This window comes from Lycorma delicatula, chromosome 11, assembly GCF_047948215.1.
Source record: "Lycorma delicatula isolate Av1 chromosome 11, ASM4794821v1, whole genome shotgun sequence".
NCBI lineage: Eukaryota > Metazoa > Arthropoda > Insecta > Hemiptera > Fulgoridae > Lycorma > Lycorma delicatula.
Window position 1 is genome coordinate 76,070,972 of NC_134465.1, and position 65,847 is coordinate 76,136,818.

The window sequence follows — 65,847 nt, forward strand, 5'->3', positions numbered from 1 at the left end:
AATAATTAAAATAATGTATATATTATGTTTTAGAGTATAGTGAGTTTGTTTGAATTTTTAGAATCATAATTATTGTATTTTATGGAAAATGAATTACAAATTAAATATGCAAGGTATACTCATGTTTGTATATCTATAAAGTAACTAAATATTAGAAATATCGTTGTGGACAATATCTACTTGTAAATATATTAACATTTTTGTTTCTATGATTACAATGTTTGTCTTGTAGACATAGATCTATTTCACAATGCACATTAGGCTAGCCTTGTTGAAAATATCAGATTTCCAATCATCACTGAATATCATCTTTGTTTTAAATTTGTACTTGTAAACAAATACCATTAATTATGTTTTTACGTATTTACTACCTTTTGTCTTACAAACCTTTTTTTCTTTGTATTATTATAAGAAACACAATTGGCACCTGTATAAATTTTTTTTATTTTAATGTACATATATATAAAATTACAGTGTGAAATTTTGAAGAAACTGAAAATTAAATTCGCCTCTTCTTCGCATTTTTTTTTTTTAACTTTAAAAAATAACATTTCAAACTGCATATGTTATATATAAGTGTACGTTAAGAGAACACTAATTTCTTTTTAATTTTTAGAATTCACAATTGTGTATTATAAATCAAATGATTTATTTATTTTATTTGTACGTAATACTTATTTATGCCTATCTAGATCATAAGTATGAGAAATATGTTTGTTGACAATTTCTACTACTATAAATACTAAGAGTTATGTGATAATGTAACAGTATAAATTATTAATTTCTTCACATATGTTTCTGTTTTCCCATGGATTTATGTCTACCTCTTATGAGAATGTGTGCATTTCCATTAACAAGCCATAATGAAAATTTTTTTTGTACTAAAAATACTTTTGTATTTATATTCTGTGTATGTTATACACTTTATCTATTCCTAAGAATGTGAAAAATATCTTTGTTGCACATTTAACTTTGTAATAAAATACCAGACGTTTTCTGCCCGTTTACTGTCCGACATCCTTCTACACATATGCTTCATTTTTATCATGCATGTTTGATTAACTATATTGAAATATGGGCATTCCTATTTTAACAAACATATGTTAATATAATTTTTCTTTATCGCTTATATCCTGTATGTTATACAGTTTACCTTTTCCTAACGGTATGAAAATATCTGTTACAAATGAGTATGTTTAAAAGAATGCTTAAATGTTTCTTTCTATATACTTCCTGTTTTTCTGTTTTTACACACGATCGTTGTCTTATTTAACTAAATACAAAAGTTATCTGTAGAAAAAATGATTTGAAATTACTTTGTTAACTGTATCATTTTTTTAAATTTATTTACAATCCCTGTGAAATTGTTGAACATAATGTAACCAAAATTCCCACTTCATTTCTTTATATATATATTTTTAATGTATGTGTATAAAAATAATTAACTTAATATATATATATATATATATATTACTTTTGTATTTAGTTCCAGAGTAAAGTCAGCTTGTATATAAGAATAATAATTATTGTATTTGATAGTCAATGAATTACAAATTTTTTTATCTAAGTAATATTAATGTGCGGCTATTTATAAAGTAACTATTAGAAATATCGTTTTTGTAAATATTTAGTTGTAAAAATATTAACATTTTTGTTTCTATGTGTTTTTCTTGTTGATATATGATTCTTTTCTCAACGCACCTTTGAAAATGTGAGATTTCCAATCTTAACAATTATCCATCAACATCATATTTGTAAAACAAATGAATTTATTACCAATATTATGTATATGTTATACAGTTTGTATTATCCAAATATTAGATAACATATCTTACAAATTTGTACTTGTAAAGAAACATTATTACTTATGTTTATTTGTATTTACTACCTGTGTTTTTACACTCGATTTTCTTTGTATTAATTTAAGAAACACAACCGAGGCCTCTATAACATTTTATGAAATGTCTTCGTTATTTTTTTTATTGTAAATATTCAATCCTGTTAACATTTTCAAACAGGTATGTTTTCGGGACAACTTATATTGTTTTACTTTTCATATATTTTAATGGGTAATAGTAAAAATACATGAATACAATGTTAACAATTTTTGGATCTAATTTTATATTAGCAGAGGTTATTATAAAAAAATTTTAGATTAAGATACCGAGATTAAATTAGTTTTTAATAATAATAATGCAATTTGTTGAAAATTTATTTAATTTTGCCTCTTCATAACAGTCACCTAACGCGGATAAAAAGGATGATGTATGCTTAAACAGGATTCTAATCCTTCCAAAGGAAAGCAGATAAACGGTAAACCAATGACAATTCATATTCATCTTTTAACGGAATGGAACGCAAGGATGTCGGAGGGTGCAATACCCTCCTACTTTTTGATGTATATGGATTCGCATCATTTGCTGCTGGGTGATTCTAATGGACTGACAGTTATTAATAGTGGCTGACGTTTATTCGTTTTGTGAAGCTTGGATTGCGTTCCGATCCAATGGAGGGTTTGTCGGGAGGTGTTTGACGGAACGATGTGCTAATAAGCTTATCTTCCGTGACACGCTCAATTTCAGCCTAGAGGGGGCTGAAATCCTTCATTTAAGGGGGCATTCTCTCTTAAGGAAAAGACGTCGGAGGCGATTTTTGGGCCTACACTTTATCACTTAATTTAATTCAATTCAATTTAATTTGGTTTGAATTAAAGGAAAAGTGATTAGATGGATTGCTCTGAGATGTTGCGCCCCAGAGCAATCTCAGTCGGTAGAAGAATGGATTCGGGATGATTTGGATACTTGTTTTCATGTCTGCCTGTCTAGTCTTCTTCTTAACCTTGTTAGTATCCAGTATGTTCCAGAGGGAACTATACTGGCGAGAGACAGACCGTTGTCTTCTTTTCTTCTTTCTTCTGAGTCTTCTTTTCTTCTTAATTCGCTTCTTTCTTCAGAAGATGGGGGGGAAGCGAAAAGGGGATGTGGGATCGTGGTACCAGCGGTTTTGGCGCAGTTGTTAGTATCGTTAGGATTGACTAGAAGCGCGATATATTGTCTGCCCGCCTTAAGGGCAGGCAGGAGGGATATATATAACGCGGGTTGTTTTCGAGCGCCCGTGCTCCGGGATGGTGCCTAACTCTTCTCTTGAGCAAACTTTAAGTAACCACTTTGCTTGTAGTTCTAAGAAGAACTAAGCGGATGAGAAGGCAGGTTTCTTCTTTCAGCGGTAGTTCTTCCTTCATCTTTTTCTTCCTCTGCTGCCTCGTCGTCTCTTCTTTCTTCTGATGCGGAAGGTGTGAAGGAGGTTTGAGCACAGGGAATTGGGTGTAAGGAGTTTGCTTCTTGAAGTATACGCATACAACTTTATAAATATATGTGTGCGTGCATTTAGTGATTGGCATATTTGGATATTTTATGCATTTCTCCAGTTTATCAATCCCTACATAATGGGTCACATGGGTGAACCATGGTTAGAATATTTATATTAAGTTAATTTACTTATTTAATATTCCTATTTGTTTAAATTTAAATTTCTATCAATTATTAATTTTAATTTAAATTTACAGGGGATCATCTTTTAACATCACTGATTACACATTTAAATTTCAACGCCCTCTCAGATTACTTCAGCAACTTACCAATCAGATTTCAGTAATTTCCTTAGCAATCACAAGTACGAATACCAGTGACCAATAAGAAAGTCCTACTTCCCACCAATCAAAATTTTAAAAGGAATTAATGAATTATTAGGCAGTAAATTCCAACCAGTCATAACCCCTGTTTTTTTTAACCAATCATAAGGTGTGAATAAAATATACTAATTGGTATAAGGAAAATTTAAAATAATAAAAGATTTATTTTAAATATTAATTTCTGTGGTTATAGAATAATTAATATTCATATTTTCATTTGGAATTTCTCCGAGAATATCATAGTGTAATATAACATTCATTCTGTGTTTATGTTCTACTGCGTCATAAATAGAACCAGATATTTAAAAAAAGTTAATTAGAACCCTGTGTAACTGAGGTGGTCGCACACAATCGCGCGTATGAAGCAAGAACTTAAGCATTTCAGGCGACGAACTCCACGACTCGGAAAAAGGGGCGATGATTCCTATGATGCTGCGTTCGTGAGTAAGTTACAAACATAAGAACATTAAATTGCGAAATAAAATGAGATAAAGCAAATAAGTTGCGAGGTTTGTGTTTTGAGTTGGATGAGGACGCTTGGGGACGTGCCTATCAGATCGCCACAAAACGATTTGGAAGACGTTTACCCGCCCTCAAAAGTGACCAGGCGAGGGAGCAGATTGCCATGCTCTTCCCAAGAGAAGATGTGGGAGATGATTTAGTAGTTTAATGCGAGAGGAAACTAAATTTTCATCTCCTTTTACGTGTTTAATTGCTTCACTCAATCTCTTCGTATACACATTCTACCTCATCATCATCATGGGCGCTTGTAGGCATATAGACGTTAACAATTGTTGTCGGTTTAGGTTTTGATTTTATCCTTATTACAATGATTTTATCGCTATGTGTCTTGAAATACTCCACTCTCCTCCCTATCTTCTTGTTCATCACGAAACCTACTCCTGCCTGCCCATTATTTGACGCTGAGTTAATTACCACTCTATCACAGATAGAGATAAATCTTTGCTTTTTTTCCGCTATAAGTTTATAATGTGTATAAATTTTTATGTTTTTTTATTATTAATAAATTTTAAGGTTTTATCTTCAGCGCATAAATTGACTCAACTGAATCATCTTAGCCAAGTAAAACAGAAAAATAAATATTATTTTTATTCCTATTATTGTCAAACAGTTTTTATGCTAAATTAAATTAGTTTTTAAAAAATGTAATGGATATAATAGAATTTTTATACTTAAAGTTGCTTAAATTTTTCACAAATTAACAATGTTCAACACAAACATGGAGTTATCTTCAGACAAAAAAAGATGTGATTTAGTAAATGTAATTTCATCATCTATTAAAAACAAATATCAGATATTATAAAATAGGAAAAGGAAATCGGTTTTTGGAAAAATAAAGAAATTAATCTGAGAATTTATTTTACTTACTTATCAATATTATTATTATTTTTTAATTAATGTCAATACAAGCAATAAATTCAAAATATATTAATATCATTTTACACACAGTAATAAATATTTTTAGTCGATTTACAATATTTTTATAGTACGTACAACTATTTAAAAATGATATGAAAAAATTGGAGAAAGAAAAAAAAAGGTTGAAAGCTACAATATTGATAGAAGAAGAACAGATAGCCGCCAAAATTAAACTTTTAGAAAAGGTCAAACCATTAGAAACCATAGATATTGAAGAAAAGTTGCTCTGTTATATATGTACATAATAATCTGTATGTAATGAGATCTCACATTATTTTTTTTTTTTTGTATACATTAGAATAATAATGACAAAATACTTTTCAAGTGCAATATGACGACCGCACTTGAAAAATGCTTGTATAATATTATTATATAAACATTACATATAAATATCTATAGAATATAAAATAAAATAAAAATATAGAATTATAAACTATGTTTATTAATACTATGATATAAACAATATGTTATTGGATGAACTTATAATTGCAATATATTCTGTACATCACTTTATTTTATGATAAATAAGTTGATCAGCTTCTTATTAGTTTTAAAATCATGTACCTGATGATGGGCTGAGTCCGAAACCAGTTTTACAAAAGAATTATATACCTGCTAATGTAAGTAGTAATAAAATTTAATCATTAACAAAAAAAAAATACAGGAAACAATGGATTGTAATAACTTTCATGTATTATTAATATTATTCAGAGTAGCACATAGATAACTGATCACCTTTTTATCATAGATAAGTAACTATTTTGAAACGCATATAACCAGGTCATTGAATATAATCTCACCTATGACATAGTCACTAAGTTATAATTGTATGGTTCTATAAGATTTTAGAACTTGATTAAATAATTTAATTCAAAATCTGGCGAAAAAATACCTACAAGTTTGGTAATTAATTTTAACAAACGTAAAACCTAACCGTTTGTACTAAGAGGCTGCAGATTAGATTAGATTTTATGGCAAATAAGAGGTCTGAACTTTACCCAGACCCAAAAGAAGTGACTGGCTTGATGACTATAGAAAGCGTAACGCCAGACGTGGTATCAGGATGGTGACTGTCACAATCTTTATATCATTTATTCGAGGAAGAGAAAAATAAGGGCAAGAAAAGAGGAAAAAATGTTCATCCCACAGAGAGACTGCTTCTGATTTGTTTTGTTACGTTTTATTTTCATGTTTTTGTTTTAGTGTTTTTCCGTGTTTGTGTGACACTCTCCGTGCGTGTGAACTCTCACTTTACCTTTCAGATAGGTGGGTGATTCAGTTCCTTCGACGACTAAGGATGTTTTGTTATTTTAAGTAATCCTGATGGGAATGTCGCTTGTGGCATCCTGGGTCGAAGCAACAGAGATGTCATATGACAAGGTTTATAAGATGACCTCAGATAAAGCAAATCACGGCTAGGTAAATTGGGGGTGGTTACAGGATGTCTTCCCCTACAGGATCAGGATGCTTCTGATCGGTTACTGTTCAGTAATGTATCCAATAAGTGAAATTGATATTTCATTTTAAATTGCAATGTCACTGTACATTGACATGGTCAGATGGAAAGCAATTGAATATTTCCTAAAGTTACAGTACATGTATCATGTATTAAACACACATTTAAGAAGACAACCTGTGATCCCATTTTCCAGATCTATCCTCTTTTGATTTTTATTGGTCCTTTACGCAGAATGAATAGTTAAGGAAAAAATACCCCAGAAGGTTAACTACATAAAATTTATAGCATTTTATTCAGTGAACTATGGTATCCTTCTCAAAATGCTACAACCACAAAATTTTGCATTAGGGCCAACAAAGGTCGACTGACTACGCTACTGAATTTAATGGAAATAAAAAATTTATTTATAATAATTTTATAAAATTCCATAAAATTATCAAAAATTTATTGATATAAAACAATTATTGATTTTTACAATTTTGGAAAGTTAAAACTTCAATAATTCCATAAAATGGCAGGCATGACATCATTACACCACTCTGTATTGTAGTTACTTCTTAATGGTTTTCAGAATTAACTTTCATCGGAGCTCAGCTTTTTTATAATTAAAAAAAAATCATTATTTAAAACTTGATCTTCAATCATTTACACTAAAGAATTATAATATACTTATAAAATGTTTTTAATATCGTTAATTTGTTGATAATTATTTTATCCTTATATTGCACTAAAGAAGAAAAACTTATAAAAATGTTAAACAGTAATCTATAAAAATAAGTTTTGGCGAATAAAAATAAGTTTTGGCGAATAAAAAATGTTTACAGTGTAATATAAATATGAATATGAAATTTTCCTGCTCTCACATATAAAACATTAATATTATTGAGGGATGTTCATAAAGTATGTAAGCATAAAGTTTTGACCTCAATTCCAATATATATTATTGTTTAATTTTAAAATAATATATTTTTTATAAAATTGACTATAAATTGTTTTATTTTTAATAAATTTGTGTGTAAAAAATAAAATAAACTTAAAAAGTTTAGACATCTAATAATATTTTAGCTCCCTCTTTCTTGAACATGAACCGAAAGGTTTTATTTCCTTTATGCTTATGTAATTAACAGGTGGTCTGAAATTTAACATGAATTTTTATTACTCATTTATTAACAAAACAATATAAGAAATAAGTGCATATATATATATATATATATATATATATATATATGCACACTCACACTTACACATACTTACTTACATAGAAAAAACAACAACAAAATTTGTACTAAAAATTAAATTTATTAAAAAATTCGAGTCAAGTCTTTTTCTAAACATAATTAAGCTAACTATTAAGTTAGCTTAATTATGTTTAGTTAATAATAATAAAAGACTCAATTTTATTATTATTATTATTTACAAAACATTAATGTTATTATTTACAATATCCATCGGCAAGTTAGTTTGTGCATAGTACTTTCACAATAAAATAACTATTCTAGATGTGTCTTCAATCATGTCCTTTACTTCTATGATTTTTTCTTACTGTGGAACTGATAATTTATTTATTAATATACCATATTTACTCAATATGATGTGCACCTGAAAAGTAACAGTATAGTTTTTCGGAAACACATTAACATACAAAAATTTTCAATTGATTTCTAAAAAATTAAACACTAAATATGTACTTCAAATTAAATTGTTATTAAATACTATATTATATACTTTGATAGTTCATACCTATTCACAAAATGATTTAACAATCCTCGATTTGTTTTAAAATTCAGCATTTGAAGTGTTTCTTGTGATTTGTGTGGTCAATGTTTTGAATGTAATAAAACAAACTTCTCTTTTAGTTGCGGAAACTTTTCAATTCTACCGTGAAATTCTCTTCTACTTTTATGACTATCAGTAAGCTTCTCTGTTTTCTTTCTCCAATCTCTTATATACAATTTTGGAACATCATATTAACAACCTGCTGCACGATTACAGATTTCCTCAGCTACGCAAATAATTTTTAATCTTTTGCAAATTGTAAATGAGTGTAAATGTTTTAAAGAACTCACTTTTTACTGTCTCGCTTAGTTTTTCCAGAACAAACTAGAAAAACTAGTACACATATAAACAGAACACACAATCTGTGTTCACTTGACTAAAACAAAATGAATACTGCTAAACGTTTAGCCGAGAGGTTTTGTTTACTACACAAAAAAACAGGATAATGAATAATAATAACTCATGTTATAATAACCAGAAATGTGGAGGTAAACAAAAGTGCTTATGACAAAAGTTTAGTTATAAACAGGGATTTTAAATCAAAAGTAATTAGAATACATGCTACGATTTGTTTACGTTATTACTGCATATTGGTATACTATACCACAATATGTAGTAAAATTGTAGAGATTTGGATACTCATTTAGAAATACCTACATACCACACACACACCCACAAATTTTGTTGATTTTTAAGAAAAAAAAAAGGTGCACATCATAAGTGAGTAAATACAGTAATGTACCTCATATAGTTTTGGATAAAACCATAATTTTTTAGCTCTACGATTTGTACCTGTACATTCAACCTAAAAAGTCCAGATAATAATTAAATTTAACAACTTTACATAATATATAATGCACATCAGATGCTTTTATGTATTATAACAATTGTTGCTACACAATTCTAAATGCTGTTGGTATTTATAATAATGCGATACACATATATTTTTAGCTACCTTTTAAGAGGACATTCAAGTCAATCTGGGCTTTGCATAAAAAACAAATTTTAAGTTGTGGAATCTGCATTTTCCACATAATCCCCTGTTACAGTCATATATATTTTTCCAAGCATTTAACTAATGCCTGACAGGCTTCAGCATAGAAACATCTGTCAATACAACTGAACCATTCTAGGGCAGCTCCTGTGTCACTTCATCACTGGGGAAATGTTCACCTCGAAGGAATTCTTTTAGGGATCCAAATAGGTGGAAATCATTTGGTGCTAAATCCGAACTATAAGGGGATGTGGTAATAATTACCAGCTAATTTTCATGAAATGTTTACACTTTGAGATGGCGATATGAGGTCTTGTATTGTCCTGCAGAAACAGAACCTCCTTTGTAATCAAACCAGGCCATTTCTTCCATAGATTCTTATTTGGATCATACAAAACACGACAGTAATATTCAATGTTGATAGTGATACCACGGGGTAAAAAATCCACATGGATAATCAATCCCATGTTGTTCAAGAAGACACTTTACTTTCCACCTCCTTACTTGCTCACGCAATTGTTAAAAATTTCTTTGTGGTGGATCTGCACTCTTCTGTGATGGTCAAAAGTAGAAAGGTGTTTTGGAACCTAGCGTGCACTCACTTTTTAGAATAACAAGTGGTCATGAATTATTGTAGTCACTGTTCCTAATGAAAATGTTTACACCTTTACAATTTCATGACAGAATATGCAAAGAATGTCAATAAGAAGCTGTTCAATGCTCTAAATGTTCCCAGGCATTCCTTGGAATGCCAGAGCAGTCATTACTACAGTGGGCTGGGATCCACCACAACCGGGAACATCAGCAACAGGTGTATGGCTATCTTTGAAGTACTTCCACCATTCAAATATCTCACTGCAGCTGAGTGTTCGCTTCATACTTTATATATTAACATTATTATGTAATTATTTGCCATTATTATGTAAATTTACAGAAGACATAAATCTTCAGTATATTTCATATGATCTTATGCCCTCCTTAACTAAAAACTTTATTACCACATGTTATTCAGTGTACATATTCACACTGTTGTCCGCCATATTGAGTAACGGTCTTTGGACTGGTGCGCAAAATAAGTGCCGCCTACCAATAAAAGGACACAGTTGCCAGTTCTTACTACATATTCTACCTCCACCCCAGGACTAGATTTTAAACCTGTAAAAAAAATGTCCTGGATTGACTTGAACACTCCTCATAGAATTTAATCTATACCACTGTTACTGTTTTACTGTAACAACAGTCTTTGTTTACTAAAGAATTAAAAAGGTCAATTGGGTAAGGTAGTAAACTGCATAACTGTACAATCAAATGGTTCCAGAACACCTGGAACATCTCACTGAACATCATGAAAGGTAAAGGAATATAAAATAAAAATAGCAAGCTGATCTTTTAAATGTTTTCATATAACAAAAAATTAAATAATGTTATGAATATTTAATCAGTATGCTGGATGCATTTCTTAGTCATTACCAATAACTACAACCATCAATTCCACTAAAAAAAAAAAATTAAGTAATTTTCTTCTTAATGTAAAACTTAACAACTTTTTTGCCAACATAAGTCGGCAAGAAAGTAATTTCGGTTTTCACAGAACTTTATATTTGTTTTGAAGTAATTCTATAAGTGTTATGATTTGTTCTTTTGGTATTTGATAGCTGTCACTTTTAGCATATTTTAGAAACAAATAGTGCATAATTTTGCTAGCATCTTAATAGTTTGTGGTCAATTTTAAAATGGAATGCAAAAACTAACATATTTGATATATTTTACTTTTTTATATCCATAAAGGGAAGAAAGCTGCTAAAGTCACAAAGAGACATGTGTAGTCTATGGTGATGATTAACTAACAGAACACATGTGTCAGAATTGGTTTAAAGAATTCTGTTCTGGAGATTTTCACTCAAATATGTTCGATGTTCTGGTCAACCTACTGAAATCAATGAAGACGAAATCAAAGCTCTAATTGAATAAAATCATCATATAATTGAGGAAGAGATTGCAGAGGGGTTAAAGTATTTGCTCACGATTGAAAATCACATCAAATGTCTTGAACTCATCAAGAAGCTCAATATTTGGTTTTTACAGAATTGAAAGAAATTCACTTAACACAACGAATCATTACTGATGAAGAAAAGTGATAAGAAAGATCAAAAACAATCATGATGAACCACAATGAAAAGCTGAACTGCATGAAAAAGGATCAAGCTGTCAATTCGAGGATTATTAAGCTGCTGTATATTTTGAGATTCTTCCAAGTAACCAAACAATCAATTCACATGTTTATTGTTAACAACTAATGAAACTGGAGGAAGCAATCAAAGAAAAACGACTAGAATTGGCATATTGCAAAGAATCATGAGCAACAAGGTCTCACAAAGTTTTGATAACTCTTGGACATATATTGGAGTTTGGTCAGGAAATGATTTTTTATCCTCCATATGGCCCAGATCTTGTACTATTGGATTACCATTTATTTACAAGTTTGGAAAACTCTTTGACTGTAAACTCTTTAAAAACTTTCACTAATGATGATGACCTGAAATCACACTAGGTCCAGTTTTTTGTGATAGCACCAAAAGTTCTATGGACGCAGGAATCACGATATTCGCCAGAAAGATGACAAATGGTTATTGGACAAAATAGAAAATAAATAAATGATTAAAATTCACTCTTTGAATAAAAATAACTGAGTTTTATTTCATACTACTAAACCGAAATTACTTTCTTGCCAACCCTATATATTTCAGGAAAGCAAAATGAAAGCTTTCAATTTTTCAGCTTTTTTTTAATTCAAATAAATAAAGTCTACTTTAGGATTTATACAGTTATTTATTATTTTGATTAATCTGTTATATCAGTTTAAAACTTCTATTTATTTTAAATTGACATGTCCATTGCTATGCTCAGATGATGTGGTTTCTAAACAATCTAGTATATATTTTGTTTGCATTAGCTTTATTAATAGCCAGCAAGTCTGAATACTTTATTGTTATAATATGGCACTCTGAATGACTTCTATTACATTATAGTGAAGTATTTTTCTAGTATATTTTGTACTTTTTTCTATGAGTTTTCAAATATTAACTATTTCTCAATCAGATGACTTCATTTTTCAATTAAATATTTTTAATTGTAAAAACATTAAATTGAACTATTTATAAATTTTTATGTTATAATAAATTATAACTGAAAACTTGGATGATAATGGTTCATTTACTTTTGTTGCATGCATTTTTCTCTCACAAATTTTTCACATTTCTGTAAATATTATGTATATATTATATAAATTTTTTATGTACATTTTATGTAATTCTTTTTTAACAAAAAAAGAAAGCTTGGTAATATTTGTTAATATATAAATATACATTTTTGTCTCAGTAAATTTTTAATAGTTTATATTGCATTTCAGAAAAAAAAAATTTTATCTGCTTTTAGAACATTGTGTAGATAACAATGTTTCGTAGTGTATATATATATATATATAATACGATTAGAAAAACAGAAAATTTTGTGTATGAACTCAAAAAATTAATACATAGTTATAAATTTAGTTATCAAGGTAACTTGAATTTTCTTTTGCACAAATTACAAATACTGTGTTTTTGTAACAGAAATTTGTGTTGATTAAATTATGGAAGTTTTTTATTAGGCTATTATATAATAAACTGTAAGTAAAAAAAAATTGAGACATATTTAACTTTTATTTATTTATTTTTAAAAAATTTTTTAAGTTGATGTAAAATGAACAAGATTTATTTTCATATGTCGTGATGACCTATCTTTATTTTTATAATTGCAACTTTAATTTTTTAAACACTTTTTAAATAATTTTGACTGAAAGAAAAATTTAACCCTATAGTTTTTAGTAATACATTACTATGTGCATTATAAAAAAAAAAAAAAATGAAGTTTTGCAAGAGAAAATGCATATGGCAAGTGTGGTTACACTTTCTGTAAGGTTATTTTCTTTTTCATACGAAATCATTTATTAATACAATTTATTTATTTTTACTTCCCCAGATGCAGTGATATATCCAGTAAAGTACACAAATCAGTAAAAAAATCTAAAAAATTGGTCTTATAAGATTTGTGCCTTAAGTAGATAAAAACAAAAATATAATTTTAATAAATTGTAAATAATCTGCAAAAAATGTTTTTATTCCGACGCTTCCAAGTCTAAAATTTTATTTTTGTCAAGACATTAGTGCATATGTATGTTGGCCCGTATGTGGTCTTATAACTCTGGACCCTGTTGACCAATTTTCTGATGTACACATCTGCCTAAGGCAAAATGTATGTGCCTGTACATGTCAGTAGACACATACAGGCATAAAATTACATATAAATTTACTCTGTAAAAATAACCAAATATACACAAACATACATGCACCCCTTACACGTACACATAATTTATTAAAAGATTATCTAGCCTAGAAAATATAAAGCATAGCAATGAACACATTAGGATTAGATGAATTTCTTATATTAAGGATATCTACACTACACAATTCTTCCCTAACTTAAATTATTCTTTGCTAACATCAAAATTCTTATAAAAGCATTCTATCATAATCTCTTACCACTGCAGACAATGCAAATAAACAAACAAGCCAAATGTACACACATTAATAAAAATATTGCATATAAGCCGACACTAATTATTATGTATTTTAGTTACATAGTTACATTTAATAAAAATGGCAGGACAGTACGGCACGAGGATGATTTGATTAGTAAATAGTAGTTTACCATCAAAAACAGAATGTTCTAATAAAAATAAAAAACTAATCTAATACAATTAATTGCATTTACAGTCTTAATACAATTTTGATTACTAAAAACATTATCTTATTTATTTATTATAATTATTTGTTAATAATCTCTATTAAAAATCATGCAAATAATTTATTTTTCTTTCTTAAATAAATTTAAAACATTTTTGTTTATCATGAGGTATTCGAGTTTTGAATAATATTGAATCAGCTCTGAACTGAGTATTAAGTAAAGGTGTGTATCCAAATACCTGAAAAAAAAGCTTAAATTAATAAATTAGTATACTGTATCGAAATTCTGGAAATCAAAATATAATAATATGTGGGACTGGAATATTGTAATAGACGAGGAAGATAGTCGAGTATTATGGGCTAGGTAAAAGAAATGAAGAGGAACTAGGCTTTCTGAATTTTGTATGTATCATAAACTAAAATTGATCAAGACACTACATAAAAATCTTTTAAGAGAATACATTTGGTTGAGACCAGGATATGTAGATAAGATACCAAACAAGTAATACAATGGTTAGGGAGAGATAATGAAAAATGGTCTGTGATAAGATGCCTACCAGCCAAAATTTATTCTGATTATTGTTGCGGTGATCAGATATTATTGAAATTAAGCGGTCTCAATTACAATTAAAAAATAATTGCAATACGGTTTAAAAAATTAATAAAAATCTAACTACAACAGAATGTATAAACAATGGTAGTACTTGCTTAGTTGTCAAACTTTGTTGTGAAACAACGGCTTAGTTATTTCAAACACGAATGATTAGATTATCTTAAATTCTAATATTGTAATTATCAAACTATTATGCAAATGTGATTTATTGGAACTGCTATTCACGACACTATCTAGACTCTTAACTATTACTTAATAATTACAAAGTGGTAGAAATCAAAGTAAACTTAAAAATATAAACTTCATTACTTTTACGTAAAAACTACATTTATTTACTACTTTTCTACACATAGCTGCCTTCAACATCAACAAATTTTTCTAAGCGTTTCACTAGCTTCTTCTCTCTTCCTTCAAAAAACTCTGCCACTAGTGACTTAACCACATAATAACACCGTTTTTCAATTTGTTATCGTTGTTAAGATGCAAGCCACTGTTTAAGATGAAAAAAAAACAATCACTAGGAGATAAATCAGGGCTATATGGTGGATGGTCAAAGATTTTTCAACAAAATTTTTCCAATCGCCTCACTGTCTGATTTGTTGTATGACCAGTCACTGTCGTGCAAACATAAATCATGCAGTATGCATGACATTGTTTGTTTTGTATAGTGTTTCTAAGATTTTTTAATTTTTTGCTATATATATCGAAATTCACAGTAGTTCTGCAATCGCTAAATTCGACCAGCAAGCCACACTTTTTGTGCTAAAAACAATAGTCATAAGCTACTTTTACCAAATGTTCTTTTTTGAACTTCTTTGATCTAAGAGATGATTACTGCCATCGCATTGACTGCTGCTTTTTTTGACATTTGAATAAGAAATCTCGATTTCATGTCCACTTTAACAATGCAATCAAACAGTTCATCACTTTCATTTTCATAACGTCACAAAAATTCATGTGTTGCAGAAAGATCGTTTTCCTTGTGTGTGTGTGTGTGCGCGCGCGCGCGCGTGTGCATCAGTTAACATTTTCAGCACAAAATTTCTTACAGTCCAATTTTACAGTCAAAAATTTGTAAATTACAGATCGTGGAAAATCAGATTATTGACACGGTGAAGGGCCAGTTTTCTTGAATTTTTTTTATCAAATCATTCATTATCACAAACAACTTATAAAAAAGCCAAGGATGACAGGTCATAAGCATTCAGATATGCTCATCAATATGATTATCCACATAAACTTATCAGTATGTTCAGCCAGGGTTAGTGAACTTGGTTCTGGAAGGAAAATTAGAGGATTAAAAATAGTAAACGAAGGCAAAAATTAGTTTATATGAAATGGATATTTGAGGAAGCAGGATGCAGAAGAAATGTTTAGCTGAAGGAGAAGCACAGAAGAAAAAGGAATGAAGAAACACATCAAACCAATAGAATGACTGATGACAAAAAAAAATTAAAATGATTTAAAATTAATAGTTTTTTTATAATCTTTGATACATACATTTTGAATATATATATATATATATATATATATATATATATATGTAATAGGTAGTTTAAAAAGTATTGAACATTTTGCACATGAGATAGGTTTAGTGTATTCTGGCAGAAGTCGAGGAAGACTGGCATGTAAGCAGTCAGGACATCGCCAATGACCTTAACATCCATCACCAAACAGTGTTGAATCATTTGTGTGAAGCTGGCTACAAAAAGATGGTCAACAATTGGGTACCAATGATCTGACTCAGAAAAACTTACTCGACTGAATTTCTACCTGTGAACCTATAGTGAAACATAATAAAATTGAGCAATTTCTGAAGCGATTGATCATGAGTGATGAAAAGTGGATAACCTACGACAACACTTTCAAAAAAGATCATGGTCAAAGCTAGAAGAAGCATCACAGTCTGTAACAAAGCCCACAGTGTTGCTCAGGAAGGTTATGATGTCCATTTTGTGGGATTGGAAGGTCATCGTGCATCATGAGCTGCTACCACTAGGCAGAACGATAGACTCAGACATGAACTGTCAACAATTGCACCTAGCAATTCAAAAGAAATGGCCTGAACTGGTCAATAGAAAGGGTGTAGTACACCATGCTGACCATACACCAGACCGCATACATCTTTAACAGGTTGTCAGAAATAGAGAGAAGTTTTAATGCATCCACCATATGGCCTGGAAATGGCACTGTCAAATTATCACTATTTTCGGTATCTGCAGAACTCCCCGAATGGTGTTAAGTTAACTTCAAAACAGGCCTGTAAAACCATAAGTCACAATTTTTTGAGCAGAAATCAATGAAGTTCTCTAACGACGGAATTACGGTGTTAAGGGAAAAATGGTAGAAAATTGCAGTCACCAAAAAAAAAAAAAAAATGGTCCATATGTGGTCTCATAATGTTATTTTCCAATAATAAATGTATTCTCAACTTTGGCCTTCAACGGCTCAATATGTTTTAGAAAACCTGATATACATATATACATAAATACACTGTTACAAGAGTTTTATATTTCCTTAAAAAGATACTTCCAAAAAAAAAAATACTGTTTAAATGTTACTTACATAAATAGTTGTGAGGGTGGGAACAACTGATTTCAAAAAATCTTATAAAACAAACAAGATGATGAATCAATCAACACCTTATATCTACAACCCTGCATGGGTTCAATAAGGGCAATGGGATTTGTTTAATTAAAAGTGTTATCAAAAAGAAACTAGGATGAGCTTTTCAAAATTTTACTGATAAACTAATTTATATCTGCATCCTTGATGCCAGATTTAAATGAAGTCATTTAAAAAATAGCCCCTGAAAAATCATTCAATAGAAAGTAAATTATCTATCAATTAATTTTCCTCACAGATCCACTTAAGAAGAAAAAGTAACTGTAAAATTTCAGACGGATAGAACAAATATATGCAATTTAGAAATGAATAAATTTAATACCTGAGTAAAAAAATTTATACATTTGTGCCTTTCCTGGAAATGAGTATCATCTTCAGACAATGATACAGGGCAACCAGGACAACGGAACGTCCACCTAGATGTAACCTACAAAAAAGTTAAAACATTATTTTACATAGTTTAATCTAGACTGAATTACAAATTAATTCAATCTACTGCAAAAGTTATTTAAAATATTTCTATAAAATCAAACTGACTTTACCAAGAATAAAACTAGAAACAAAGGGAAAATGTTTGCAGTTCCTGTTGTGGTATCGTGCATTTTTCTGTTAGTTATATCTAATTTTGTCCAGAATACATAAATTTTATTTTATAAATCTGTTAGTAACTTTTGCTTTATTTATTTAATAATATAAAAATATGGTGTTTATTTCTAAGCTATATTTATTTAAAATGACAATACTTTATAATTAAGTTTGATATTTAGCTATTTGAGATAAAAATTAATCTATAGCTCTTCGATGAAGGATTAATGAACAAACGTCAAATCAACAATGTGGATAGCCATTCGCAACCTGACCAACTGGGATTTTCATAAAAATTTTTTTTTAATGAGAAAATACCGAATGTCAAATCTAACAAAAACTGTATCATTTTTACAGCTCTTCAAATTTGATGGAAAATGGCGAATTTTAACTTGTGGTAGTAGTATTAGGTTGAGATAATCATGTTATTTATTAAGTTAGAATGATCAATTTGGACTTATTTAAAGCTTATCTGATGCTCTTTCATGTGATACACAATATGCCTATGTTTACATGAATCTTTATTTCAAGTCACCATCACCTTTAACTTTTGACCTTGAATTTCAGAAAAAACTGATCAATATTTTATGAAAAATATATTTTAATCATCATTATATTATAAAATAGCTGTGAAAATTTGAAACTGGGACTGCATTGAGATAAAAATAAAAAAATCATTTACCTTTTTTTTTTATAACCCATCATCTTGAAAACTCATAAAAATGGTTTCTCATTTGTAAGTTAATAAAGTAAAGGGTAGTAGAAATTTTTATTTTTCAGGGTAAATTGTGTTACCTATAACAATGGTAGGAAATTTTTCAACATTTATGTAAATTAAATATTAAGAACAGAGCGTTATTTCAAACATTTTTCAATGTTATTATTTTTAGATATAAAAAAAACAAATCATATAAAAATGTATCACCAACCCCAACAAACTATGCGAAATAAAATCTGCTTAATACCACTCCATGTTTTCACTCATTTTTAAAAAAATTAACAGAATTAATTCCTGTAACATACAAGCTATCAAACTAAAATTAATAATAAATAACGACACCCAACCATTCATAAATATGTACAAAATTTTGATGACATTTTTATGTTTTTGGAAGCAGTGACCACCAAATGGTAGTAATCTGGAGGATAATTTTTTGCAAAACAACAATAACTTTCCTCTGTTAGAGATTAAAAAAGTGTACGACAAGTAAGATTTTGGAAAATGTTTATGCCTGGATGACTACTATTATCCTTAGGGTAATCTACTGGAAGAAATATGGTATGGACAATTTTATTGTATGAAAAATGCCACAATTAATCTGAATTCTAACCCAGAACATTTAGATGAAACAAGACATTTCCACTGCATATCACAGAGGTTGGCAAGAGTGTACAACAAAGATCTAATTTGTAATAATTCAGTGTTATCTTCGTTTACATTAGAATCCAAAATTTTATATTATATGTAAATATTAAAAATTGAAACATACCTTAACAGGTGGCTTTCTAGTGATATGTGATACAAGAAAATTCATAGCAATATCTTCACAATTCATGTACTCGTCCACCTTATCACGTATTGCCTGAGGTAACCAATGTGTATACAAATAAGTATAATATTTATGTATAAAAGCTGCTCCTATAGTCAAAAATAAGAACAGAAACAAATTAGAAATATATATATATATTTAATGTATTTAATTTTATGTTATCTTTATTAATCTCTAATATTTCTAAATTTGTATTAATATCAGAAACATAATGTTTATTGTTTATTAAATGATCTGCCATATTAGATAAACCTAATTCATTATTTTTGTAATTTCTATAATGTTCAAGAAGTCTAGTATTAAAGAATCGTAAATCAGCTGATTTCAAAGTCAAGAGTTCTAAGGTTCAAATTCTAGTAAAGGCACTTTTATAGACTTGAATACCAGATCATGGATACTGGTGGTGTTCCTTAGTGGTTAGGTTTCAAATAATCACACATCTCCCAAATGGTTGACCTGAGACTGTACAAGACTACACTTCATTTAAATTCATACATATTATCCTCATTCATCCTCAGGATTAATACCTTAGGGCGATTCCTGAGATTCAACAGAAAAAGAGACTAAATTTTAAAGTATCTATTTGTTTTTACTACATAAATAGTACAACAATCATTACATTTAATTTTATCAATTCTGCACAGACTGTTTATTTTATTAATAAAGATGACATAAAATTAAATATATTGGGAATATATTACATATATAAATACAAACAAGAAAACAGTAATAATAAGATAACAGTAATAATACTGTAACAAATAATAGCACTCATGTAAATTAATACGCAATTATCATTATTTTTATTCTTAAATTTTTATTATGCAATAATGGAATTATTTCAATTATGCCTAAGGATCCTGAATCCTGCAGAAGTACATTCATGAAAAATTAAGGTAAGATACCGTTTAAATATAATTTAACAGTACAGAAGAATAATATGAATCATAAAAAGGTTAATTTCAGTAAAATAACATATATATATAAACTCACACACACACACACACACGTGCACACGGGCATGCATACATTTTGGAGGTCTGAGGTACTTAGTAATTTCTACTCCAATCTTATAAGTAATTAGCATAATTTAAATATAAACTTGGAGACAAAATTTTTACTTAATTATATTTATCTGACAATATTTTTAAATCTAATTTACAGAATTAATTTTGTAGATTTTATAAAAATAATCTTTCACACCCAAACAAAGACATTCAAAACTTAATTAAAAAATTATATACAGGTTTGAGGGAAAAGTTTCTTTGTATTTTAACACACAAGGATTTTTTATATTTCAAATGAAGTTTATTAAACCAAAATGTGCTGTTTTGATCGACCCCCTTTTGCCATTTAAGATGGAAAATCATAGTTCTGTTTCTGTAGAACTTCTGTATTTTCTGGACAAAAACTGTGATGTTATTTTTTAGATGCCTCTTTTGAAGAAAACTTTTTTCCATTAAGAGAGTATGTAGAGACTAGAACAAATACCAGACTGACTTTGATGGTACAGTGGATGGATGCATGAAAACGTCTTGGCCAAGCTGTCTCAATTTTCGATGGGTCACCAAAGATGTATGGGGTCTGGCATTGTGATGGAAATTCACTCCTTTCTTTTTGATAATTTCTGGTCACTTTAATAATGACGCACAGATGAAAATTCAATCAACTAAATTTTTATTGTTAAATCATGCAGGACCCAAATGTTTAGTTTTGTGTATTCAGCCTTCTTCATATGGTTTAAACATGTTTTAAGATCAAAATTTAGTTAGTTACTGTTATTATGGCTGCTAATGTGCTGGTCTTGTTCATTCTTTTCAATAATTTCATCGAATTTGTCAGTCATTGGCCCAGAGCGAGGTGCAACATTGATATAAAAATTTCCAGATTGAAAATGCAGCTTTATACCACATGTAGTTATACCGCATCATGTCCATAAACATCACAAATTTTTTAGCAGCCTGAGCGGCATTGTTCCCTTTTGTGTAATAAAATATCAAAGTGTATAGGATTTTTTCTTTATTTTCAAGATGTAATCAATTTTAAATAAAATAATACAACCAAAAACCTTCTAAAAATACTCAGTAATATTTCAGCTTTCAAAAATAAGCAAGTGTTGCAAAATTTGACTAATATTACCAGAGTTATGCATACCTAAACCAGGAAAATACAAAAAACCTTTTCCCCAACCCCATATATATATACTATCATTCTTCAACAATAATTAGCCTTTCCAATTAAGAAAGTTAATTAAAAATGGGATCAGAGGTTTTTTAACTCCTAATCAACATATTAACCTCTAATATAATAACAGATATACAAAAATTCTAAACGAAAAAATCAAACAAACTATTTTTTAAGGTAGTTTGCAAAGAAAAACTTTAAATTTAAAAGAAAGATTTAACATATAAACAATTTTAGTCTTATTATTATACAAAAGGGTAGAACATAACATTCATAAACTTATTAAAATCTTTCATACAATATTATCGAGGACAATTTGTCTACTTAAAACAAAAACTAAATAAAATTAACAGAAACAGTTACAAAAAAAAATAATTCTTGTGCAGTTCTGTGCAAAAAGAACAACTTTTTATTATTTTATTTTGTTTCCTTTTGAATAAGTATCAACTAATTCAAATCTAAAATTTTACTAAAAAAACCTCTGATCTACAAAAAATATTTACACATCCAAAAAACTAAAAATTTCAGCACTTAAAAGATATGTCATGATATGTCAACTCAAAAACAAATACTGCAGATAAAGGAAAGTCAACGTTTCTCCTTACAGTATCATAAAAAATCACATTTGAATTGAGCATAATTCAAGAATGACATCTTCAAAAAAGGTGGTAAAAAGTGTCTTACTGATTTTTTTTTTCATTAAAATGCTTCAATTAACATGTTAAAAAATCAAATAGTGTACGTGACATACAAGTAATAAAGCAAAAAATAAAAGCTGAATTCAAAAAAAACTTAGTGTTAAAATATAACTAGCATGGCTATTTACAAGGTAACTGAAGTTTCATCAACCATCTTCTCATGAAAAGAATATTTAATTACCACACAATCCTCAAATATTTTCTATACTAAGATTATAAAATGTGCCCAAACTTACTTTTTTAAATTATTAAATACATATTATACACTTTACCTGTAAGTACCATAGACAATTCACAAGAATAGTTAGAATTGTACAACCAACCACCATGATTCAAATCCAAAGCATGGAATCTGCCTGGAAATCCAACAACTCTATCTCTCTGTTCTCTCCATACGCTATTTAATCAAATAAAATCCGTAATTATTTAAAATCTATTAAAATACAATCCAATGTGATCCAAATCTCCCAAAACAATCTTTTACAACGAAAGAAAAATTACTGGGCCAAGTTTTTAATTTGAAGAAAAAATACTAATTATATTTAATTAATTATATTTTTATCGACAAATTATACTACATCTTTAACTTCTTAAATAAGTATATAAAATTGTTTTTCTTATTTTTGTTTCATTATGTTGTGTACTGTTTAAACAAACATTAGAATAAGAAAAAGTACCTCAATACAACAAAAAAGTTCATATATTTTATGGCACTAATAAAAGAGTTATTAAAAACTTCTCCCATGACCTGAATTAAACTACTGATTTTTCTTAATATTCTATAATGGCTTAATAAGATGATTTTTTGTATTTTTGTGAAAATTTTCTTGATGAAAAATTAAAGAGTATTAAAAAAAACTATTATTAACATTATGCCATTTTTTTGTTTTTTATTGGGGAAAAACTTTCTACATTAACTTTCAAAACTGTTACAAGGACATATGAACACAAATTTATTACCATCAAGGACAATGAATAAACTTGATGGCCATTAACATCAATTTATGATGATTGTAATAAAAAAGTAGTTGTAAAAAGTTTTAAATTGTGAAAAAAAGTGAATTTGTAAAAGAAAAAACAGAACATGCGTTGTGTTTTTATACAATTTAAACAATGATTGAAGTACAGAAAGAAAAACCCATCATTATCAGATAGGAGCTGTCATATAGGTCAAATGAGGGTAAAATCTTAAAAAACATAACAGGCGATGAAATGTGGATAAACAATTACAACATAGATGAAAATATAATTAACGCAGAAATTCTGCTTTGGTTTGAAATAAGTCTTAAAATCATCTTATTTTATCCTCCTTTCTTTGATATATTATTTATCTTCATTTTAATATTACTCATTATCTAATCAACCTCTCATTTAAAATGAACCAATATTATACATTACTCTAAATAACTTGTTTTTTAAAACAGCAAAGATCACTGTTCAAAAATTATCAGAGTAATTTAACTCATCAGAAAACAAACCAAATCTGAATCATAATTTTATTATACTCTTAAAATGTTGTTTAAAATCACATCAGTTCTTAAAAAAAAAAGAAAAAATAGCTTGTGGGTGAACTTAATTTTTTCTAAATAGGTAATACACCCATAAGAATTGTTTAAATTTGGAGATCTACACGGACCCCAAACCATTAAAAATAGTTTCAATTAACGGCTTTTAATTCTCACCATTATCCTATTATTTTCAAAGATTCTATTCCAGTTGTTGTGGAATAATTAAATTATAAATGAATACAGCTTCCTGCCTTGTGAAGGAATCAAGAATTGTATACCTTTTGGTAATACTTTATTTAACTTCTTTCTATTATTTATAAGTAATATATATATGTGAAAGCAAAAATTACCAACTTTTTGTTGAATAAAAACGATTATAATTTCATCATGGTTTTTATTTTCCTATGTAAACCACCACAACTAACTATAAACTGAAAGTAAATAAATTGATCCAAAATTTCAATCTTATGTTTTGTAAATGTCGATGTTTCATGACCACGAGTCAAAAAACAAAAAGTAAACCATAAAAAGTTCCAGATATGCATATACTTACATGTTGTTCTGTATTTTGATTAATATCTCTAGACTGACTCAATTCATTGAAAATGGCTTAAAAACAGCTATATATGAGGCATCCTACACTACGATGCCAAGACAGTAGGCCAACATACCTCTGGGCGCAGAAAAGAAATAGACTGACTACCTTCCATTTACGGTAGGTCATATGAACTAAATCGTGCGATGACAATTACAGGCATGGTATTTTTCCTGATGTGAGAAGTACATAGGTTGTTAGGTGGATTTCCCCCAATCAGCATATTACATAGTTTCTTTCTGTACATGGTGCTTTTTGAGACAGGTTGGCCAGATTTGGTTTGATTAATTCAGGTTTGTGGTCCAGAATGTAGGGCCACTGATGATGTGCATCATGTCTTATATGTTTACTCCAGGTATGAAGCTGAACGTAAGTAGTTAAAGAGCTTGCAAAGATCAATGTTGGTGTAAATCTGCATGTTATTTAGAAAACCAAAAGGGAATGGAACATAGTTACTGGCTCTTGAGATTCTAAGCCCTGCAGGGGATGGCTGAGGTCTGATGCTGTTATGAATGTATACATAGAATAGCAATACGGGTAGCTAACGGCTCACCTGGGTGCTTACTTCACCAAGTATCGAACCAAGTATTTATTTTATTATCGAACCACAGTTAGCCGAGATATTCGCTGTTACGATGAGAATGGATGCGTGGAGAACTTGGTGTTGGAGCTGTGTTGTAGGCATTGACTTTGCTCCTGAAAGTGAACCACAATAGAGAGAGATAGGGAATATTTTCATTAGAAGCATATTAAATTTGAGATTAGTTTCTTTTTTTTTTTTTGAGTAAATCAAGAGGACTTCGTAGTCAATTTACTTCGAGTAAATTGAATTGTAGGACAAAATTGTCGTTGTTGTCATCAACACTTATTTTGTTAGTATGAGAATAGTATTTTTAGTAAAAATTCAATCAAGTAATGATCTGCCAAACTGATGACTATGATGTGTTATCAGGTTTAGAGGGTCTAAAAGACGACCTCTGGTAAGGACTATCAGGGCTAGGAACGCAAGGGGTTGAGTGGTGACTGGGATTATCACAAGGCAGGTGTGTTTTCCTATGGAGGTCAGGATAATAATATACAATTTTGGATAAAATTAATAAAGCGAAGGGTTAATTTTTATAATTTTGAATTTTTTTACTTTTGTGTAGCGGTCATAAAAAATAAAGCTTTAGTATGATGAAAGTACTTATTATGTTAGTTAAAATTCCAAAATTTTTAGTCAACTGGATTTTAGGGTGGGGATACCCAACATTATTTCTAAAGAACCTCTATCCTATATCTTGAAAACCTGCTGATCAAAAAAGTTGAAATTTGGAAAAATTATTTGACTATATGTATTTCATCTCTGGTCTAATTTTCAACACAATTGGACAAGGGGTCATCATGGTAGCAATTTTTTTTTCCACCTCCAGTGATAGTTTTACAAAATATCTTGGTAGGTGTTGCCCAAACTAAAGACTGATTCAGAACATCAAAATGAATAAAAAAATTCACATGGACAAATGCCCTATCTTGTTTCATTTTTCTCTGTCCATCATTCTTGGTTTTTTCCAGTAAAAAATATGTACTTAATGAATGGATTGAGATATTTTAATGAAATTTGGTTGCATGTAGCCAACCAACAACTACAAAATAAATAAATCTGAGCATTTTACCTTTGAAAATTTCCATATGTTCCATTTACAATGTTCAATGACAATTCTGATGGCCATTAAATTTTTTCTAATCATTACACAATTCCATAAAAATTACTTTTTCAAATTACGTTTTATTAGATAAAATGTTAAGTCTTTTACTGTGAACAAAATGACACCTCATCTCTTCAAATCTTTTTATAACACTTGAGGTACGGATGAAATTGTTTAAGTGGATTGCAAAAATGATGCATGAAAACAGGCATAAACCTTTTTTGGGCTGCATAATTTTCTTTCAGCATTCCTATCAACAAGTGGGTTAGGTGGCACCCAATTTCACATTTTATTATTTTTCTTCAAATATCATTAAACAGGTTTTATATTATAGTGAAAATTTTTACTTAAAATGTTTCCTTATACTCAAATCATAAAACAGGTTATTCATTTTTTGGATTTTTTGTAATTCCTGATACTTCATTTATTTTTCAAGTTCAAGGTCATTTTCATTTGGTCATAGGTCAATTGGGACCCAAAATATCTTACTAAGAATTTTTATTTCTTTCTCAATTGAACTTAAATACTGCAAAATCAGTAAGGTATTTTGATCAAGGGGGTCAAATCAGAACAAGATTTTTTTATGAATATTTTTATCTTTTTTGCAATTGTACTCTAATTACTTAATTAAGTCATTAAAATTTAAAAAACAGATGGTGTATCTGAAATAAAAATCTATCAAGAGCAAAGCAAGGAAACCTATGCAGCTCTTTGTCAGCTTTTTATTTTTAAATATAAAGCAGGTTTACTTTTTAAACCTTTACTGTACATCAATTAGTAATTACTAGATAATCAGGGTTGTGTAACAAAATAACATAAATTACCGGAATCCATACATAATTTCATCATGTCTGAGATGTGCATCGTCATCCACAGACAAAACAGCTTCAGTTTCGATAGCGTCATATGGCACAAATCTATTATTCAAACTGTTAGTGGCTGCTTTAACTACCTGAAAAGTAAATCAAATTATTAAATCATAGCATTCATGAAATATTTGTACCAATAAAATAAATTGGTTAATAAACCAATTTTTACTCTAGACTTAACTTCTAATCAACTTTCAACAGAAAATTAAGATGCCTCTAAGTAAACAGTATTATTTGAACTCGGAAGCAAACAAAATCATTATTTAATCAAATCACATCAACAATTAAGAAATAAAAAAAGTTAACGACTTACTGAAATCATTTTCCATGTTTATTAAAAATTCATCCGATACTATTTTATTTATAATGCAAAACATAAAATTAAAATAAGAACATGCAGTTCACATTAAAAACTGCAATGAAGTTAAAATCAACAATTATTTTCAATTGTTTTTAAACATTTAAAAACAATCTTATCAACATAAATTAAATGTGATATGATGAGTCTGATTAAAATATATGATCACTTTCTTTTAACTTTCGTTAGTTTAATTTTGAGTACAAATACTGCCAATATTAATGAAAAATCTCATTTACAAGCAACAGCTGATTATCTTATGTTTCAAATAATGTTTGGTTACTTTTTTAATAGTTTTTATTTTACCTGGAACATTAATTTCCCTAATCCATGATGCCCACCAACAATATCATAGAAAGAAAACAGAAGGGCAGAAATTATAATTAATATAGATTATCCAGAAATTTAATTAGTGCAGAAGTCTGCACTAAGTGAGAGGCTGAGAAATTGCCTATTTATACTTTCATTAACTGTGAACAATAGAATTACTAAAACAATGCTGTGGTAAGTGGTCAAACCTCTTCTAGAATTAGCCTTTATGATTTAGCCTTTTCTTTTTATTCCACTTACAAGTTTAAATTACTTAAAAATACTCACTTAAAAAAAATAATAATAATAAACTCGTACAAAATATTTGTAAAAAATTAATTGTGGAGATATTAATCTAGAATGTATTAACATCAAAGGTAAGAGCAGAAAAACTTCCTACAAGAGAAGAAAGAAGTTAATAAGAGTATTGAAAGCATTATTCAGAGGAAAAAATTATCTGATGAAGTAGTAGAAAATGAGAAGGAAACTGATATTTTAGAGGAGACTGAACTGCGATGAAATCTAATGATGATAGATTTAGATAAAAAAAATAGGGGAAAATGTTGTTTTCAAAGAAAACAATGCTAAGTGGAAAAATTATGTTTTCAAAAAAACAAGATTTTTCCACATTTTTTTTTTATTTTTCAACATAGTCACCTTGCAATTCAATACATTTGGAGCAACAAGTACTTTATAACTGCTCAAATTTCAATTTTTCAAGAAATGTCAAAACTAATTTGGTTATATCAATTGCCACAAATAAGCAACTCAATGCACATGTTTGAAACTTTGCAGCAGACGATTTAAAGAATCATACTTGACAAATATCATAGCCACCTTTTTTAACTTCAACCATCTCTGTGTTAATCTGAGAATTTTCCAAACCAGATTAGTATAATACTCATCTTATAAGAATAGTATTTTTCTTTACATTGCTGCTGTGGTTGTATTTTAATAAAAGATTACAGGGAACAAGAATTATACAGAAATAAAATTTGAAAATTTTTAGATTTTTGATTGCAATAAATAAGATTACACTAATTAACAATGGATAAATTGGCCAGAATATTATGAAATCCGTACTATTTTTACCTAAATATGTTATATTTTGTTTTTTTAAATCGCTTTATAAAAGTCACAACCTGGTTTTTATTAATTGTGTAATAAAAATAATTAAAAATAACATAATTCAAATAATGTATCAAAATATTGTGCGTTTTCAATAGATCTTATTAACAAGAACAGATTACATGATTAATCAATATGATAATAATATGTTTACTAAACAATAAAAATTTTCAAAAGCTTTACTTATAAATATTGATAACTTACATGAACTGGAACCCCGATATCTGGCCAATGTAAATCAAGTAATAGCGGTCTAGGTGAATTCCAAACAACAACCACCTTATTTAAATATGGCAATCCTTGCAACCGTGTTAATGAATTTATTAATACCTATAACAAATAACTTCATTGTAGTCATAAAAAAAAAGTGTAACAGCAATAAAAACAGATGTAAGAAAAATATTTTTCAGTAACAAAAAATTATAAAAAAAGAATCTTCACTGTTGAATGAAAGTAGTGAGGTGAGGTAATGTTATAATGACAATGAGGTGAATCCAACTCACTAAAAAGGCTTTTAACATCAATTAATAAATCTGTATTACTTTTCTTGAAAATATAAACTGCTATCTGAATAAATAAGTAAATTTAATGTTTACCCAAGTTTGAGATTAAAATCTTGGTAATGGATAGTTAATATCCAAAAAACGCATGTTTAAAATTTTAGTAAGTTTTGTAACATTTTTTTTGTGTGTAAGAAAAAAGCTTGAAACCCTTAACTTTTGTACACTACAACTCATGAAAACTGTAACCGAATTGTTTAAAAATATGAAGCTTGCTTGATCACCTGATTAGATTTTTAATATTCCACTTTTATGAAGATATGCTAATTCCATAAATCCAGCTCACAGATTTCAGGCATGCTGTACTGGTTTCAATACAAACTTTTGTCATCTCGTTTTTATTATAATAATGACAGTTTGGAGAAAGATATTAAAATTGCAGGATTTTTTAGATATTAAAATGAGTACCTATCTTTATAATAAAAAAGGATGACTGCCTAAAAACAATATGGTAGTGTGTGTTGAGCTCTTCCCAATATATCTATCGCATAATAATAAATTTGTATAAACATAAAGAACAACAATAGTTGTAAGTAATCTTTTTTTTTCTTTTTTCCCCCTGCCTCCAGGAGCCGGATCTACAATTAAGCATAGCACAGCTCCAGAAGGTGCCTTTACCTCAAGTCATGGAAAAGGAGCAGTAACAAGCCCAGCTATGCCGTTACCAGCCGCTCCCTCCCACAACCGGGACTTGGTCTTATCGCCAGCCTCAAGCAAGGCAACCCCAAGGAGAAGCCTTGCCGGGATTCAGTCTTGCCAGCTCAGGGGAAGGTTATATGACATGAATCATAGTCACTCCTAAAAACCAACATTATACTAAAAAATCTGATGTGGATACATGACATCCTTGTATGCCTATTAAATTACATATACACATTTTTTGCTGCACTTCATTTAGACTTATTTCATTTGAAAGCAAGATACGATCCTCCAATTTTTTAATAAAAAAAACAACTATTATTAATTCAACAATCTTACATGAAATATCAGGATAGAGTAAAGTCCCTTTATTACTCGTATTACTAGAACAGTACTATTCGTATCTTTGTGAGTTGCTGATTAATAAAAGTTTCAGATTTCTGGTGTGTCATATAAATAAAAAACCAATTAAATGATATTTAAAGTGTAAAAATGTAACTGGGTCTGGCCGGGTCTCGAATTCAATCGCCAGGCTGATTGGTACTTTGTGAGTTAGGCCTCATGGCTACACCAGTCTGCCAACCATACAAATGAAATTTGCGCTACGTTAAGTTGTGAAATTGCATTAGCTTAGTTAATGCCGACTTTTGCTGCTGGTACCACCATACAGAAACAATCCACAGTTGTAGGACTTTCTTGTTCTACAACTGTGTTGTCATTCTTTTAATATTCAATTACTTTTAATGTGAAACATTAAATTCATAATAAAATCAATACACTGCATCCCAAACCTCCATGTTATAATCGTAAAAATATCATATCCTCATAAAAAGCATTAAAAAAATATAGAAAATTATTCAGTTACCAGTATAAGATTCAACAGATTAATTTACAACAAACAATATTAGAAATGTTGGAACATTTTTAATATTGTTTTCACTACAGTTTTCACCAAGTTATAATTCCCCAAAAGCCTTTGGAATCAAAGCTCAATATAGGCAAACTGTTTTATAATAAATTTATAATAATTTACAGTCACAAATATACCTTACAAATCTATATTTGTTGCATCATCTAAATGTTGCCACATTAAATAAATATATTTAAAACATTAAATTTCATATATAAAAAGAAATTATAGATTTAATTTGACACAATTCAAATGAAGTGTGCACATGATGTATGTAATCAGTGAGCTCTGTGAATTTTATTGAATGCAAGCATAATTATTTTTTTTAATAATAATGAGTACTTCCCAAGGAACATTTTACCACACAATCATTCAAAACCCTCCAAAATTCAAGTGATAATCAACACAGGTGATACTTTCACTCAATTCCTTATAGAAACCATTTGTAAAAATAATTTTAAGAAAAAACAACTTTGACCTGTAAGTATATAATATGTATTTAATAATTTAAAAAAGTAAGTTTGGGCACATTTTATAATCTTAGTATAGAAAATATTTGAGGAATAATTAAATGTTCTTTCCATGAGAAGATGATTGATAAAACTTCAGTTACCTTGTAAATAGCCATGCTAGTTATATTTTAACACTAAGTTTTTTTTTTAATTCAGCTTTTATTTTTTGCTTTATTACTTGTATGTCATGTACACTATATGATTTTTTAACATGTTAATTGAAGCATTTAAATGAAAAAAAAAAAATCAGTAAGACACTTTTTACCACCTTTTTTGAAGAAAAGTATGGTATTACTTTCAGGGGTGGGGTGAAAGAAAATTTTCTTTTTGTTTTGGGGTAGGAAGAGTACCAAAAATATTTACTTAAATTGTGGTTTCCTTACATATTTATTTATAAGCCTATGTATAAAATGTTGTGGCTTGAAAATCTCTGAAACTACTTCATGAATTTCATTGAAATTTATAAATGCTACAGTAGTTTAACTGAATTTGTGCTTGTGAAAATTTTATGAAGATTGGCTATGTCATTCTTGAATTATGCTCAATTCAAGTGTGATTTTTTATGATACTGCAAGGTGAAACGTTGACTTTCCTTTATCTGCAGTATTTGTTTTTGAGTTGACATATCATGACATATCTTTTAAGTGCTGAAATTTTTAGTTTTTTGGATGTGTAAATATTTTTTACACATGTAAAAAAATGTAGACAAATTTTTTTTTGTAAAATTTTAGATTTGAATTAGTTGATACTTATTCAAAAGGAAACAAAATAAAATAATAAAAAGTTGTTCTTTTTGCACAGAACTGCACAAGAATTTTTTTTTTGTAACTGTTTCTGTTAATTTTATTTTGTTTTTGTTTAAGTAGACAAATTGTCCTCGATAATATTGTATGAACAGATTTTAATAACTTTATGAATGTTATGTTCTACCCTTTTGTATAATAATAAGACTAAAATTGTTTATATGTTAAATTTTTCTTTTAAATTTAAAGGTTTTCTTTGCAAACTACCTTAAAAAATAGTTTGTTTGATTTTTTCGTTTAGAATTTTTGTGTATCTGTTATTATATTAGAGGTTAATATGTTGATTAGGAGTTAAAAAACCTCTGATCCCATTTTAATTAACTTTCTTAATTGGAAAGGCTAATTGTTGAAGAATGATAGTATATATATATATATATATATATATATATATATGGGGTTGGGGAAAAGGTTTTTTGTATTTTCCTGATTTTGGTATGCATAACTCTGGTAATATTAGTCAAATCTTGCAACACTTGCTTATTTTTGAAAGCTGAAATATTACTGAGTATTTTTAGAAGGTTTTTGGTTATATTATTTTATTTAAAATTGATTGCATCTTGAAAATAAAGAAAAAATTCTATACACTTTGATATTTTATTACACAAAAGGGAACAATGCGCCTCAGGCTGCTAAAAAATTTGTGATGTTTATGGACATGATGCGGTATAACTACGTGTGGAATAAAGCTGCAAATCTGGAAATTTTTATATCAATGTTGCACCTCGCTCTGGGCCAATGACTGGCAAATTCGATGAAATCATGGAAAAGAATGAACAAGACCAGCACATTAGCAGTCATGATAACACTAACTAACTAAATGTTGATCTTAAAACATGGTTAAACCATTTGAAGAAGGCTGAATACACAAACCTAAACATTTGGGTCCCGCATGATTTAACAATAAAAATTTAGTTGATTGAATTTTCATCTGTGCGTCATTGTTAAAGTGCCATGAAATTAAATCATTTTTGAAATGGCTCATTACAGGTGATGAAAACGCACATGGATCATGTACGACAGTAATATTCAGAAAAGATTATGGTTGAAGCAAGGTGAAGCTGCACAAATGGTAAAGCCAGGATTAACGCTAAAAAGGTGATACTGTGTGTGTATTGGGAATGGAAAGGAATTGTTCACTACGAGCTGCTGCCACCCAGTCAAATGATCGATTCTAAGCTCTACTTCAACAATTGATTACTTCAAGCAATAGTGATAAAGTGACCAGAAATGATCAAAAGGAAAGAAGTGAATTTCCATCACAATGCCAGACCCCATACATCTTCAGTGACCCATCGAAAATTGAGACAGCTTGGCCAAGAAGTTTTGATGCATCCATCCACTGTACCATCAAATTCAGTCTGGCATTTGTTTTAGTCTCTACATACTCTCTTAATGGTAAAAAGTTGTCTTCAAAAGAGGCATCTAAAAAATAACATCACAGTTTTTGTCCAGAAAATACAGAAGTTCTAAAGAAACAGAACTATTATTTTACATCTAAAATGGCAAAAGGGGGATCGATCAAAACAAAAATATAACAAAATATTTGGTTTAATAAACTTCATTTGAAATATAAAAAATCCTTGTGTTAAAATACAAAGAAACCTTTCCCCTAAATCTATATATAATTTTTTAATTAAGTTTTGAATGTCTTTTTTTTTGGATGTGAAAGATTTTTTTTTTTAAATCTACAAAATTAATTCTGTAAATTAGATTTAAAAATATTGTCAGATAAATATAATTAAGTAAAAATTTTGTCTCCAAATTTATATTTAAATTATGCTAATTACTTATAAGATTGGAGTAGAAATTTACTAAGTACCTCAGACCCCCAAAATGTATGCATGCGCGTGCATGTCTGTGTGTTTGTGTGAGTGTGTATATGTGTGTGAGTTTATGTATATGTTATTTTACTGAAATTAACCTTTTTATAATTCATATTTTTCTTCTGTACTGTTAAATTATATTTAAATGGTATTAAATAAACCACCTTGTACAGAATATTGAGATAAGACATATCTTACCTTAATTTTTCATGAAAGTACTTATGCAGGATCCAGGAACCTTAGGCATGATTGAAATAATTCCATTATTGCATAATAAAAATTTAAGAATAAAAATAATGATAATTGCATATTAATTTACATTAGTGCTGTTATTTGTTACAGTTTTTATAAGACCGTCCCTTCAAACACAGTCTGATGGGTCTTTTTTAAGCCTTTTTTTAAATGAAACACTTCATTTTCCACCTCAATTTAAATTTTGTTTCACTCAGAACAATAATAAATACAGTTTCTTACACCCAAGTTGCTTAAATATTGATAAATTTTCATGCCTGTAAAATATAAAGAAAAGTTAATTAGAATGACTGGACGTTAAAAATAAAATAATCTTAAATGCTAAATATATTTAACTATTTTAAGCAAGCAAATTAATCTGAACGCAGATTTTACTTATTAAAAAACTATGTTCATATAAAATCATATCTGTACATTTTGTGAATATCTAATAATATGTTTTTCTTTATTATTAATTACCTAGCATACCCAATTTAGCATCCATGCAATAAGTATACCAAACATATTTTGATTTCTTCATCATGAAACGAAGATGAAGTCGTATTTTTTCTATTGCCTAAATATTTTCATTTGGGTTGTGTGCGATTGCTTGGCCACAAGAGGGCCACTAGTTTCATTCTTCAAAAACATTGTCTACTTTATAAGCAGTATGGTATGGTATAAAATCTCATTGCAACAATGCGTTGCCTTGCAGGAATTGGTTTTGAAATTATGTCAACCCTTTCTCTCACAAATCTTGATAAATCTGTTCGATTATGTGTCTTATTGCACTTACTAGAATTCGAAGCATTTGCTGCTGATTGAATAATATTTTCAATAAACAACTCGTTACTGTAAGTAAACATATATTTTTTATGTATAATTAACAATAGATTTAGTAGCATTTAATTTGTTAAGATATTTGTAGTATTAGTAAACTTTCATATTGTTTAGGTTAATTATCCCAATGAACCTGGTGTCTTGGAGATCCAGTGTGGTCTCTATGGTCAGTGGAAATAGCAAAAATTGGCTGAGAATTAAGACAAACCTCAATTTGACAAATGGAACAACACTGAATAAAATTCCTCTATGTTGAGAATTGTTTTTCCTATTACACAACGTATAATATTTGACATTTGACTGCACTTTCCCATAAAAGGAAGAATAAATGACCCAACTAATTCCTTGTGATTTAGAAAAGGTTTGAATATTTGTTTTAAATTTGTCTGAACTTAAAAGTTATTCAAAATATTTCTAAGTTAGCAGAGTTATCAGAAAATATATTAAGCAGAGTTATCAGAAACTAAATGAATAGCCTTAGTGGCTGCTAAACATAAAAAGCGCTATGCAAGGCTTACTCAATGTTTTAGATCAATGCCTGACATGACAAATTATAATTGGGCCACTATAATCTACTGCACAAGAGAATGTTCAGGAAGGAATCACTGTACGAGGCGGTAATTGACAAAACTGTATGGATTGAGTTTTGCATCACATCTAAAGCAAATTAAACACATGAAAGATTGACGAAATGATTCCTTTTGCATTATTATCCAGTATCTCTGTCGCAGTGTAAGAGTCTTAAGTGTTCAGAGTTGACAATTAGATTAGATTAGACGCAAATCATCCAAGCATGGATCTAGTGAAATAAGGTTACTTTGTTTATCAATAACCTGATTCTTTATCTCATTGAATTACTACATAGATATTATATGGAATTGTATGGATGTGATTGACATGTAAAAAAGTACAGAGTATGATCTAACCCCTTAGTAGTAAAATGTACTAAAATTACATTCAGACTGTTTGGATTTCATATGGTGAATGAATCTGAAACAGAAACTAAATGTTTCTGTTTCAGAAGATTGTAGTAGCTAAGGAAGATCACGCCACCGTAGTGACATATCAAGTAACCTGCTTGGTGAAAAAGCTCTAGACAATATGTCTGCTGGATTATCAGAGAATTTGATGTAATACCAACTGGTAATTGAAGTGTTTCGTTGAATGTCAGAAACTTATTACCTATAAATACTTTCCAATTCGAAGAATGTCCTAGAATATAACAAAGTGCTATGATGGAATCAGAGTATAAATGTATCTCATCAAAGTGTATAATGCAGTTATACAACCTTCACAAATAAATGTGAAAATAGTAAACAACCACAGAGTTCAAGTCTGGGTAATATGATTTGTTACAAGGGGCTAATTTTGATTTAGAACAATAAATTAGTAATTACATGGTTGGAGTATAAGTGTGTGTAGTATATAAATATAACAACCATAGCCATTAATACAGGCATCAGAAAATCCATGTAATTTAATACGATGAATTTTTCTATTTTTATTAAACCTAATGGATCTACTTATCTTACATGAGTATTAGATGTAATTTATTACACAGTGAAAGCCACTGTATTAATGGTTTGGGTAATATTTTGTCCCAGTCAACTTTGAGTTGTCATAATGACTACATAAACTGTTTGTACGATTATAATAATAAGGTCAATGAGTCCTAGAGGATCACAGACACCTGCTGTGATGGAAAGAGTATTCCTTTTAGTATAAATTTTAAAATTGTTATTATGAGTGATTTGGAAATTTAGTGAATCTGACTTTTTGTTCCTTAGAACTCTTAATAGTACATATGTTGTCTTCTTGATTAGATAGTATGGATGAATTATGATAAGACAAAGAAAAACTGCAATTGTTAGAATACCACATGTGAAGTGAAAAACCATTCTGTTGTAATAATTTGGAGATATCGTTCTTTAATAACTCCATTTAGGTAATCTGAACCAGTAATGAGATCATCTACACAGAAATAATTTTTAATAGCAAACAAACGTAAGAATATATCCTAATTTGATTTCTAGGAGAACAGGATATTTAAAGTTTCAAATAAATTTTGTAGGTTAATAAAATTTAAGTAAAATTGTGCTCCAATAAGGACATCAATTTTATTTGATATATTAAATTCACGATCTGCAAAAAACAAATATATTAAATTCAGGATCTTCAAAAACTGATTATGAGGCAAATTAAAATACAATATTATCAAAGGTAGATGTCAGTAGGCTACCTGTTATTTCTGTTAAATCAGCACATTGAAATTGGAGTAAAAAATTTAACACATTTGACAAATTTTTGTCACATTTTCCTTTCCTTTTAGATGAATATTAACCAGTTTCTTTAAATTGTTTTAAAATAGCATTCACTGCCACTTGACCAACATAACACACAAAAGCTATCTGTCATGTCCAACTGATATGCTTAGAGAGAAACAACTGTCAAATGCAATCTAAAAGTTTTGTATTAAAAAATCAAATAAATTTAAAAAAAATGAATACTTAGATAACAAATCTCTAATAACCTCACATTACACAAACAACTTAATGAGTGTGGTCAAGCAGTGTACCAACAACATAGAAGTTACAAAAAATTCCCCGTGTTATCGATTAATGCCCGTTTACTTCTGGAAAATAATCTGACTGTGGAAAGATGTAATGAAAATTATTTTTCATAAAATGGATAAATTTGATATGAATCAAAAATTTTTAAGATAAATAAAATATAAAGTATAGATTATAAATTATATAAAGTAAAGTTTTATATTTGAAATTATAGTAATTTTTACAAAATATCCACCATAAGGTTTTAAGTATTATTCAATTACGTCTTTTATAACGAAATTACTGATTCAACTTAAGTTTTAAATACCTTTTCAGTCTTTTCTTATATTAGTATTTAGTAAGCGCTACAACTTTTTAATGACACGATGCTTGTGATGTTTAAAACCAAATTCATTAAATTATCTACAAAACTCAAGATTTGTCACTAATTAAAATTTCATTATATTCAAAAAATAATTTTTAACTTATGGTTGGAAAATCAAAAATGCCATTAAATCATAGAGTTGATTAAACTTTAAAAACAGGTACAAATAAAGTACAGAGAATTAAGGGGGGGGGGGGGGTTAAACATTTCGCCTTTTTCTTTCTGTAAATTTTCATTATATAAAATGTCCTAGGTCTTATTTTTTACCAATTACTTTAAACTGTGTTCATTCACAAAAAAGTTTGATGGTTGTAAAATACAAAGAAAACAAACAATAAGATAAAAGCAAACCTAGAAATTCAGAAATTAGATTTCACCTTTTATAGATTAATCTAGTAGTACTACTCACAGATTAAATGCTTAGCTTACATTTTTGGTAATTTCAATACATGAAATTAATTATTATTGTTCAAGCAATACGGTTCCTTTCTATTATTCACGCATACCAAACTGACTTAGTATTTGACTCTAGCTTCTAGTGAAGATGATTTAATAATCACCTCTTCATGTGAGTGACATATCATTACACATTGAAGTAAACATTTATTGGACATGTTAATGGCTGCTTTATACACATGGTTGCAATGTGCTGGGTGATGGCATTACCACTTCCCAATGACAGGAATGTATATCAAATATATTTTGGCATTACTTAAAAAATACACATAATCTTAATTCAGTAACAAAAATGCATTTCTCTGAAATTTTTTGCGATTTTTCCTAACTTTTACTGATTTTTTTCTAAAAATTTCAGACATTTCCTAAGTTTATTTTTTCTGACATTTCCTGCCTGTGGGAACCATGATAAAATTGGTTATTACAGCCATGAAGAACCGTGAACAACAAAATGGTCCACCACAAGTGAACAAAAAAAATTTAAGTAAACTTTGTAAAAAAAGCCTCAAAAGAAATAAATACAAAAAAAAAATATTTAACATGTTTTGCAAATATAAAATAATGGGGAAATGAGAAAAAACAAGAAATTATAAAGTAATCCCATAAACAAAGGAAAAAGTCATTAAGAAAAAAAATACATTGAAACAGATGTAAAACTAAAAACATAGAAAACGGACAAATAATTTGTCATATGATGATGTTACAGAAATCAATGAATTCAATATAGATATAGGTTGTTGCTGCATAGGTAAATTTGTTAACGATACATTCTTAATGAATTAAAACATATTTTCAGAAGTACCTCCAATATTAGTATGTTGATTAAAATAATACTAATCTCTTTTTAATTACATGGCTCAATAAAATAATACTTTAAAATTTAAAAAGCTAATAGAGCTTTTTAAATTTTACCTAATAAATTTGACCTAATCAAATATTTACATGTAATTGAATCACATCAGTATTGCTAGTATAAGAAATATAGCCCTCCTTGACTTTACGACTGAAGTGTCAAATGTTTTATAATTTCTGATACCTTCATCTGTTTTTAAATTCAATGATTATTATTAAAAATAGCTGTTGAGTAAATGGATCACAAATTTTTGTACTAAAAATTCCGATGTTTTCCACAATTATTCTGCATAATTTTTAAGGTAAAAATGACATTTGATCAAGGGGTCATCAAATCAGATCCAAACTTTTACTCTAACATTTTGTTTTTTTTAATAATTATATTGCTAATAAAGTCATAACAAAGTCAACTATACTGCATAATAATTTTTAAAAACCATGTCATAATTAAAATTAAAATAAATCAAGAAAAGTTAAGCCAGCTTTTTTAATTTATGAATTAATCATTGTATAGTAAAACGTATACAATATTTTTTAGCATTTTAAAAAGGTTATTATCAATGTGGGTGATATAAGTGTTATAATGTGATAAAGCACAACAATTTTCTGACATCTCTAATAGTAATTGCTTTATAAAAATAAAACCACTTCAACTTTTACTTTCCTATCTAGCGCTATAGCAGAGTTATAGCTGTAGAAGGGAAAGCATTGTAATTGGTCAAATTTGGGCAAATGTGATTTTCACCAGAACTGGATGTTTTGACACCTAAGGGGCCCAAAAAACCAGATGGAAATTTTTTTTATGTTTATATACATACATGTGTGTGTTCGGCATCTCACACCTTATATCTCCAGAACTGCTAGACCTTAATTCACTACATATGCAGGAGCGCTTTTGCAATTTACTCGCATCATCAGTTGCATTACATATTCATATATTCATGTCAAATTACATTAGAGACTTCATGTATTTATCTATTTTACTAAAATTTAAAACCTTTAATCTTTTTATTTTAAGAATTTAAACTTTTATTCAGTTAAATTAAAAATTAAAACAAAATTTAAAAGTACAAAAAATTAATTAAAATTAACATTAAAAATTAAATTGTAAAAATTTTTACATATGTTAAGCAAAAATATGACATCAAGGCATAAAATCAAATAAAAATAATATTAAGTAAAGCAATTATGCATGTTGTCCATTTAATTGAACTTACTTTACTATACTAACTGAAATATATTAAATTATACATCACTAACAAAATAGATGGAAGAGCCATCTACTAAAATATCGTCATCTTCATATTCTGTCTGAAGGTTGATCATATTAAATTTATTTTTATGTTTATGTAAATATTATCTTTCTAAAATATCTAATCCCTTACTATTTGTATTCATATTATATTTTTTAATTTCCAGTATTTTTAAATTTGTCCCAATATCAGATATTGTATGTTTATTCTTAATCAGATATATTAGAGAAACCCAGTTTACCTTTTTTAATTTTTTAAATGTTCCAAGAATCTAGCGGTCTTTTCTAAATAAATATGATCACAATCATTACATTCAATTTTATACAATAAACATTTAACAATTTTTAAAAGTATAAGAGATGTTCAAAGTGTCCACCATAAGAAATTACACAGTTTCTAGTCTTTTTCTGAGAGATTGTCTTAACCGTTCAAAAATTCCAGGAATATTCCTAAATTTCTTGAAATCCATTTTGGATCCTTTGTTAAAGATCCTCAACGTTGAATAAGCAATACGTTTCAAATGACCACATAGGTAGAAGTTAAAAGGGTTTAAATCAGGTGATCGGGCAGGTCAGGGCAATGGCCCAACCTGCCTATCCATTTTTCATGGCAAGTTTCATGCAAGAAATCTGATACCAACTGACTGAAATGTACTGGAGCTTCATCGTAGTGAAACCACATAGTGTATTTCCTCTTAATTGTAGAAGTCTTTCAAAAAGTGTGGAAGATTTTCGGTCAAATGAGCAAAATAATTTTCTCCATTTAAATGATTTGGTAGAACGACAGGAACCAAAAGATAGTCATTAAAAATACCTGCCCATATGTTCAGAGAAAATCTTTGTTGATGGCTACTTTGGAAGGTACCATGAGGATTCCTGTTGCTCCAGATATGCTGGTTCTGATAGTTTTGAACACCATTCCTGTTGAAAAAAGTTTCATTTTTACATAGCTAACGTGATCAGCAGTAATAGTCTCTGTAAAAACTATTCAAAGGTGAAAAAGTGATTTCAATTGTTTTATTATTACTTAATATGATACTAATTTACAATATTAGAATTAACAATAAATATTAAATAGAATTGAATGTAAAGTGGAGTACATGAAAACAGATACAAAATTACATCAATTTTCTACCATAACTCGGCTATTTAACAGATTTTAAAAATAAAATATCATTTTGTTCAAAATAAACAGCTTAATATTTTAGCAATAACATACATTTTGATAAATCTTATATTTATGGAGATATAACGAATTGAAAAATGAACAAGGGTGCCATTTTGTAATTTATGTACGTATTGAAGTCTTGATTTTTTGCTAATTTTAAAACTATTACCAAGACACTTACCAAATATTAATGTCATTCCTCTATCTGAACTTGAAATATACATTTTTGTATAAAAATAGCAAAATGGCAAAACAAAAGAGAAATTACCATTATTTTTAAGGATATTTTTTGTTTAGTTTTACAAGTAGAATCCAAGTATAGCTAGCTAGCCCACCATTTTAGAAACACCTGTATATATTATCTACTAAGGAATTATCATAATTATTATATATGTCAATTTGTTTTATAATACCTATTTCTTTGTATAATTTATTTTTATTTTCATTATACTTCATATAATTGCTCTATCTATCATGTTTGTGTAAGTACTAATTCTATGTGACCAAGGCTGATTTGAAGATCTATGTATAGTGGTTTTGTTAAATGTGCATTTAAAGGTTACGTACATATACCCGATTTGTGTATTTTTGGTAGTCCAGTTAATATAGGTGTATTTGGTTCGTAAGGGTACAACCTAGTGTGATATGTTAAATTATTTTTATAATTGAAAATGTTGTGGTATTTTATTATTAAACTTTTAGTAATTTTTAGAATTTTTTTAGTAGGGTCCTTTATTTCCTTGAAATCATTCTCCATTATAAATTGTTTCATCAAATTTTTTTATTTATCAGAATACATGATAACCGGCATATTACTTTTATCTGATTTCAAATGATACTATTATTTAATTTATTTTTCAGGTTGAAAATTATCATATTAACCATCCTGCTTTATTTATTCTGTACTTTGGTTGATCTATAATAAAATAAAATAAAAATAAATATATATAAAATTAAAAAAATTATAGATTCGTTATCCATATATGTTTTATATCTTATATTAATTACCATCCTGTTTAGATTCATTAAAATATCTAAAATGAAATCTAAATTACAAAACAAACAAAAATAATGTAACAAAACATCCCATTTTTTTCAGGCACGCAGCCACTCACTGGCTCTGTTAAAGGTGTAGTGACTTAAAAGAGACTAATGTTATAAAGAGTGGTACAGTCACTTTTACACATATATAACCAAGTTATCCTTAAATCATTATAATACATCACATACTCTCAAAGTTATTGCAACATATAACATTTTTATTTGTCTTGTAATAAAAAATATTAATAATAAATTTATACATTATAATAATGTGGTGTTACATATTATTTGATTAATTAATTTGATTATTTAATTGTAATTTGCTAATACTTAATACAATTAATAAAAGTATATAATAATTATTAATAACTTTATATGTAATAAAATGATTTAAAAAGTCAAATAGTAATATCTACAAAAAAAATATAGATATATATATATAGATATATATATATATATATATATATATATATATATATATATATATATACATATAAAATTTATATATAGAATTAAATTGATAAAAAATTTGATTTAATTGTTTAATTAATGAAAAATAGGGATACTATAATATTTAATAAATTAAGTAATAGCAACAATAATATTCTTTAAAAAATTCACAGCTGAAACTGTAAGATTCGATTCACAGACATAACACAAAGGTGTCACAGGAGGTGTGCAAAACTTAAGGGACTGGGATATCAAAATAAACACAAATAAGACCTAATGTTCATGTTGTCAAATGCTCTATTTAACTTCATTTTGGGTTATTTTGAATAAAAATTTATATCGTAAGAACAGACTGAGATATTTTAATGAAATTTGTTATACATGAACAACATCTACAAATAAATAAATCTGAAAATTTTAGCTTCAAAAATAGAGACTATTTTCCCTTTCTTCATCATTAATATCACCATAAATATTAGTTTTATCAAATTATGTTTTATTATATAATAATTATTAAGATAATGAAAATATTAACAAAATGCCATCTCATTTGTTCAAATCAATGATCATTGATGATCGATCAAGAACCACTTGAAAAATGGTTGAAATTGTTAAAGCAGATTGCAAATATTTTGCAATTGACAACTTTGCACCCGTCACTTCATTCTTGAATTAAATTAAAAATAATTTCTAGTATTAATAATAACAGAACAGGCAGAAAATTGTCAATGATTCAAATAAATGAGTAATTATGTTCGTAATAAAAGGCCCTACCATTTTCTCTAATAAATAACAATTTAATAAAGTAATATTTACAGAGCTATTAATGATTAAAAAAAATTTAATGGCTGCCATTTCAGAATTTTCAAACATATTTATTTCAATATGATAATTATCAAGTACCTACCTATGAGTAAATATCTCTCAACTGTTCCAAAGATTTAATTTTTTATTGGAGGAACATAAGACAGTGGATATGGGAAAACGAAGCGAGATAAAGTATATGTCAATAAGCTCAATAAAACATACATAAATACTCGTAAATACATTTAATAAAACACTCACTACAAAACAAACAAAAAATTAAAAAATCACCATCTGGAAAATACCAGTTTATAAAGAAAGAATGATTAATCCCTATTGCAAATACCACTGTAAAGTAGCCTACAGATCTAATAATCCCATTATTATACGTAAAAACCAAAATAACAATGAAAAACACTGTTTGATAAATCTTGCACGTATGAAATATTAATCACAAATGCAATCACATTTATTTATATAAATAGAACAAGCAAGTCATTTAGTATTGGACTTGAGGTGCACTACAAAGCTTACATTAATACGTTCAATTTATCCAATGTATGACTGTGTTATTCAATAAAGACACGAATATATGTGGAGGCAAAACAGTTGACGAGAGGGTCAGTCAAGATACTTTCAGAATAGTATGTACATTGTAACTCTGTAATGACTTTAGTACAGCTGTCTGAGTAATATTGTTTTGCTTATATTACAAGAGGACAGCAAGTCCTCTTGAAGTTTGCAAATTAGTTGAACAGCAAGCAATAATATGTTTTTGCTTTCTGAAGGTAAAAAAAAAAACCGGTCAACATTTACTGTCATCTAACCAAACAATACGGAAAAAGTTGTATGAACCACAGGAATTTTTACAAGCAGGTAGAGAACTTTAAAGACTGTTGAACTTTAGCGATTGACGAACACAATTCTGACATCCATCCGATTGAAGTTTCCATTCCAGCTCTTGAAACTTGCATAGATTCTATCATCCAAAAAGACCAAAGGATTACAGTCGACATTAGAGCTAAAAAATTGCAAGTGTGGGTACAGTTGATAAAATTATCACCGAAAAACTCAAGTACCGTAAAACAAACACAAGATAGACTCCAAAAGAACTGATAGATCACATAAGGAGACAATAATACTTTGCACATGCATAATTTGCTTTGCATGGTATCAGTTAACTTATACTTTTGTTTATATGTACAAATGTGCACTCAATCTTTACTACAACACAAAATTGAAAAAAAAACACAAAGAAAACCACCAATATTAATCTCTACTAAACCGGACAATGCAACTCAATACAATACTTTGGCTTAAGACAAAGGTATTATTATTATGCCTTAATAAATTACTGAATCATTTTAAAAAAAACTTCCACCAATGTATTTAAAAGATAAAAACATTTTCTTTTATGGAAACAATATTCTGTCCATGAATTTTTAAATAACATTAATGAAAAAGTTTTATATTTTTAAACCCTGAATTATCTTATCTGCATCCTGTTCAACTTGTATATAAATATGTATTTAAAAACATCATCAACTCTTCTGAATTGTTTTGTAGTAATTTTTTTAATTCACTTTTTTCTTTTTTTATATGAATTAATTAGCACAGAAGCTCTGAAGCTAGTACATGGGAATACGAAAATCAAATTTTGTAGCATGCCTAAACAGTTTTTGAACCTAGAAACTCCAAGAAAGACTGAGACTCTGCCAAGGAGGTTGGCAGAGTCCTTGTTATTATTTCATGTGTTTATTATTTCCTTATTATTATTTCTCTTTCTTGTAAATATTTTTAGTATGGTCTTTAATCATAAATATTTTTATTCTACAATTATTTATTTTGTGATGCTGCTCAGATCAATGGTTTCCCTAGAACCACCCACACAAATAACGAAACAGTTACTTTTTTATCCATAGAATATCAATCCATTCCTACAAATATCTACAGAATGTATTATTACATAAAAAATCAGAATAAAAGATTTATTTGTCTAGTTCTTTTTTTACATATTAAAAACAAATAGTTGCGTTAAATTTTTAACTTAACTCAAGAACCCGCAAAATGAAAAAAGGTATGTTATTAATAATTTTAATGCACTAAGTTCAGAATGATAGTAGAATGGTAAAAAAATTAGTCAAGTCAAATTAATTACGAATCAGGAAAATCTACAAGACAAAGTGGGTGGCCATTTTAGCACAAATACATTAAAAGAAAAAAATTCATTAGAACAGTCTTGTTTACAATCTGTCATTTTCAGTGACTTACATAAATTATAAGAACTGTTTCTATTATAATTTTGTATATACTGTTTAAAAAACAAATACGACAAGAAAACTTTACGACAATGCTTAGCTAAGTGCTGCTATATAAACTCATAATACTTCATTAAATCATTTGGCTGGAACAAATTGGATTGTCTCTTGATAGATCAAATTTAGCACACAAAACTATTTTCAGTAGTTTCTTGTCAATCAACGCTTTGATAAAGATAACAATGTCAAAAAAGCTGTACAATGCTGTGTATTTTCATACACAGCATCATTTTATGAAAATTTTCAAACTAGTTTCACTCCAAAATAAATACCTTAATCTTTAAGGAAACTATAAAATACAGCCTTTTTAATAAAATTATTCAAAAGTAAATGATCTTTATTTTTTTTTAAATCAACTATATGAGGGTGGTCATTAAAGTAATGAGATTAACTTTCACAGAAAAACTTAAAGCACACTGTGTCAGCCCTGCATGCGTACAAGTACTACCAGATGTGTTGTCTACTTCTCATGACATCATAATTCTAATGTTGTAGCCATTGAACATCAGCGATCATGCGTGTAAAGTGTACTGGGTGTCAATAAAATATCAATCAACATTACATGATTCAGTTTCATGTTGAAATATCAGCTTCCAAAACGTACAAAATATTGAAAGAAACATTCAATTTAAGGTGTATCATGTGCAACATGTTTTCTTTGGTATGCTGAATTTTTGGCCAGACAAGAGAGCATGGGAGACATGGCAAAAGCGAAAAAATACCTCCAAAAAAAGTGAAAGCTACAGCCAGCATGAGTAAGGACATAACAATCACCCTGTTTTATCATGAGATTCATTTACCAATATCAGGTACCTACAGGAACAACTGTAAATGCTCTCTGATACATGATGTGATGAAGATAATAGACTCACTTAAAACAGAAAGCCCTGGAAAAAAATTAGAAAGAACTTTTGTTGCATCACAATAATGCATGCCCCCATATCACTCAGTCTGCAATTTTTGTATCGGAAAAAAATTAAAACAGTTTCTCACCCACCACACAGCCCAGTTGTAGCTCCATGAAACTTCTGGCTGGTACAAAGAGGTGAAGGAACTGAAAAGGTAAAAATCTGAGATGAATCTAGAAGTTGTACAAGCCGTGAAGACAAAATGGTTTCAAAAGATGGCCTGGATTTTGTGTTTGAAAAGTGGATAAAATGCTGTAAGCAGCGAGTTGCATTTAAAGGAGACTATTTTGAAAAGTAGCACGTAAATATAGATTGTGAATAGTTTTTTGAACAGCTGTTGTGTCATTACCTTTTAGACCGTCTCTTAATAATTCATTTCCAAATGTGTCTTGTACTACACATAGTGCATGTTTTTGTACCAATTCAAATATTATTTTTGAATCAAAAATGCTCTATCTCGCCACATTTTTAGTTATCTTTGTTTAAAGATCCCTAACATGGCATATTTGATTTATAATATAATATATATTTTGTTAAAATATTTATATAATTACAACTGCTATTTCTAGCAGTGTATAACACATGTCACTGGGATTTCTTCAAAAAATAAAAATCATGTCTACCCAAATGTTCAATTGGCTATGAGACCAATAATTACTCATGGAGTCAATTTACCTATTCCAACAGCCCCACCTTCCTGGCAGGAGATTTCAGATTCTGAAGAGGATTGTTCTAAGAATACTTGTGGCGGCACAAGCTTCAAGAGATGAATTCATACCAGAGAAATAAAATAGTGAACCACTCTCATTTCACAAATTGAACTTAACAATTTGGTTCGCAAGTTGTATTTATCAAAACAGTAAACAGAACTTCTAGCTTCATGCTTGAAGGAGTGAAATTTATTGAAAAAGGATACTAAAATTTTATATTTTAAAAACAGAAATAATGACCATTTCACTAAGAAAGATCTGTTGTGTACCTGTTGTGATATAGAAGGTTTGATATCTGCTCTGAGTTTTGCTTATAATGCTGACAATTGCCAATTATTCACAGACTTGTCAAAACCAATACAGTGCTACTCCATAATTCAAACAAGAATCCTTCTGTAGCTGTAGCACATGTTGTTGGAATGAAAAAGACATATAACAGTATGTCATTAATTTTGAAAGCAATCAATTACGACACTCGCTTATGGATTGTCTGTGGCAACCTCAAAGTTATTGATAATCTTCTCGGTCTGCAAGGTGGCTTTACATAATACTGCTGTCTATTATGTTTGTGGGATAGTCGTGCAACAAGTAAACATTATGCGATTAAAGAGTAGCAAAAAATAAACACTTTCACTCCTGTGCAAAACAATATTAAATATGTTCCTTTAGTCAACCCTCAGCATTTTTTTGCCACCTTTACGTGTAAAATTAGGCCTGATGAAGAATTTTGTCAAAGCACTGAATAAAGAACAGGAAAGATTTAAATATTTAAGATAAGTGTTTACTAAGTTAAGCAAAGTCAAATTAAAAGAAAGAATATTCGTTGGACCTGAAATTATAAAATTACTTGATAATGCAAATTTTGACAAAAAGTGAATAACGTAGGGCTAGTGGCATGGAAGTCAATTAAGGATATAGTTCATGGTTTTCTTGGAAATATCAAAGCAGAAAAGACTGATCTTTTAGTACAAAATTTTTGTACTATAAACTATAAAAACTATTAAACTAAAAATTTAGTGTGCTGAATGTCATTAAAAATTCATATTTTGCATTCCCATCTTGACTTTTTCCCACCAAATTTGAGTGCTGTGAGTGATGAGCATAGATAATGCTTCCACCAAGATATACTGCACATGAAGCAGCATAAACAAGACAAATGGGACAAATCAATGATGAGCGATTACTGTTGGTTACTACAAAGAGAGGACACCCTACTGTACACAAAAGGAAGAAGTAATTTGTATTAGTTCACCAACTCCAGTAGCTGGAGTTGGTGAGCTAAGGTATAGCTGTATTCTATAATCTTTTTTTTTTTTTTTTAGAAAGCATAATAAAATATGAGTATATAAATTAATTATAATTAAAAAATTTATTATACCTATAAACTTGGTCACTTTCAAAATTTAATATTATTTAGCTATTCTGAAGGAAGTATAACAAACAAAAAAGTGAAAGGTGGTGGAGAAAAACCGACTTGATTTTCGGATTCAATGCACAAAATAAATTAAAATTCACTTATAGGTATTTCTGTTCTGAAAATTTTTCTAATTTGTAAAACAATGTAATTAAAAATATAGTGCTTACATTTATTATAGTCCATAATTAACAAATTATCAATTTCTTAATAAAATCCTTAGTTAAATGCATTATTTTGTAGATTTCTTGAAGCACGTAATAACAATTTGTCATTAAATATTTGTAATTCTTTACAACAATAAATTTGATATTTTTTTCTTCTATTTTCCTTATTTCATAAGCCAAATGAATACAAAATTGCATACTGTGCTAAAAGAGTATATACGCAGCACATTGCTGTACTCCTGTATTCTATTTTAAAGATAATTTATCTATTTTCCTTTATAAATGTATAAATAAATACATAACATATTATTATTAATGTTAAGAATATTTTTTTAATATTCTATTTTAGGTTTTTGGAAACCAACTTTATTTGCCGATTCAAAATCCTCTTCAAGCTATTATTCCTTATAATGCTATAAAATAGAGTAAACCATCATTAATTTATGTGTCTATATAGTTTCTTATGTATCAATCAGAATAATGATTTATTTTTTGGGTAAAAAAAAGGTAATGCTACAGCATTTAACTGAATGGATGAAGAGAAACCATGGTAAAATCTTGATCACAGCAACATCATAAAATATACAACTAATTATAAAAAAAAATTCAATTAAACTTCACATTAATTAATTTTAAATAAAAATAAATTAAATAACGTTAAGGTAAGAAGATAAATACAAAATAATTCACAATTCAGAAGGTATTAACAAAAATTATTTAGACGTACATTTAAGTACACATTTAACAGGATGTACAAAATTCTTCTTTTTTTTTAATTTGTATTATTTATAAATTCACGGAAGGAGTAAATATTGTTTTCTATAAAATAAAACCTTTAATTTTATTTAAAATGCCAACAGAAACAAAGTAAAGTACGCATGGTGAAGTATTCTGTTGAAACGCAAAAACACTGCTCTATTATATGGTTTGATAAAGATAAATTTTTTTTAGCAAAGATTATATAATATATTTATAAATATAAACACAATTATAATTTTTAATTTTCTAAATATCAGTCTACGTAATGCATTTTTACGGGCACCAAACAATGATCTGATAATCTTTTTTTGTATCTTAACTCATTTTGACTTTCTGAGGGACCCTTAAGAAATGACATTACAGTTTGGTCATAAGCATAAAAAATGTAATAGCGATGACAATCTTAGCGTTTTATGAAGGTGCTTCAAAGCAAAACATTACTTTGATTTTCTAGCAAACAGAATCAATTTGGTTATCCCAAGAGAATTTATCATCTAATAAAATATCTGGAAACTTTGCACCGTGTACAACAGAAATACTATTATTATTAAATTATTTGGCCATACAATTGCAATGTTATATCTAAGAAGTAATGTAAAGTAAATTTAAGTTTCAAACAAGTATTTTATTTTATAACTAATATATATAACTAACTTAATATATAACTACAAGTGCCTATTTTTATTTTTAAATACTTTAAATTTTTTGGTTCTATGTATTTAATTTTACTATCCGGGGAGGAGATTTTCGCACAACCCATCGGAGTTTTATATACTTTCTTTAGTCTATTATTTTAACTTTTATATTTTATCAACTTTGTCTGCGGTATTAGTTTTGAGTTTTATTTTGCCTTCTTGGCTTGTTTTAGTAAATTTTTATTATATGATTGATATTACGTTTACACCTTGTATAGTTTATTATTTCAGAGTTATTTTACCCTTTTACTAATAACTACCGGGCGATGATAACGCCCAGGCGTTTTTCACCCACAAACAAAAAAAAAAAAAAAAAAAACTTTAAAAACAAAAAATTACTAATTTTTAGGCAAAATTTGCTTTAAATTACATATATAAGTATACGTTTAATGCAAATAGATTTAAATAAGTTATCCACAACATAAACAAATACAAAAAAAGTTCATACAATATTTTGGTAAACTTCCTAGCATCCAAACAAAAAAAAATAATCCATAAACACCTTTTTTTTACCCATATTTCATATTTTGTTTTTTTGAACAGAAATTATATTTAGAAAATGAATTGGGTTAACCTAAGGATTTTTAGCTTTTTTAACCCACTGCGTTGGTCTAATGATGAATGCATCTTCACAAATCAGTTGATTTCAAAGTCGAGAGTTCTAAGGTTCAAATCCTAGTAAAGGCAGTTACTTTTATACGGATTTGAATACTAGATCGTGGATACCAATGTTCTTTGGTGGTTGTGTTTCAATTAACTACACATCTCAGAAATTCACACTGTACAAGACTACACTTCACTTACACTCTTACATATATCTTCATTCATCCTCCAAAGTAATACCTGATGGTGATTCCTGGAGGCTAAACAGAAAAAGGAGAGAAGAAACTATTTTTTTTTAAATTCCAAGAAGATAGCAGTTTTGGTATAATAGGTAAGCAGAACTTCAATATTTAATCTTCAAAATCAAATGCAGTTTAATTTTAAGCGATGCACTTGATAAAACCATTATATTCACGCACTTGATAATGTTATGTTCAGTATCTCATTAAAAAAAAATATTACATACGTAAATTAATAATGGACTGTTTCATTAAATTTTGTAAACGTGTATCAAATACTTGGGTTTTCACTTGTTAGATCTGTACAGAACTAAAAATAATAACTAAATGTAAAAATCTTACATATGAAATAATTGTATGGTATTTGCCGACAAAGAAAGGGGAGCTCTAAAATCACTAAGTGCTTACATTTTACTTAAATTATCACTTTCGGTACCCACGCATTCAAATACTGATTAAATAAATGTTTTTTAAAGCAGCATTATGCAACAAAAAGATAAAATAATAGTTTGGTTACAAGGAATTACAGATCAGATATATATTATTTATATTATAAATAAAAGAAGATCCTCCCACAAAAAATTTAGCACATTTTAACAAACACAACCAGAGCTGAGATTATCAATCTAACAGTTTTAATATTACAATTCCGATTGACAAATGAATTTTCTTTCTCCATCTCTGCATTTGAGTCTGGAAAAAATATTTACTTATTTACTATCGCATCAATGTCTGCCGAATTTACTCTGGAATTTTTAATAATAAAAAGTTATTTTTAATTTAAAAATAACAAAAGATGGAACGTACATGGTAAATATATTTAAATAATCGATAGAAATGAACATCTCATTTATTAAAAGTTTAGCCAATATTTACTATAAAGTTAATGGCTATCACGTAGAATGTTAAAACAAATGTAGAGATGGTAAACAAGTAGGAGGCATCTCTAAACTATTCTGAATTAATAAAAAAAAAACTACTAATTTAAAAATGCGTACCATAATTGGGAGAATTCCTCTTATTTTCCACATACAAACTGAATTTGCCATATTTTCTAGCAGGTTATATATTATTATTAAAACCACAGTTACTAAAAATTCTACGTATGAAAAGGCACAGATGTTAATGATGTATAAAGCTGTACACACAGTTTACCATAGCCAGAAGGAAGTTTTTCCTCCTAAGATAGAAGTGTTTCCATAACTTGAAAAAATTAATTAATCAAATGAAAGGGGATTTTCAAATAAGAGAAATTAATTAATTTTGATGAGGATACCTTCAAGTAACTAAATAAAACGTCCTATGTTTATGACTGTTTACTGTCAATGAATTTAAAAACACTAATTTAAAAAAAAACAGTGAAGTTTCTGCATCTTGTTTAACATATAAATATGAGGTGCGAGATATCAAATGTGCAGTGTCCACATAGTTTCATGTATACATATTAATACAATTTCTTTAAAGGTAAGTTTTAATAAACTTAAAATAAACTCTAAAATTTAATAAAAATATGCTCAAATAATTTTCATTAATGTCTTATGAAATGCGATTTACGTGGTAGTTGTTTTTCATACTTTACATATTTATTTTAATATTATTCACGTGTTTACATTTTAAATGATTAATTTGCGCTTCAGTCAATCTATTTCTTATTTCATAATTAAATGTTCACTGTGATACTACTCCGATCAAGCTTTTATTTCCTTTGATTCATCCAGGCAAGCTTTTTTTATCTGTGGAATAGCATATCTACTCAATCCCAATATGTAATATTATGTAACATTATGTACCAATCATAAAAAAATTATTTATTTATTACAGAAATACACGAGTTTAGCTTTCTTAGAGTTAATTTTTTAAAAAAGTCATTCATCTCACCCTCTGAAGCAATACCTAATGGTGATCCTGGAGGTAAAAAAAAAAAAAAAAAAAATACTAAGAATATTAACAACCTCCCCTCCCGCAAGTACAAAAAAATGGCAGTAGGCAGCTGATCTTTTATTTTTTTTTGTAATGAATAACAGTACAGCAGAAAACACTTTTTGAAAACTTTTCAGTTGGGGCTGCTTCCAGATATTAGAGAATTCACGTGGTGCTACTGGATAGGTAAAATTATAATAACTATCAAAAACTAAAAAAGGAAAACATTTTTGGCCTAGCAAACCAAGTCTTAGCAGAAAAAAACTACATACTTCTGGAAGCGCTAACTATAAACAAAGTATCAAAAATGGATATTTTAATGAAAAACGATTATCTTTAAGGTAGAAAAATCACTAAAGCTGTGCATTTGGATCACGGGCCACGGCATAATTGGGCAAGAGACCAGTCAGATAAGTCAAAGATGCAAAACTTACATAGGTACACTAAATGTAAATTCAATGTTGAAATTTGGAAAGCAGATGGGAATCAATAAATAGAAAGACACAAAAAAAAATATTACAAGTACGTAGTAAGGACATGACAGAACATAACATAAAACAGGAAACGATCAACAATAAACATGAGTACAGATCAAGAAGTTTCAAGACTGTGCAAAGACAAAGAAAACAGAACCAAACATCTTATCAGAAAAATTAAAAGAAAAACCCAATCGAGAGGATGAGAAAGTAAAAAAAGATGAAAAAGAGAAAAAAATGGGAAGATGAAAAAGTGCTTGAAAAAGAAATAAAGTACTTAATGAGGTTCACAGCAAGCTGTAATGAACAAAACACTAACAGTTGCAATTGTAATGGTTAATGTAGCCGATTCTACAGTTCTGGCTTCAGTAGAGTTAATATAATTTGAAAAAAGCGAACAATGTCCAAAACTTAACAGAGCTTACATGGAAGCTAAAATCATTTGCGTATTCTCAAGCCAAATTTATCAGTTTATTTATCGATTAATAACTATTTCTTTTTTTATTTATTGTTAATTTTGTTATTTTTACTTTTTGCAGCGTTTACTCGTGACAAATAATCAAGATGTCCGACTAGGTGTGGGTTTTAAATACAATTTTTGTTAAAATGATTTTTATGGTAATTTTCCTTTCAAATTTAACATAGCTTTTTACTAGCTTTATTTTAGCTTTTTACTTTTTTTAGCATTTAAAATCAAATAACAAGCTTTTTAAGTAATTACTAGGATATTTAGGTAATTTTACTAGGTAATATTAAAGTAATTATCAGCCTATTTTAGGTAATTACTCAAAGGTAAGCTGATAAAATATTTTAATTTCAGGTAACATAATAAATTTTCTTTATGGAAATTTACAAAGCCTTGAACTTGCTCAAACAATAGGTAAAGAACAACAACAATGTCAACAGCAAAACGATTCATCGTAATCAGATAGATATGAGCTTAGAATAAAAACAACTGACAACACAGTTGTAATTCTTACCCATCATGTGGCTTTTTTCTGACACACAGCTTACACACACAACTTAATTTAAAATATTCATAATTTTATTTAAATATATCTTTTATACAGCAGTACATCAGTGCTACACTAGCGCTCCTTGTGGTGACAGGAGGTGCACTACTGATGCAGTGTACCCACTTAACTACTAGTTCAGAGCATTTTTTGGGGTGGGAGGCACAAATGTGCCTACGAAATATAAGACCTTAATTAGGTGAAATCTCGAGATACTAAGGAAGACCTTGCTCCACAGCCTCATCCTCTTGACCTTTTAAGTTGAAAATTTAATGGCATCATATGCCGACACACAGAAGTAATCTGAACAAATTTTGTCAAAATTGGTACAGTAGTTCTGGAGATATAAGGTCTGACACACCGAACACATATACGTGCCTACGAACATCCAAAAAATTTCCATCTGGTGTTTTGGGTTCCTTAGGTGTCAAAACATCAAGATCATGTGAGAACCACATATGCCAAAATTGGACCAATTACAATACTTTCCTTTCTACAGCTATAGCTCTGCTACAGCGCTAGACAGGAAAGTAAAATGTTTGCATACTTTTAAACATCTACACAATATAAATTCATATATAAAATTAAAATGCTGTTATTCAGATATAAGTATCCAAAGTGAATAACAAGTACTAAATTTTTCACAAACAAATTATTGAACAATAAAACTTCAGACAGCCATATAAGAATTTGGCCATATAAGCCATATAAGAACACCAAAGAGTTTCTATTTTTATTAAAATTAATTTATTGCAGAATAGGTATAATTATTTTCCAAACACTATTACTACAACTTAACAAATATATTTTATGTTAAGATATAAATAAATAATGGATCAAAGCCAAAACAGTAACAAGTTATTCCTATGCATTGCAAAGTTTATAATTTTTCTAAGTTCACTTATTTCAAAAAATAAAATATAAATTATCTCTTAGATGAAATGTAACCCTTAAAAAAACAGACACTATATGCAATTGGCAACTAGGACTGCAGTAATGTATTTAAATAGCACATGACAAAATGGCATTTGTATTTCAGTTAGGAGAACAAATCACATTGGAAATATTTTAACTACTATCTAATTGAATAATTCTTTGCAGTCACGACAGAGAATAAATGTTTTAAATAATAAAATGTCAAATAATTATTAACAGATATCTATTCTGATAATTTTAAAATTATTTTATGCTTATAAAAAATTCTCAGATACTTTATTGACATGATTTTTTAATAAGATAAATCCTAGAAATTTTTTTTTTAGCATTGATCCTTAAAAGGCCTAATTTAAATTAATCAATCAAGACCTAATTCATAAGCACTTAAAAATTTTCAAATATTTATTGTAGTGTTATACAGATCTAACTGACTCAAATTACTAACGCTTTCATTAAAAAAAAAGAAAAAATCACACTGACTACCAACACATTGAAAAATGTAGTAATCTAGTTTTATTCAAATTAAACTAGCAGTAATTGCACACTAAATATCAAACTTAAGAGATTAAATACACATCCATTTAGACATACAGGCACTACACACAACTGAATCAAGTTTTTTAAATCAATCAATAGAAATAGAACAGCAAGATATTAACCGTAACAAGTAAATTTTACATTCACTACACAAAAACTGAAATATGAACAATATAAAACATACATACACAGTTATTTTGATAAAAACAATTAATAAATAAATATTTTCAATATGCAGGGAATAAACACGTTATTTAATTACATACATAAAGAGATGTCCTAACCTTTCTAAGATAGGCACCATTAACAATAATGCAATTGAATATCCAAAATGGAATTATTAATAATAAGTCTAAAAATTAATTAATGTCTCTTTCAAAGAGGTGGTTAAAAAAGGTGTATTTTTATAAATGAGTCATAATAAATTAAGTTTTATGCAATTCATTGTAAAATGATATAAAATAAAAAATATTATACAAAAAGGGTTTATTCAGAAAAGGATCGTAAAGCAAGATCATTAAGAATGACTAAATATTGGAAGAAAGTAAAAGCTAAGAACTTAAAGGCCAAAAGATCGGCAAAAAAGACTTGAATTATTCTGACTAAAGTGGTCCTTTGCGGCCTTAAAAAAAAAAATATTATGGTTTAATGTTCTGACAGTGCTTGTAAGTTCATACTAACACCTACACAGATTTTAAAATTTACAGGGGAAAAATAAAAAATCTTATTGCAACTAATCCAATGGATGTATAAAGAACCCTAGTTATTAATTCATATGATAATGTAAGGGAGTAATTTTTAGTATTAATAGGACACATTTTTTTAATCAATAAAGCTGATAACTGAAAATAGCGGTTACAGCAAATATATAAAAATGTAAAGATTGTCACAGAAAATAAGTAATTGAGAAAACAACTGAATGAATTATGTTGAAAAAATAATTCAAGATTTAGGTATAACTAGTTTTTCATAAACATATATTTGTATATAAAAAAACACGTTACATAACGTTCACTGAATAAAAAAAAACAGTTATGTAACATATTAATAAATAAAGAAGATACACAGATAGAAAGGTTAGATACCCAGGAAAGTATTCAAACATTTTACCATGGGTCTACCAAAATAATAAATCTGAAAGAACAGACACATATAATAACAACAGAATGTAACCCGAAACAAGAAAAATCATGTAAAACAAAACTGTATACAGAATTTCACCGGTAATGAAAACAAATCTACTAAAATAATGCAAAAAAAGTAATTGTAATCAAATTATAAAATAAAAATAAGAAATTATACAAATAGAATCTCAGCTATTAATATGATATATAAAATACTTACTTGTATGTTAAACCATCTGTTACACAACTGTGCTCCACTTAATCCATCCTGAGGAACGTGTTCAGGACCACCGTTAACTACATGACCTGCCGTACTACTAACTCGAATAAAAGAACTATAAAAAATATTTATATACGTGAAATTTAAATAAACCTATTAAAACTACGTTATATCATACCGACGAACTCCTTAGAAGACACGACTCTAACTTTGTTCACGTACATAACAATGAACTTGTAAGCATACCTAGGTCTTCACACCTAACCTGCTTTAACACGTGGAGATTCAAAACGCCACCAGAGGCGTGCTATACGATACATCGTTTTCTTATAGCGTCAAATACTCAGTTGTAAACTTACACGGCATAAATTGTCGGTGATTTAATCGGCTATTACCGACTATAAATAATTATACAGTCATTCTTCATTTATTCTGTAAATAATGAAAAAATGTGATAATTATTAAATCATAAATTAAATTTCACAAAACATTTTGTATTTCGCATAAAGCTCAAAATGCAATCGTAAATATGATGATTTGAGATGAATAAATACAATGTATTCGCATGACCAATTACGATAATTTTTCGTTGTCAATAAAAACTTTTGGTAATTGACATTTAAATTTATTATAAAAAACTTACTGCAGTAATTTTCATTATTTTTTTTATGATTTCGTTTATAGCACGACACCACCAATCATGAGAAAAAAAATGTAATAGTTACAAACCTCAATAAAGGAACAAATCCAATTTCAATAAAACTAAATCAAATCATATTCTGTTTCCTAACTGAACTGAAATCATTATTGCAAATTCCACCAAAATTTAAACGACAATCGGTCCTGTAAATCATATATTTACGTTCATCACAGCAACAGACTGTGTTTCATTGTAAACAATATACTTCAAGTAAAGAAATTTTGATGCTTCTAGTAGAAGCATAAGGACTACTTTAAAATTAAAGGCAACTTGTAATTTTTTTTAAATTTAATTCAATAAACCAAATGAAACAAATTACAAATACAATATTTGTGCATCTATATGGTTTCCCTACATAATTACATCGTTTTCTGGGCACATTTCATATTGAAAAATTATAATTTTTTTACATTACTGCTGGAATTTTAATCAGTTTATCCCTTTTTTAACCTCCAGGACCATCATTAGGTATTGCTTCGAAGGATGAGATGTATGATATATAGCGTATGAAAATGCCATACCTGACCAGGATTCAAACCTGGGACCTCCGGATGAAAGGATGAGACGCTACCACTCGTGAATCAGTTTATCCCTTACCTCAATAATTTCAAGGTATGTACCTTGAATCATTGAGAACAAAGTCAGTATGTGATGACACATTAAAGCCACTTGGTGCAAGTTATTAGAGAGAATTAACATAAATTAAAATAATTCCTGATTTTCTGTGTTCCCATTCTTTCATGTTTTGAAAGCATTTTACAATATTGAATACATTACTGTTGTGACTGATTACAGTGTATAGCTTTGAATAATCCTGTAAAAACATTTCTTTTGGCTTCAGAAAGCTTTCCATGATTTAAAACACTTCTATTATTGAGGTATCTTTATCTCCTAGTCAACAAGCATTATTATGAACTTAATCAATTACAAGGCGATTGTTACTGAATGGGTTTGCTTGAATTTTTTGCATTTAGTTAAAATAATGATTTAACTAATGGAATTTGTTTTTAATGACATAAGAAATCAATATTTTACTACAAATCATAAGGGCAGATCTGTTACCTAATTACTCTCTCTTTCACAACTTTACAGATTAGCTTGGGAAGTTATGAAACTCTGTCAGCTTTTTAATTCTTTTACTGATTATCCTTTTGGAGGATTGAATTTTTTAACTGTCTATTACCTTAATCATTTACTGACTTCTGACTTCCATTCATACAAAAGACTTTCTTCCAAAGCCAAGTTGACAACAAAGCTGTATTCAGAATTTTTATAACCTGATGGCTGAATAATTGTGCTTCTAGTCTTTTTCTTCTTTTTTTCTCTAGAAGCAAATACTCTATCCTGGAATATAAAGGAGTACCTCATAGTTGGAAGTATTAATTCCATAAATTTTATATACTAATTTGCATTTTTGAAACTTTTAAACAGAAAACTTTTTCAGTATTATTAACACCATACTTAATATAAAAATGCATAAATTAATTTTACAAAGGGTACAAGGCAAGTTTTGCAATATGACAGAATGAATCATTAAAACTGATTACAAGTTAGTTGTTTAGACAGGTCCCAACTTACACACTGTATCCGTTCTAGTCACTGTTTCAATGTCATTTGCTTTTTAGCTGTGTTAGTGAAAAGAGGTAGTGATATCATTGAGGTTGAAACTGAATACCGGGCAATCTTTCATGTGGTTAATTGATCAGTGTCTAGAGGAAATGACTCCTGTGCTTGGAGAGAACTGTCCTCATTGTAGAACAATATTTAAGTGATACTAAGGTTTTGAAAGAGGAAATTTTGGCCTTGAGGACGTTCAAACGGGTCGACCGTCTTCATCTGTGACAGAGGGGAACATTGCTACAGTACAAAAAATGCTTGAGACAGACAAGTGTATTACCTACTACCAAACAGAGTTATCCTTGGGAATTAAAGCACCAGCAGTTCATCCTATTCTTAAATAAAGACTGTTGCAATACTCTCTCTATTGTCCTGCTCACTCCATGGGATTTCAAACGTTTCTCAGTTGCAGAACAGACTGTAAGGGAGTTATTTTACAAGTAATGATGACCTCCTAAGGGCTTGGAATGGTGAGTGTGCCCAGATCTCTGACAAAATATGGCATATACATGTTTGAAACATGTATATGCCATACATGTACCAAACATGGTACATGTTTGAAGATTGGTTTCAAAGGATAGAGAAGTTGCAATGTGCATTGGGAATTATTTTAAAAAATTGTAAAAAATAAAGTCGTACTGCAAAACTTTCCTAGTGCCTTTGTATTATTTCACTCGGGGTCTTAAATCATTTAACTTACTTAATGTAGCCATATCTTGTTTCGAGTTTTTTTTTGGGATTCTTTTTTGTTAGACATGTATATAGTCTTTTCAAAAGAGAAGCTGAATCAAAATTATACTTAAATAAGATAAATATCAATATATTGCTGATAAAATTAAATTAAATGAGATATACGAAAACTATTTTTTTTTAAAATATTCAGCTTAAAAAATCGCATTTGTAAATTTATGGATCTAGACCTGCATTTTGAGTAACTTCTTTCAAAGCATTTATCTGTTTTGCTGCTGTTGTTTCTTATATTTATTATTAATAATAATAATAAAGAAAATAAAAATGCTTAATATAAAATACATGTACAGCTGCAATAGAAGCTTGCAACCCATCATTACTTATAACAGTATAATTGTTGAGTCCACAAGATGTTTAGAAATCTTTAGTTCACTTTTTTCCACAATGCAATGTTAACTTGGTTGCTCTATATTTCCTTACACCTGCTCACATAAAAACCGCACTTTATTGTTAATAACAATAAAGTATTTATTAAGAAATGGGGTGTAAAGTATAGTACGCATCTCAAACAACCTCTTCCATAAAATTGCCAACAGCACCTTTATGCATGGTAGCATAGTAATCTGTTAGAGGGGAATACGATGAAGGTTGTAATCAGGCAGAGGGGGAGGCAGGAAAAGAAACATAAAATGAGAATCGAAAAGTGAAAAACAAAAACATAAAGAATTGGAATTTACTAAATTACTTCAAAGAGGAAAGCATGAAAAAGCAAAGAATAAAATAATTAAAAACAACTTAGACATATTTGGTAAAAGTGAAATAGGATGGAAAGGAAATCAAGAAATATCAAGTGAACATTTTCAGTTTTATTATTCAGGAATGGAAACAAGTGGTAAACATGAAGTGGAATCGTATTGATAAATAATTAACTGGTAAGAAAAGTAATAAAAGTGGAATATGGTGATGAATATGTGATAATGATGAGGATAAAAGGAAGAGATAAAGATCTTGTGATAATACAAGTATACATACATATATACATATAAGTATACATACTCAGATGAGGAAGTAGAAGAGTGTTACGTTAAGATAGAAGAAATATTTGAAAAAGAAAGAAAAGGAGTATGTGTAGTGATACTAGGCGATTGGAATACTAGGTCTGGAAAGAGAAAAGAAGGTAAGGTAGACGAAAAATATGGTTTGAGAAGCAGCAATGAACGAAGATACAGACTTATCAAACTGTTCATGAAAAAGGGTTTAATGTTGGGTAACACCTTGCATGAAAGTCACAAGAGAAGAACATGTACAAGAGTAGATGGTGCTAAATACCAAATTCACTATACCATAATGCAACAAGATTTAGGAACTGCTTGAAAAATAATAAAGCTCACCCTGAGCAGATCACATCGCACTGGTTGTAAAAGTAAAAGTATAAAGCTCAAGAAAATAACAAAAGGAAAAGAAAGTAGTTATTATAATGTGGAGAAACTAAGGAACAGGGAAACAGCAGAATTAACGGAAAGAGAGATGGTGGAGAGACTAAGAAGTAGTGATGAACCAAGTAGAGGCAGATGACAAATGAATACAAATAAAGAATAGTTTGAAAGAAGCAGCGGAAGAGATAATAGGGATTAAAGACAGAAATAGAATACAGAAAGAATGGATCACCAGCAAATGTTAGACAAGATGAATGAAAAGAGAAAAATATACAAAGAGAAAGCAGTAGAAAGAAATACAGTAAACTAAATAATGAATTAAGAAGAGAAACTGGGAAAGCTAAAGTAAGATGGGTCTAGGAAAAATATGCTGCTATAGAAAACCTGGAAAACAAAGGGTGATATGGTCTAATATATAAAGTTTTAAAAATGGATTCCAATGACAAGAGAGGAAGTAAAATGTATCAAATAGAGAAAAATAATAGAAAACAGTAATAGAAAGGGAAGAAGTGAAAAGGAGATGGAAAGAGTACATTGGAGTTTTGTATGTGTTAAAAGAAAAGCAATGAGAAATAAATCTAGGAGTTGAAGAAGAGATTAAAACCAATAAGATCAAAAGGGTTACAGTATACTAAGAAGTTAAGCAAAAGAGGGTATTAGAATGATAAGGAAAAGCTGAAAGATGTGATGAAATAGCAATTGAACTATTTAAGGCTCTTGGAGAAATGATATTACTAAATCTGTGCAATGAAATATGTGAAAAAGGGAAGTGGCCTAGGGATTCTTTGAAGCAATAATGGTACCAATTGCAAAGAAAAGAAATTCAAAAAATTGTGAAAAACACGACTATATCAAAACACTGCACAATATCTCATGCAACAAAAGTACTTTTTTTATTTTTCTGGCTGAAGCTTATTCATCTGGAAGCAGATGATAAAGAAAAAATGAGATATTTGATTTTTAAAGCATTCCAGATCAGTTTGCAACCTATCAATATTCTTAGACAAATGTACTAGAGTAACATCTGCAAAATATGTATATATAGCTTTTTCTTACCATAAAATTTAAGTGAAATAGCTCATTTTAACTAGAATAGGTCCTTAATAACAACTACCTGGGAATTATACAATTCACCTTAAGGTTATTGCTTACACAATCTCCCACAATTATGCACTTACTTCTGTCTTCCAGATAATACGCAAACCATTGTAAAGCTAAGCCTCTAATTTCAGTGCTATACCTTTTAAATAAATGTAAATTTGATGACCAACTGTACCAAATGCTCACTCCCCTGTAACTCAAATTGACATGATTAAACATGTAAACATACTTTTAATTTATTTGTTTACTAACTTTATTTTTGGCAGTTCTTTCAGATAGGACTTCCAGCTTTAGTATGTCACTACCATTAAAAAACAAAAACAGCTGGTGAGCTATAAAACTGGTCTGTGAATATATGTCCCTTGTCAAGATAATCAGAAAGAAGTCTTTGTAAATGAGAAATTATAGAATTTTTGTTATTTTTACCCGAGTAAATCAAATTGAAATTTACTTCTGCTACAACCGCAAACAATATATAGTTTTATGCCATAAACACGAAATCTTATCCTGCTTCTAAATCCACGTACCCCTTCATCAACTGTCAAATTTTCGCTTTATGAAAAGCATACTGGATATTCAGAGATCAAATGGTTAAAAAAAGACCTTGGTTCAGAGATTATTACTTGGTGTTCTTAATGTTTTGGGGTCGTGAATATCTATATTTGAACAGAAAACGATATAACTTGGCAATAAAATATAAGATTTTAATAATTATGATTTCTACTTACGAAAAAATAAAAAGCAATTATACAAAAATAAATCATAAATAATTACCTTGTTTACAACAAATTCAACACGACACAAACAGTACTTCTAACCTCCACGAAAACAACACCGTTACTTGACTTTATATTCAAAATTTTTAAAAATGTCCGTCAGAGTGTGAGATAAAACAAACGAATCATTCAAAATAAACTAAAGAACGAACCGATGAAGCCTAACACCGAATGCGATCTGTACGAAATTAAATACGAATGCCCGTGGATTTCATGTGCTCAAATCATTACGAAAATGTCGATAGCCCATTAAATCCACAGGCTTAGGATTCAAAGAGCAAAGATAGAATAAATTCTGACAGGATTTGATTTCGGACAATGGTTATTTTGTAGTAGTAGTTTAATTTTGTTATTGGTGTTAAATTAACAACTATCTTGTGAGTGATCTGCAACAAGTAAAGTGTATAAATGTGACTAGCGTACATATATTTTTTCCTGGTAGAATTTTCACAAACAAAAATAAACAGAATGGCACATCACTGTAACGGTCAACATTCAACCATTCTGGTTCAGTTGACAGCTGTCGGTTTACCTTTCTTTCTTTTTCTATTTAGCCTCCTGAATCACCATAAGGAATTAATTCGCAGGATGATATGTATAAGCGTAAATGAAGTTGTAGTGTTGTACAGTAGCAGATTGACCATCCCTGACATGTATGGTTAGTTGAAACCCAACCACCAAAGAACATCGCAATCCACAATCTAGTGTTCAAATCCGTAAAAAAGTAACTGCCTTTACTAGGATTTGAACCTTACAACTCTCGACTTCGAATCAGCTGATTTGAAATGACGAGTTCACCACCTAACCAACCCGGTGGATTTATTTTTACTTCCTTGTACCAAGTAAAGGAAGTATTGTGATCGGTTCCTAGATTTCAACGGGAATATCAATTAGCACCATCCCTGAATCCATTTTGACCAGTTTCGTCGTGACGTCTGTACGTACGTATCTCGCGTAACTCGAAAACGATTAGCCGTAGAATATTAAATTTTTTTGAATTAGGGCTGTTGCTATATCTAAAATACACTTTTGATTGAAAGCAATTGACAACCAAAAAAGCCCCAAATAAAAAAAAAATTGGATTTTGGACTTTTTCGTTCAACTATAGTAATAAGCCCTCATTGAAAGTTTTTCAACGATATACCATAGGTGGTACTTATTTTCCTTGGTTCCAGAGTTATAGCCAATTAAGTTTTAATTAATGAAATATTTTAGCCTTATAATGGGAAGAAGGAACATAGGTTTGAATTCTACTTCATTTTCTTTTTAAAAATTTTTTTAAAAATTAAATATATTGTTTTATTAATAATTATTACCTGTGATTGTAATGAAAATACAATAAATAATAATTCAATAATA

At 28.7% G+C, this 65,847-nt stretch overlaps 1 protein-coding gene across 1 annotated transcript; it reads right to left on the reverse strand.

Moving 5' to 3' along the window:
* Nucleotides 1-14,004: 14,004 nt before the first annotated feature.
* Nucleotides 14,005-60,236, reverse strand: LOC142331978 (exostosin-3-like). The gene is made up of 8 exons (XM_075378028.1): nucleotides 60,069-60,236; nucleotides 58,169-58,321; nucleotides 29,059-29,184; nucleotides 27,015-27,142; nucleotides 22,672-22,796; nucleotides 19,458-19,606; nucleotides 17,705-17,809; nucleotides 14,005-14,383 (listed from the first exon to the last, which is right to left on the reverse strand). The coding sequence occupies exons 1-8, from the start codon at nucleotides 60,234-60,236 to the stop codon at nucleotides 14,279-14,281; spliced, it is 1,059 nt and encodes a 352-aa protein (XP_075234143.1). The 3' UTR covers nucleotides 14,005-14,278.
* Between the last annotated feature and the right edge of the window lie 5,611 nt (nucleotides 60,237-65,847).

Excerpts from the sequence above, each read along its gene's own strand:
- LOC142331978 (XM_075378028.1), bottom strand. The coding sequence starts at position 60,236 with ATGAGGTACTCCTTTATATTCCAGGATAGAGTATTTGCTTCTAGAGAA. Across the intron at positions 27,143-29,058 it reads ATATCGGGGTTCCAGTTCAT|GTAGTTAAAGCAGCCACTAA; the intron begins GTAAGTTATCAA and ends TTTACTTTTCAG. Across the intron at positions 14,384-17,704 it reads GTATAAATTTTTTTACTCAG|GTATTTGGATACACACCTTT; the intron begins GTATTAAATTTA and ends CTTTTTTTTCAG.